The sequence below is a fragment of the Salmo trutta genome, chromosome 14 (assembly GCF_901001165.1).
Source record: "Salmo trutta chromosome 14, fSalTru1.1, whole genome shotgun sequence".
In the NCBI taxonomy this organism is placed as follows: domain Eukaryota; kingdom Metazoa; phylum Chordata; class Actinopteri; order Salmoniformes; family Salmonidae; genus Salmo; species Salmo trutta.
The window spans coordinates 6,896,394-6,965,160 of NC_042970.1; the positions used below are offsets into that span (position 1 = coordinate 6,896,394).

Below are 68,767 nucleotides of genomic sequence, written 5' to 3' on the forward strand. Positions count from 1 at the left end.
GATATCTCGTTGTTCTGTCTTGATGGTATGAAGATGGCGACGTTGGCTAGCCAAACTGCACATGTGGTGCAAGGTGTTACACCTAAAGCACCTCTTCAATATAACGGTTATTTATTTATTTTTTATTTTTTTATTTTTTTGAGGAAAATGAAAACGTGTCAGTTTGTCACGTTCACGAGGTTGGAGTAATAACACGTTCAATTACTTAAGACATTGGCTAGAATCTAGATTGTCCATTTAGATTTAACAACAATTTAACAAAATTAACAACTAAGAAATAGTTTTTCACTTCTCTCATTGACTTCGCAAATTTTCAAACCCTGGCCTGGTCTTCTTGGTGTGTTTAGTAAGCGTTCCAGGTAGTCCAGCAATGTTTATAAACTGGTATTATTGATGGGACCTTCACTGTTACTTTTCCAACCAGATAGATATATATAGTCTTATTTTTTTTTCTACTGTATTATTGACTGTATGTTGTTTACTCCATGTGTAACTCTGTGTTGTTGTATGTTGTCGAACTGCTTTGCTTTATCTTGGCCAGGTCGCAATTGTAAATGAGAACTTGTTCTCAACTTGCCTACCTGGTTAAATAAAGGTGAAATAAAAATAAAATAGACTAGTGTCTTTCTTATCGTAATAAGAATAAGAGCACCTTCTCCCAGCTGCCCACTGCAGCTAGGAAACACTGTCACCACTGATAAATCCACAATAATTGAGAATTTAAATAAGCATTTTTCTACGCCTGGCCATGCATTCCACCTGGCCACCCCTACATTGGTCAACAGCCCTGCACCCCCCACAGCAACTTGCCTAAGTCTCCCCCATTTCTCCTTCACCCAAATCCAGATAGCTGATGTTCTGAAAGAGCTGCAAAATCTGGACCCCTACAAATCAGCAGGGCTAGACAATCTGGACCCTCTCTTTCTAAAATTATCAGCCGGAATTGTTGCAACCCCTATTACTAGCCTGTTCAACTTCTCTTTCGTATCGTCTGAGATCCTCAAAGATTGGAAAGCTGCCGCAGTCACACTCTAGACCCAAACTTCTACAGACCTATATCTATCCTACCCTGCCTTTCTAAAGTCTTCCAAAGCCAAGTTAACAAACAGATCACCGACCATTTCGAATCCCACCGTACCTTCTCCGCTATGCAATCTGGTTTCCGAGCTGGTCATGGGTGCACCTCAGCCACGCTCATGGTCCTAAAAGATATCATAACCGCCATCGATAAGAAACAATACTGTGCAGTTGTATTCATCGACCTGGCTAAGGCTTTCGACTCTGTCAATCACCACATTCTTATCGGCAGACTCAACAGCCTTGGTTTCTCAAATGACTGCCTCGCCTGTTTTCACCAACTACTTCTCAGACAGAGTTCAGTGTGTCAAATTAGAGGGCCTGTTGTCCAGACCTCTGGCAGTCTGTATGGGGTGCCACAGGGTTCAATTCTCGGGCCGACTCTTTTCTCTGTATACATCAATGATGCCGCTCTTGCTGCTGGTGATTCCCTGATCCACCTCTACGCAGACGACACCATTCTGTATACTTCTGGCCCTTCTTTGGACACTGTGTTAACTAACCACTAGATGAGCTTCAATGCCATACAACTCTCCTTCCGTGGCCTGGAAATCTTTCTGATTGAGAGGGGTCAAATACTTATTTCCCTCATTAAAATGCAAATCATTTTATAACATTTTTGACATGCGTTTTTCTGGATTTTTTTGTTGTTATTCTGTCTCTCACTGTTCAAATAAACCTACCATTAAAATTATAGACTGATCATTTCTTTGTCAGTGGGCAAACGTACAAAATCAGCAGGGGATCAAATACTTTTTTCCCTCACTGTATATATATATATACACTGCTCAAAAAAATAAAGGGAACACTAAAATAACACATCCTAGATCTGAATGAATGAAATAATCTTATTAAAAAAATTTTTTTTACATAGTTGAATGTGCTGACAACAAAATCACACAAAAATAATCAATGGAAATCCAATTTATCAACCCATGGAGGTCTGGATTTGGAGTCACACTCAAAATTAAAGTGGAAAACCACACTACAGGCTGATCCAACTTTGATGTAATGTCCTTAAAACAAGTCAAAATGAGGCTCAGTAGTGTGTGTGGCCTCCACGTGCCTGTATGACCTCCCTACAACGCCTGGGCATGCTCCTGATGAGGTGGCGGATGGTCTCCTGAGGGATCTCCTCCCAGACCTGGACTAAAGCATCCGCCAACTCCTGGACAGTCTGTGGTGCAACGTGGCGTTGGTGGATGGAGCGAGACATGATGTCCCAGATGTGCTCAATTGGATTCAGGTCTGGGGAACGGGCGGGCCAGTCCATAGCATCAATGCCTTCCTCTTGCAGGAACTGCTGACACACTCCAGCCACATGAGGTCTAGCATTGTCTTGCATTAGGAGGAACCCAGGGCCAACCGCACCAGCATATGGTCTCACAAGGGGTCTGAGGATCTCATCTCGGTACCTAATGGCAGTCAGGCTACCTCTGGCGAGCACATGGAGGGCTGTGCAGCCCCCCAAAGAAATGCCACCCCACACCATGACTGACCCACCGCCAAACCGGTCATGCTGGAGGATGTTGCAGGCAGCAGAACGTTCTCCACGGCGTCTCCAGACTCTCTCACGTCTGTCACGTGCTCAGTGTGAACCTGCTTTCATCTGTGAAGAGCACATGGCGCCAGTGGCGAATTTGCCAATCTTGGTGTTCTCTGGCAAATGCCAAACGTCCTGCACGGTGTTGGGCTGTAAGCACAACCCCCACCTGTGGACGTCGGGCCCTCATACCACCCTCATGGAGTCTGTTTCTGACCGTTTGAGCAGACACATGCACATTTGTGACCTGCTGGAGGTCATTTTGCAGGGCTCTTGCACAAAGGTGGAGGTAGCGGTCCTGCTGCTGGGTTGTTGCCCTCCTACGGCCTCCTCCACGTCTCCTGATGTACTGGTCTGTCTCCTGGTAGCGCCTCCATGCTACGCTGACAGACACAGAAAACCTTCTTGCCACAGCTCGCATTGATGTGCCATCCTGGATGAGCTGCACTACCTGAGCCACTTGTGTGGGTTGTAGACTCCGTCTCATGCTACCACTAGAGCGAAAGCACCGCCAGCATTCAAAAGTGACCAAACCATCAGCCAGGAAGCATAGGAGCTGAGAAGTGGTCTGTGGTCACCACCTGCAGAACCACGCCTTTATTGGGGGTGTCTTGCTAATTCCCTATAATTTCCACCTGTTGTCTATTCCATTTGCACAACATCATGTGAAATTTATTGTCAATCAGTGTTGCTTCCTAAGTGGACAGTTTGATTTCACAGAAGTGTGATTGACTTGGAGTTACATTGTGTTGTTTAAGTGTTCCCTTTATTTTTTTGAGCAGTATATATTTTTTAAACTAGCAATAGTGATCCGTGATAAGACATTTTGAGATGAATATCAGTGAACATAAAATGTGTGTATGTAGAACAATTGTATAATGAAAATTACACTAGAACAAGTTGTATATCATCGTCTCGAACCCACCCTCAGAGTTCTCTGTACGAGATGATGGCTCCACCAGGCTTCCATCACCCACCCTCAGAGTTCTCTGTACAAGATAATGGCTTCACCAGGCTTCCATCACCCACCCTCAGAGTTCTCTGTACGAGATGATGGCTTCACCAGGCTTCCACAACCCACCCTCAGAGTTCTCTTTACGAGATGATGGCTCCACCAGGCTTTCATAACCCACCCTCAGAGTTCTCTGTACGAGATGATGGCTCCACCAGGCTTCTATAACCCACCCTCAGAGTTCTCTGTACGAGATGATGGCTCCACCAGGCATCCATCGCAACGGAGACATTCTGAAATGTCATCTAAATACAGAATGATAATAATAGCACAATAACTGTGTAATAAAATAGGTCTTATGTCTAATAACACCCACTCCCATTGGGTTAGGCATGTTGAAAACAACTAGTAAAATAATGTATAGATAGAGATTTGGAATGGTCCTTCAGATTCTCAAGAACTTCTGCAGATGCACCATTGAGAGTATCTTGACTTGCTGCATCACCGCTTGGTATGGCAACTGCACCGCCCTCGTCCACAAGGCCCTACAGAGCTCCCAGACATTCTAGACACACACACCGAGCGGTGTCTGAGGAAGGCCCGAAAAAATGTCAGAGACTTCAGCCAACCCTGACATAGACTGTTCTCTCTACTTCTATCCGGCAGATGGCGCCAGAGTATGAAGTCTCGGACAAACAGGCTCCGAGACAGCTTCTGCCCCCAAGCAATGACACTTTTACACAGATAGACAATAGCTGCCTACCCCCCTCCACGGACTATATGCACACTCACAGGTCTCTACCCACACAAACAGACACACCTACACTGACACTCTTGCAAATACACGCACGGACACACGCACGGACACAGGCACGGACGGACGGACACACGGACACACACACACACACACACACACACACACACACACACACACACACACACACACACACACACACACACAGACACACACACCACTTATGCTGCTGCCATACTGTTGACTATTATTATTATTATTATTATTATTATTATTATTTATCCTGCTACCAGTCACTTTCTCATCCCAGCCTATATATCTACCTCAAATTACTCCAGTATCTCTACACATTGTAAATACTGGCTCACATTCTCATATTGTTTCTTCCTTTCTTTCTTTTTTGGTTATACTATTTTGATAGTGAATCCTTTTGGGATGGGCTTGCTAGTTAAGATTGTCACTGTACTTGTGCATGTAACAATAAAACGTGAAACTAGTAAAGATAGATTAGACACTTCTCCAAATAGACTGGAGGGGGAAAACATAAACAACATCCTCTATGAGGATACGCATTTAGCTGTATGTACAGTACACTATATATACACAAAAGTATGTGGACAACCCTTCAAATTAGTGGATTCGGCTATTTCTGCCACACCCGTTGCTGACAGGTGTATAAAATCGAGCACACAGCCGTGCATTCTCCAACATTGGCAGTAGAATGGCCTTACTGAAGAGCTTAGGGACTTTCAACGTGGCACCGTCATAGGATGCCACCTTCCCAACAAGTCAGTTCATAACATTTCGGCCCTGTTAGAGCTGCCCCAGTCAACTGCAAGTGCTGTAATTGTGAAGTGGAAACGTCTAGGAGCAACAACAGCTCAGCTGCGAAGTGGTAGGCCACACAAGCTAACAGCATAAAAATCGTCTGTCTTCGGTTGCGACACTCACTACCGAGTTCCAAACTGCCTCTGGAAGCAACATCAGCATAAGAACTGTTCGTTCGGGAGCTTCATGAAATGGGTTTCTTGGCCAAGGAGCCGCACACAAGCCTAAGATCACCCTGCATAATGCCAAGCACAGCTGGAGTGGTGTAAAGCTCACCGCCATTGGACTCTGGAGCAGTGGAAATTTATTCTCTGGAGTGATGAATCAAGCTTCACCATCTGGCAATCCAATGGACGAATCTGGGTTTGGCGGATGCCAGGAGAACGCTACATGACCGAATGCATAGTGCCAACTGTAAAGTTTGGTGGAGAAGGAATATTGGTCTGGGGCTGTTTTTCATGGTTCGGGCCCCTTAGTGCCAGTGAAGGGAAATCTTAACGCTACAGAATACAATGACATTCTAGACGATTCTGTCCTTTCAATTTTGTGGCAACAGTTTGGGGAAGGCCCTTTCCTGTTTCAGCATGACAATGCGCCCATGTACAAAGCAAGGTCCATACGGAAATGGCTTGTCAAGATCGGTGTGGAAGAACTTGACTGGCCTGCAACAGAGCCCTAACCTCAACCCCATTGAACACCTTTGGGATGAATTGAAACGTCGTTTGAAACACCCAACATCAGTGCCAGACCTCACTAATGTTCTTGTGGCTGAATGGAAGCAAGTCTCCCCAGAAATGTTCCAACATCTAGTGGAAAACCTTTCCAGAAGTGTGGAAGCTGTTACAGCAGCAAATGGGGGACCAACTCCAACTCCATGATTTTGGAATGAGATGTTCGACGAGCAGGTGTCCACATACTTTTGGTCATGTAGTGTATGTTCTCATGGGGGGTATCCCAGTCCTACATGTCTGATAGGGCAGTTAATGTCATGATGGACATTAGAGCAGTTGCTCCCTGGTCCACAGCCATCTACACTGAGCCTTGTACTAAATATAGTTCAACTTCCACCTTTGCCGTGATGGAGAGTAGCTATTATTAGTACACTGACTCAATAAATATGCAAACCATGTCAACTTGGGAATCCAATGATAGCCTACCTATTACATAACACTGGCAAATTGGCATGTTACCTCTTAACCCTTCTGAACTGGCCAACTGTTGATGTTTTCAGCAACTTCTGTTGGTGTTGGTGAAATCTACTAAACAAGCTAGTTATTCGCTCACAAACGTAAGAGATCCTACTTTCAATTTCACATAATGATTTTTGGCACAACGGCATCGTCACAAATTTGAGAATATATATATCATTTTTTTGCATAGTTTAATTTCTAACCAATAACAACAGACTATCTTGAATATATTACAAATTGGAATACACTAGGGTATATATATATATATAATGTCCCAGACGTTTTTCCTGAGTGAACTGCTTCAGCAAATATTGAAGTAATTTCGGGCAAGTTTCAAATCATGTGTGTGATTCCGATGCTCCAAAAACAAGATATGATCATAATTGAATCTATTGTAATATTGTAATATTGCCCAAGTCTTCTCTCCTATCACTTCAGATTACTATGTAGAGAGAATCTTTGCAGTAGTCACTCTAGAAAATGGTAAAGGTGAAGAGTTTAGGGTAGCAGGCTAGCAGGCTAGTCAGATTCAGGTCAGGTTTCATTGTGGGGTGTTGAGAGCACAGCATGCACTTGTGGAAAGGTCCTCTGCAGTCTACTGACTGAAAGCCTAACACGGCCAAGTTAAAACACTGATGTACTGTACTGTATATAAACTCAGCAAAAAAAAGAAACGTCCCTTTTTCAGGACCCTGTCTTTCAAAGATAATTTGTAAAAATCCAAATAACTTCACAGATCTTCATTGTAAAGGGTTTAAACACTGTTTCCCATGCTTGTTCAATGAACCATAAACAATTAATGAACATGCACCTGTGGAACGGTCGTTAAGACACTAACAGCTTACAGACGGTAGGCAATTAAGGTCACAGTTATGAAAACTTAGGACACTAAAGAGGCCTTAGGCAAACATGCCGTAGGCATGCTGCAAGGAGGCATGAGGACTGCAGATGTGGCCAGGGAAATAAATTGTAATGTCCGTACTGTGAGACGCCTAAGACAGCGCTACAGGGAGACAGGACGGACAGCTGATCGTCCTCGCAGTGGCAGACCATGTGTAACAACACCTGCACAGGATCGGTACATCCGAACATCACACCTGTGGGACAGGTACAGGATGGCAACAACAACTGCCCGAGTTACACCAGGAACACACAATCCCTCCATCAGTGCTCAGACAGCAATAGGCTGAGAGAGGCTGGACTGAGGGCTTGTAGGCCTGTTGTACGGCAGGTCCTCACCAGACATCACCGGCAACAACGTCGCCTATGGGCATAAACCCACTGTTGCTGGACCAGACAGGACTGGCAAAAAGTGCTCTTCAGTGACAAGTCGCGGTTTTCTCTCACCAGGGATGATGGTAGGATTTGCGTTTATCGTCAAAGGTATGAGCATTACACCAAGGCCTGTACTCTGGAGACGGATCGATTTGGAGGTGGAGGGTCCGTCATGGTCTGGGGCGGTGTGTCACAGCATCATCGGACTGAGCTTGTTGTCATTGCAGGCAATCTCAGCGCTGTGCATTACAGGGAAGACATCCTCCTCCCTCATGTGGTACCCTTCCTGCAGGCTCATCCTGACATGACCCTCCAGCATGACAATGCCACCAGCCATACTGCTCGTTCTGTGCGTGATTTCCTGCAAGACAGGAATGTCAGTGTTCTGCCATGGCCAGCGAAGAGCCCGGATCTCAATCCCATTGAGCACGTCTGGGACCTGTTGGATCGGAGGGTGAGGGCAAGGGCCATTCCCTCCAGAAATGTCCGGGAACTTGCAGGTGCCTTGGTGGAAGAGTGGGGTAACATCTCACAGCAAGAACTGGCAAATCTGGTGCAGTCCATGAGGAGGAAATGCACTACAGTGCTTAATGCAGCTGGTGGCCACACCAGATACTGACTGTTACTTTTGATTTGACCCCCCCCCTTTGTTCAGGGACACATTATTCAATTTCTGTTAGTCACATGTCTGTGGAACTTGTTCAGTTTATGTCTCAGTTGTTGAATCTTGTTATGTTCATACAAATATTTACACGTGTTAAGTTTGCTGAAAATAAACGCAGTTGACAGTGAGAGGACACCCGTCCAAAAACATTAGGGGTGAATTATTTGAACAATTTATTCCTAAATGAATGTCATCCTTTCATATAAGCAATAGGCTACTTCAATAAAGAGGACATAATGAAGGCGGTAACCAGCGATAAGCAGTGAATAACAGTTGTTTATTTAAGTCCTTTGTTAAACATAACAAGGTAATAAAATATGTTTGCAAGACAAATATTTACCAGTGACTGGGTCAAAAGGTATATTAAGGCACTTCTTTCATGTGTTTTTGTGTGGGATTGCCCGAAAAATGCAACTTACACAAAATAGCTGCTGCCACTCATGTGTATATATTTTTTTAAAGACAACTCAAGACATACCCTTCCCATCCCAGAAAACAATTCACCTGTTTAAGGCCAAGGGACATTCTTCTAAACAAAATGTATTTTGGAAAATCTGACACATTACTGAAACATTACCTAGTGGCAACATCACCAATAACAACTTAAGAATCAGTCGGAACAAGGGCTATTTTTGATGATATTGTAGAGGCATATTACAGCAGCCCAGAACCAGAGGTGGGTTTGACTGAGAAGTTTTCTTTCTGAGGTGTTTTGTTCTCCGTGTCTTAGTATTTAGACAGATGAGGTGGACTCATCGTCCAACCCCCTCCTCGTCAGCCTCGCTTCCTTCGGCTGGTTCCAACATTTAAAGCGTCCCAGCATCCTTCAGTCAGTTACATGTGTTCAGGGTGGTTTTGCAAACAGGTGATGAACTCTTTGACGGGGTGTCCATGGAAACAGATCTGGTTGACAGCACTGAACAAGGGGAACCTGGAAGGTGGAAAGCTGGGATATCAGTTTCAGTTTTAAGACAAAAATGCCTGATTCACACCAAAGTGCCAACCCAAACCGTACTGGCTTACAGTATATATACAGTGGTGTGAAGTACTTAAATAAAAATACTTTAAAGTAATACTTAAGTAGTTTTTGGGGTATCTGTACTTTACTATTTAGATTTCTGACAACTTTTACTTCACTACATTCCTAAAGAAAATAATGTACTTTTTACTCCATACATTTTCCCTGAACCCAAAAGTACTCGTTACATTTTGAATACTTAGCAGGACAGGAAAATGGTCCAATTAACACGCTTTTTAAGAGAACATCTCTGGTCATCCCTACTGCTTCTGATCTGGCGGACTTACTGAACACACATGCTTCATTTGTAAATGATGTCTGAGTGTTGGAGTGTGCCCCTGGCTTTCCGTAAATTAAAAGAAAACAAGAAAATGGCGCCAACTGGTTAGCTTAATATAAGAAATTTGAAATTATTTGTACTTTTACTTTTGATACTTAAGTATATTTTAGCAATTACATTTACTTTTGATAGTTAAGTATATTTAAAACCAAATACTTTTAGACTTTTACTCAAGTAGTATTTTACTGGGTGACTTTCACTTTTACTTGAGTATTTTCTATTAATGTATCAGCTCAGTAGTGTGAAAAGGTTATAAGAGTGATTTATACATGTCATTGGACGTTCAATTAAGAACATAACTCGCTCTCAGAAGATTCTGAAGGCAAACTCATCAAATGTAACTCACTTGTCCACCAGGCCCTTCTTCTTCAGAATGTGGTTGACTTCAGCTGCAGTGGCTGGACCCTGGAGTTTCTGACCATTCAACATCTCCTTCTCCAACTCCTCAATAGTCTACACAGGGAGACACAAATACAAAGACAGAGTGAGAGAGATATAAAAAAGAAAGAGATATATATATATAGAGAGAGGGGACACATGAGAGAGAACATTTTTTACATTTATAATATCAACGATAACATGTATGACACACTCTTTCCACACTCCTCACAGCACCTTTCCGGTTTTGGCGAAGGCCTCCGCAATCTTACGGTTGCGTCCTCCGTAGCAAGTTGTGATGAGGTCGGCGACGCCACAGCTCTCCAGGAAAGTGACGGGGGAGACGGGTCCGGCGGTGCAGAATATCCGGGCGAAGGCGATCATCTCCATCAGTCCCAGTCTGATCACCGCTGCCTTGGTGTTATCACCGAAGCCCAGGCCATCACAGAACCCTGCTCCCACCGCCACTATGTTCTGGGGTGGGAGAAGAAGAGCTAGTTTTTAAACCATTACGATCTCAACTGAAAATAGAAATCTAAAAAGCAATTTGACTTAAAAGATTCTCTGACGATGGTCGCATGACCAAAACACATCTGTTACATCACACTCCTTTGTTTGAGCACCTATTAATACACACACACAAACACAATCAGCAGCATTATCCCCTTAAATACTCAGTGTCTGTTTCCTCCTTCCACTTTTTATTTAACTAGGCAAGTCAGTTAAGAACAAATTCTTATTTACAATAATGGCCTAGGAACAGTGGATTAACTGCCTTGTTCAGGGGCAGAACGACAGATTCTTTTACCTTGTCAGCTCGGGGATTTGATCTAGCAACCTTTCGGTTACTAGTCCAACGCTCTAACCACTAGGCTACCTGCCGCCTCTACGCTCTAACCACTAGGCTTACCCTGCCGCCCCAGTCCGGTGAGAACATTGTAACACTTTCCCCCTCTCCTTCCTGCGTAACTAAAGGCCCACCTTGAGAGCGCCACAGATCTCTACCACGTCAGCTTCCTCCACCACGGTAACTCTGAAGTTAGTGGTCTGCATCAGTTTTTTCAGGATGGGGCCCCACTCTTTGTTCTTGCACCCTGTGTGACGAATACAAAACATGGAGAATTATTACACGTGAAAAATATCTTCAATACCATATCTGGGGTTGGCAGGTAGCCTAGTGGTTAGAGCGTTGGGCCAGGTTGCTAGATCGAATCCCTGAGCTGACAAGGTAAAAATCTGTCGTTCTGCCCCTGAACAAGGCAGTTAACCCACTGTTCCTAGGCCGTCATTGTAAATAAGAATTTGTTCTTAACTGACTTGCCTAGTTAAATAAAGGTTAAATTAAATAAAAACTATTTAAAAAAATCATGAAATTGATCTTTACTTATGTAGCACAAAAGCATTGATGTGCTATTTTAATAGTAAGAGATATACTGTGTTCTATTTTCCTAAACAACCAAAACACACACCCCTTACCGATTGTTGTTTCGCAGAATTTCTCCTCTGCGACTTCGTTGGCTATGTTAGCTCCCATCAGCACTGTCATGGTAACACCCAGCTTCTCTCTGATGACATCAGAGATCAGCTTCAACCCCTCGGGACCTTCATCCACGCCCTGAAACATAGATCACCATTGATACATCTATTCATATTGTCTCCCTCATCAACATCCTACGACAACCGATCACCAGGAATGTAGGTCCGCCTCATCATCCTATTTACAACAACAAACAACAAATAGAAGCAGCAGTATTCAATTCTGTAAATTCAAAATCAGAAGTTTGCCCTTTCAAAAAGGTAATTCTTTGCTGTTGCATTGAGGTAGTCATTTTTGAAGATGTGGCCTTATTCAAAACAGGCCCTGAAAGCAAAAAAAAACCAGTCACCTTGATAAGAGACATGCCTACAGCATCCTTCTTGATGTGTTCTTTGATGGTGTCACAGATTCTGTTGATGAACTGGTGTGGAATAACGAAGATCAGGATGTCTGCTCCCTTCACAGCATCCGTCACCTCTGGAACAGCCACCTACATGGGTGAAGACAGATTCATCGGGTGGATGTGTGGCAGACTTAAATCTAAAGGTTGGTCAAAAAAAATAAATGATTAGGTAATAATTCGTTAATAATCAGGTAATAATCAAATCAGTTTTTTATTGAACCTGAAAAGGTGATACATGCATTGTTGTGTTTTCTATCGTGACAAACTGTAAAAAAATGTATGTTAGCTGCACAAGAGATTTGGTTCTGAGTTACTTCTAAAATTATTAATACACACACATTTTTTTCCCCCCAGAGTATTTTGAATGGCTGAAATGAATGAGTCTTACGATGTTTGGGGGAAGCTTGTGTCCGGGCAGGTACTTGACGTTCTCATGGTCTGTATTGATGATCTCTGTGAGTTTACGTCCGTTCACTGTCTCCTCAAATACCCACATGTTCACTGTCGTGTCGAACACGTCAAGCTTTCCTGCATTGGCGCCTACAATCTTGGCAATGGCAGAGCCCCTGTAGATGTGAAACAAAAGTGTCTATTTCAAACAATCCTATTGTTTCATTCCTGTTCTCCACATTTTAGGATCTTAAGAAATTACTTAAATTGAAAGAGGATGATATACTTGTATTAGATCAGGGTGCAAGACCCAGTGAGGGAATCCCACTTTGAGAGATCAACAGGCTAGCAGTGAGATGTTAGAATTTTGAATGTCTTGCAATTGTATTTGGGTGCTCCTGTGGCTCAGTTGGTAGAGCATGGTGTGTGCAACGCCAGGGTTGTGGGTTCGATTCCCACGGGGGGCCAATACAACAACAAAAAAATGCATGAAATGAAATGTATGCATTCACTACTGTAAGTCGTGAAGCTTGTCTCTCAGTGCTGCCAATCAGCTAAGCTTTCTAGCGCCACATATTATGTAACAGATGCTGGAGAGAGATCAGGAGAAAGAAAATTATGCCATAATTCATTCTTAAAAAGTGGACACTAATTATTATTGAGCCAATAATTAACATTCACTGTTTATAATGAATACAAACCACACCCAATGAGTGTAATGGCACAGTAGTGATTACTCAAACATTATTTTACGTCAATCTATGAGGCAAGAGTTATTTTAAAGATCAGACAACTCAATATTGATTCAGCTACTTTCCCCCCATTGTACTAGTAGCCTACATAACAACACAACCTCAGAGAACATGAGAGCATTCCCGAGGAAGTAAATCCAAGGCCCTGCAGTGCGGCAGATCAAAGCGTTTGTTGTCATAGGCGGCGCACAACTGGCTCAGCGTCGTCCGGGTTAGTGGAGGGTTAGGCCGTCATTGTAAAATAAGAATTTGTTCTTAATAACTGACTTGCCTAGTTAAATAAATAAAGGTTACATCAAAAATAACAAATAAATAGCAGCACGGCTGCTGGACATACCACCACCACCCTTCAAGTTCATCACATAATATGTTTAATATGACACGATCAGCCCTTTTGTGTGTGTGTGTGTGTGTGTGTGTGTGTGTGTGTGTGTGTGTGTGTGTGTGTGTGTGTGTGTGTGTGTGTGAGACTGTAAGGAGTTGAACTGCATTCTGCATGAACCAAACATCCGATCAGGTCACTGTGGCTGAAACTTCAATAATCCAGCAAATCTACTAGATTAAATAAACTATATTGAGATCATAAATTAAATTCTGATATTTGCCCCAGTTATGTTGCATTATCACCATAGGTCCAATTGAGACAAATCGAGTCGTGTTATTATTAGTCTGATAAAGCAACAAGGAAAGCAGGGTAACTCCAACACGAACAGGGCAACAGTAGTTTACTGTAGGCCTATCTTTCAAACTGTCATCTTTTTCTGGTGAGATCACATCGAGCTAAAAAAACCCCAAAACAACTCGATACACTCACACAGCTTCAATTCTACGGCCTAAAACGTGATACACAACCGATCCAAAAGATTCAGTGTTACTACCGCCTCAAATTACAGTCCCTTAAATCAGGCATTTGAAAACCGCTTACATGCAAAAACTACCCTCCCGTGTACATTAAGATCATTCTGCATCAGCAGCTCAGAAAGAGCTAAATATGTTTAGAATAAATTAATATATATATATAAAAAAAGTGTTTACCAGTTGCCAGAGCCAATGATGCATACTTTCTTAAGTGCCATGATGTACAATGCGACAGTCCACGGTGTCTGCTGCTTGTCCTGAAGTGCTTGGTGCGAGACGCGTCTGAAACCGAGACGAAATGTATTTATACCGGACACCGTCTGGGTCACGCCTCCTCCTAGTTATTGGTCAGCTCGGTCAGGGCCCGACCAGCTAGAGGACCAGTTCTAATCCCATTAAGGAGCAATGTGTTGCGTTAGGAAGGAGTCTCACATCGTGTCCTTTAGCACACCTCGATGTTCAGAGAGGTGAGGCTTATGACCTACAATGATTAGGATAATGTCAAGAGCCAAAAAAGTTTGGTGAATCAATATCTATAATGTCTAAACTCCTTATCCTACGAACACTATATGCTGACCTGCAGGTCAATGACCTGATCGTCCCCCTGGTTGTTATAGTATACCCTCTGCTGCATCACCCCGCTGCTCTGCTCTGCTGCATCACCCCGCTGCTCTGCTCTGCTGCATCACCCCGCTGCTCTGCTGCATCACCCCGCTGCTCTGCTCTGCTGCATCACCCCACTGCTCTGCTGCATCACCCCGCTGCTCTGCTGCATCACCCCACTGCTCTGCAGCATCACCCCGCTGCTCTCTGCTGCATCACCCCGCTGCTCTCTGCTGCATCACCCCGCTGCTCTCTGCTGCATCACCCCGCTGCTCTGCAGCATCACCCCACTGCTCTGCTGCATCACCCCACTGCTCTGCTGCATCACCCCACTGCTCTGCTGCATCCCCCCACTGCTCTGCTCATCACCCCACTGCTCTGCTGCATCACCCCACTGCTCTGCACAGGTGTGTGTGTTATCAGAACTAAACGGTGATGAGGTGAGCACTAGGCAGGTAACATCTTTAAATGGAAAGAATGCATCAAATGGTTAAACTTTAAATAATTAATTCACAACCAAGAAGTTATCATTGACAATATCCTTTATTATAGCATAGGGTTCAAACATACAGGAAGAAAATAGGTTTGGTCCATGAAATAAAAAATACAATTCATGTCTGAAGATTTAAAATCAGTCTTCAGTATCATCCTTTTACATGTTTTGGGGTCAATTCAGCATTAAATCAGAACGTTGATTGAAATTACACTCAATATTGAAAAAAAATATGAAAATACCCATTGAAAATAGATGTATTTAAATTAACTACTGAACTGATACTGAATTGAGGCTAACGATAACGCTTCTTACATCCTCTACATGTCATATCTAAACAGAAATACCTACAAGCCTAAAGCCTTCTGCCATACTAGCAAAAAAGCTGAAATTGGTGACTGTCACAGCTAAAAAGTGAACCGAGCTCTATGCTTCTCTTCCTCAGGTGTTGATAGCCTTCTGCACACTAACAAATAAAGGATGAAACCCCAGAGGAATTAATCTGAACCGAACAGTAAAAGCCTAAAACCTTGTTCTCCCTCTTCCACACAGGACCAACAAGCAACTGCAACTTGCTGCTAGGTTATAGAGAATGTTCTGGATTAAACCATTGGGGTCACTTGAAGGGGAACGTCTTAGGCAAACGGAGCATTAGACAATGAGTCAAAATGATGGTATGTTCTTTTAAAAACAGACATTTTTCCCTTCACATCAGATTATTCTGCTCATTATTTACAAAAACTAGATAGACTTGAGGTCATTACTACTAAACACTACTTCCTTAATATTCTTTACTTCTAACTAACAACACTTCATTACTTTCAAAAGTTTTTTTTTTTAAATATACAAAAAAAAACAAAGCTCCACCAAAATAGTTTAAAATGAAAAGGCCACTTAAATGATTAACCAATCAACATAGGTGTCATCACCATGCTTCGAAGTGTTCATAGGGGAATTTTGAAGCACACAAGATTCTAAAAGTAGAATTTCTGGAGGTACACAACATTCCAGAAGCATTTAAAATAATCTTGGTAAGAAAGGAACAGCCAACGGGGCAATAGAAGGTCACTGAATACTCACACAACCCCATCAATACCAAACAAACACTGAATATCAATTCCAGACCAAAGGCAGAATGGTAGTGTGCGTAGGCTATCACCTGATCAGTTATGAGTTAGTTTGGACTCAGAGCGGGGTAGATAGTCCAAGCATTTAAAATTAACCCAATGCTCTTTCACCATGGCCAAATGTTACGACTTTAATTGAAGTCCCCTACTTAAAAATACCCAATATTAGTTATTGTGAAATAGCATCAATACTTAGCTTGGGGGTAATTTCAAACTCACTTAGGCCTGAATATAGACTCAAGATCTGTGAGAGAGTTCAGCACAGAAAATAAATGCTTTAGGGATTAAACAGATTGACCATTGAGAGAAAATAAGTCAAAATATATTTTAGTGGGACAAATATAAGAGTAAGTAGCAATTAAACATTTATACATAATCATAACAGCTACTAGTTGATGTTAAAATATATCCTACAGTTACCATCAACAGTAAAGCAGTCTATATCTAAGATGTTTATCTAAGCGTTTTGCAAAAAAATCAGCAGTGTATTTATAAATATGAACGTCCAAAAACTTCTCTTTTCGTCCTCCCAGAGATAACAGTCACTTATTTTCCTCTGTTGACCTGCTTTTCTTTGACATAATCTTGTCTAGGTGTTTCTGATTCCCAGGGCTTGTTCCAACTCCTGGCGCCTCTGTTGGACCTGAAATACATTTTAAAGAAACACAAAAACGAAGAGATTAAAATGTAGATAAAGAACAATATTACATTTCAGAAATGGTAATGCAATTCTCAATTTCATAGAGCACTTTAGAACAGATTAGAGCATGTTATAAGTGAAAGGAATACCATGGAATGCTAGGTAAATAGCAGGGAATGCTAGGTAAATAGCAGGGAATGCTAGGTAAATAGCAGGGAATGCTAGGTAAATAGCAGGGAATGCTAGGCAAATAGCAGGTAATGCTAGGTAAATAGCAGGTAATGCTAGGTAAATAGCAGGGAATGCTAGGTAAATAGCAGGTAATGCTAGGTAAATAGCAGGTAATGCTAGGTAAATAGCAGGGAATGCTAGGTAAATAGCAGGTAATGCTAGGTAAATAGCAGTGGGAACAGTACCGTAAAATAAAATATAACTAAAAATCATGTTAGATAATGATTGTAAGTATTTAGTAGGGCAGAAAAAATTGGCGGTATGAGTCAGCAATGATGACCCTTCATGGGGAATGAATGGCAGAAGGGAGGAGGTTACCTTGGGAGTAGAAGTAACGACATACAGAATGGAGAGAGGTGAGGAGGTTACCTTGGAGTAGAAGTAACGACATACAGAATGGAGAGAGGTGAGGAGGTTACCTTGGAGTAGAAGTAACGACATACAGAATGGAGAGAGGTGAGGAGGTTACCTTGGAGTAGAAGTAACGACATACTGCCTCCTGAGCCCAGGGTTGGAAATAGAACTCAGCTCTCCTCTCTTCTTCTGGGTTCGCAACCACATCAGTCATAGTCTGTAAAAAATAATCACATATACACATTAGAAACTTTAAACTTTTAGTAACACTTCATTAAAAGCCTACAGGTATAATGTGTTGTTGTTTACGCACTATAAAAGCATCATGCATGTTATCTATATTTATCTTTTCTTCATAACAAGTAAAATTCTATTGAGATCAGAAATATCTTTACCAGGGGTGGACCTGTGGCAAGAAGGCGACATCAACCCTATCCTTATATTGTGGTCAAAAACACCGCTCTGGGACCGTCTCTGTGTAAAGCATACTAGGGTTGGTTTGCTCCTAAGCAGGACTCCCTTAAAATAACTTTGCTTGAAAAACAAAAAAAGCGTCAATATTAATGTTTGTCCCTCGAGACGCAGTAGCAACATAGCCAGTATACATTTCCTCAAAATAGTCTTCATTAATCTAAGATAAATCTGTCTCTCGTTGAATGCCAACAAACAATTAATTGCCACTCCGACTAGGAGTATTACTGTTGGCCAATCACAGACGAATGGGCGTAGACTTCAGCTACCACGACTTGCCTCAAGAATTAACATTGTGTGCTTGAACAGCCGGGGGAAAAAAAATAAACAGCCGAACATCAAAACTAACAAAAATGTCACAATTGTCGTCATAGTATATGACCGAACTGTTTCGACTGGGAAGCATGCGACAGGCTTCATAAAACACATCTTCATTCACCTCTGGCATGTTCTTGCATAAGGACAACTAAGGTTACTGGGCGCCAGGCAACCATGCGGAAGGCTGCATTTTCAGGGGGGGGGGGGGGGGGAAGAAATATCCATGAACTTTGGACTGGATTCAGCTAGAATCCCCCCTTTGTTTCGTTGTCATTGACAGTCCAGTCAGTGTGGTGTTTGGTCCTCCTCCAAGAATCAGCTGAACAAACACTACACGTGGAACAGCTAGCTAGTGCTAATGGCTAACATACATCCATGGCAGCTAGCTAGTGCTAATGGCTAACATACATCCATGGCAGCTAGCCAGTGCTAATGGATAACATACATCCATGGCAGCTAGCTAGTGCTAATGGCTAACATACATCCATGGCAGCTAGCAGTGCTAATGGCTAACATACATCCATGGCAGCTAGCTAGTACTAATGGCTAACATACATCCATGGCAGCTAGCTAGTGCTAATGGCTAACATACATCCATGGCAGCTAGCTAGTGCTAATGGCTAACATACATCCATGGCAGCTAGCTAGTGCTAATGGCTAACATACATCCATGGCAGCTAGCTAGTGCTAATGGCTAACATACATCCATGGCAGCTAGCTAGTGCTAATGGCTAACATACATCCATGGCAGCTAGATTGTGCTAATGGCTAACATACATCCATGGCAGCTAGCAGTGCTAATGGCTAACATACATTCATGGCAGTTAGCTAGTGCTAATGACTAACATACATCCATGGCAGCTAGATTGTGTTAATAGCAAACATTCTTATATGGCAGCTAGCTAGTGCTAATGGATAACATATGTCCATGGCAGCTAGCTAGTGCTAACGGCTAACATACATCCATGGCAGCTAGCTAGTGCTAACGGCTAACATACATCCATGGCAGCTCGATTGTGGTAATAGCTAACATTCGTAGATGGCAGCTAGCGCTAATGGATAACATATGTCCATGGCAGCTAGCTGGTGCTAACGGCTAACTAAGTCCATGACTACACAAGGAGAGGGTCATGTTCTGTAAGACACACAGCAAAATGCTTTGCAAAAGAAAACAACAATCTGTGTTTTTAATTGGACAAGTTGAAGTAGTACATCTCCATTTTAGTTCATTTCAATGCATTTTCTTCTTAATGAACATGACCCAGATGATTTGGGAGGTATTAAGTAAAGGGTAATCAGTAACTGGGCAGGACTAGAGAGCTGGTTTTGTTTACCTTGCAAGTTAAGAAAAGAGGCCTGTATACATAATATTGCTGCTCCCCACACATGGGGGCCTCATTTCTTCATCTGAAGCACCAGTTCACCAGAGTTCAGTTCATAGTTTACCTTGAGGTCCCCCATAGAGAGGTGTTTTCCTGTTAGGTTACCTTGAGTTCCCTGCACTGTGACCGCAGCCAGCCATTGATAAAGCCCTGAAGTACCTCCTTGTCCACTCCCCGTTTTCTCCCTACTCAACTATGACCTACATGCAGCACAAGAGCAGTCTTTTCCCTATGTGTGTGTACCTTGAGGTCCCGGCACTGTGACTGCAGCCAGTCGTTGATGAAGCCCTGGGGGTCTCTGGCGAAGCTCAACATGAACTCTCTCTGGGTCTTCAGCTGGTTGATCGTCTCTATGGTCTCATGGATCTACAGGGGAAAAAGGAGAGATCGAGGGTCAAGCCTAGCTCAACATTTAAATAAACTATTGTCTTGAAGGCGTCTGCATGCTTCCCAGCCGAAACAGTTCAGTAGAGTTCGAGCATATATGACGACGACATTTTGTGACGTATTTGTTCGCTTTGTACTTCGGTGAGTTTTTTCTGGACGCAAGCCGAAGTTTGGAGCAGACTTCTACGCCCCTTCGTCGGTGATGGGTCAACAGTAAGTATTCTTCAATAAAGTATTTGTTGTCATTCAACGATAGAGGACTCGTTATCATGCAAACAAATGTTTTATCGAAAAGTACTGCATCAAACATCTGAAAATTACACGACTAAGATCTCGTCGCAGAAAAACAAAAATGAATGACATTTCTTGAGTTCTTAAGATTAATTCTGACTATTTTGTGGAAACGTATACTGACACTCGTTCGGTTCGTCTAGGCGGCAGCCGAACTGAAGCACGCTGACGCCTTTATGGATCTGAACGGGAAAATACTGCAGGATGGACGTCCAAACCAAGATGGATTAAGCGGAGTTACTTTGCTTTGTACAGAGACAAAAATGAAGGCCCTATAAAATCTGTGATGCAGATGAACACGGACGGAATCCAGACAAACGACATCCAGAGAAAAAAAAAGGAATTCAACAATATATTGTACTTAGTCGGGAAACAGGTAAATGTATTGAACATTTATTAGCCCAAATGTATCATAACACATGAACAGAATGCCCCTGTCTGTGTAAGGGTGCACACGTCTACCGTTAGCGATGATAGTAATGAAAACAGTCAAGGTAGATGGAAAGGAGGCTTTGTCAAAAACCTTCAGTTAAATGTTAACTACAGATGGCATTTAGACAGGCAGCACAATTCTGAGATTTTGTTTTAGTAATTTATATTTTGCTCCCCCCCCCCCCCAAATAAAATCACCTCCATTTTGTTTTCTGATGTGAAAAGATCTGATGTGATTGGTCAAAAGACCATTTAGTGGGAAAAAGATCAGAATTGGGCTGCCTGTCAAAACGCAACCATAGTAGCTTATGTATATCTGGCAGAATGATATCATGATTATTGTCATCAATCCAGTGGGTATTTGTTTTGCAAACTCTACCATCATGTGTGCTAGAAACACAGCAGCCTCTTGCTAGGCGCACACTGGAATTAAAGGGGAACTACACCCCAAAATAAATAAAAAAATATCAGTTTTTCCCCAGACCTCAAAAGTGGTCTCTTGATGTGGTTTTAAGCGTTTTTGTGCACTTCCACCATCAAATTTGGTTGTTTACCTATTAACCCCCAGAGTCGATGTCGGCGCCTAATTATCTAATCAGCATAATAAAATAATAATGAGATATGTTTTTTTGCATTGGATGAGTCTCAATCCACCAATTTCGCACCTCCGCATCTGCGGTGAAAGAGCTTGAGCGGTGTTTGTCAGACTATATGAGAACGTCTTCTCACAAAATCGTCTGTAGTGTCTGAACGGCCTATAAAACTATTATGACCCCTCTATGGAGAGATGAGACTCCCACGATGGTGTTCTCCGTTTTGCTCTACGTCCCCCACAAGCATCTTGGGAATTGTCTGAAGTCGGTACAGCCGATCTGCAGCGTCCCAACAGTTTGAACTACATACTAATATGATCCGTGGTCCACAGGCCTCACAAGACTCGTCTGAAGGGTCCCCGGTACAAGATGATTTTTTTAAGGCATGACCTTAAAACAATTACATCTAGTTTAGTAGGATACCCCCCCCAGCTTAGACAGGGCTTAGATTTCCCCGTAGCTCAGTTGGTAGAGCATGGTGTTTGCAACACCAGGGTTGTGGGTTCGATTCCCACGGGGGGCCAGCACAGAAAAAAAAAGTATGATATGTATGAAATTGTATGAAATGTATGCATTCACTACTGTAAGTCGCTCTGGATAAGAGCGTCTGCTAAATGACTAAAATGTAAAATGTAAAATGTAATTTATGTGTTTAAAAAAAAGATAAGAAAAAAGTGCTAATTTGAGAGCAAAAAAAATTAAAAAATACACTTGGGAAAAACTGAAACCTGGAAAAACAAAACAGAGAAAACGGAATTTGGGGAAAAAAATAAATTTAACAAAAAAAATTGAATAGGGCCCTAAACAATACAAATGAATAGTTCTTAACATTTTTCCAGATTTAGCCAGCCAACCAAACTTCATCTGTACTCTCTGTGGTAGAACATTATGTTATCTAGTGCTCCTCACTCAGTATAGTACTGTGACAGTTGTCTTGTAAATTTGCTGTGTTTCATTGGCCTTCGCCCCAGCAGCTAGCCAGGGTCTCTCTGACCTTAGTCTGCACTAGTTACCTCAGCTCTGCTCTCTCTACAATCACAGCAATGAGACATGCAGCCAATGCTGGGTGTGTGTTTGTGTGTCAGAGTCCATCCTGTGGGGTCTTGTTCTTTGTCTGTATTAACAGTCAGAACTTGAAGTAGGCTGCTGGAAGAGGAGAGGGGGAGGAGGACTGTCTATTTGTTATTTGATTTCAGGTTCAGTGAGTTTCTGTGTACAGTCTGTTCCTAGTTCGCCTCTATTTTTCCCCACTCTTCCACCGTCTGTACAATAGCAGAGATAGAAAAAAAGAGAATGTGTAAGGTCAGCTGTTTATTGCCTCAGTCACACAGCCTCAGAATAGCTTACCATAAGTTGTAGGTTAGATTCAGTCCCTTGAAAATCAATGGACCCTTCACTGGACCCTTCAACCATAAGCTCCATACATACCTTGTTGTCCAGGCCAGCGATCTCCTGCTGGCTGGCGGTGGATAGGAGGAAGGAGTTCATCTGTGTCTTTAGAGTGTCGTCCACCTCCACATCGATGTCATAGCAGGCTGTCTTCTTCTGGTCGTTGGGATCCACACTGTAGACACACAGAGAGGAGTTAGATCATGCAGTCTTCCATCTGTAGAGACAGAATTTAGTTCATGCAGAGTCCATTTTTTTATGGGCTTGTTCCAGACTGTCGTTTCTTGCAGTCACGATGCACATCTCAGAAGAGTCCTATCTCAAATTAATGTGTTGTTCCTGAGATATAATTCAACAATTCCGTTGGCATCGAGATCTGATCTGAGCTTCGGGTTATAAAAAAGGGCCAGGAGTTTTTCCCCCTGACCACGCAAACACTCTGGACCCTAGTGACGAGGCCTACCTGGTGACATGGTTAATAATGGGTTAGAGGCCTACCTGGTGACATGGTTAATGGCCTACCTGGTGACATGGTTAATAATGGGTTAGAGGCCTACCTGATGACATAGTTAATGGCCTACCTGGTGACATGGTTAATAATGGGTTAGAGGTCCTACCTGGTGACATGGTTAATGATGGGTTAGAGTCCTACCTGGTGACATGGTTAATAATGGGTTAGAGGTCCTACCTGGTGACATGGTTAATAATGGGTTAGAGGCCTACCTGGTGACATGGTTAATGATGGGTTAGAGTCCTACCTGGTGACATGGTTAATAATGGGTTAGAGGTCCTACCTGGTGACATGGTTAATAATGGGTTAGAGGTCCTACCTGATGACATGGTTAATAATGGGTTAGAGGTCCTACCTGGTGACATGGTTAATAATGGGTTAGAGGCCTACCTGGTGACATGGTTAATGGCCTACCTGGTGACATGGTTAATAATGGGTTAGAGGTCCTACCTGATGACATGGTTAATGGCCTACCTGGTGACATGGTTAATAATGGGTTAGAGGCCTACCTGGTGACATGGTTAATAATGGGTTAGAGTCCTACCTGATGACATGGTTAATGGCCTACCTGGTGACATGGTTAATAATGGGTTAGAGGCCTACCTGGTGACATAGTTAATGGCCTACCTGGTGACATGGTTAATAATGGGTTAGAGGCCTACCTGGTGACATGGTTAATAATGGGTTAGAGGCCTACCTGGTGACATGGTTAATGGCCTACCTGGTGACATGGTTAATAATGGGTTAGAGGCCTACCTGGTGACATGGTTAATGGCCTACCTGGTGACATGGTTAATAATGGGTTAGAGGCCTACCTGGTGACATGGTTAATGGCCTACCTGGTGACATGGTTAATAATGGGTTAGAGGCCTACCTGGTGACATGGTTAATGGCCTACCTGATGACATGGTTAATAATGGGTTAGAGGCCTACCTGGTGACATGGTTAATGGCCTACCTGGTGACATGGTTAATAATGGGTTAATGGCCTACCTGGTGACATGGTTAATAATGGGTTAGAGTCCTACCTGGTGACATGGTTAATAATGGGTTAGAGTCCTACCTGGTGACATGGTTAATAATGGGTTAGAGTCCTACCTGGTGACATGGTTAATGGCCTACCTGATGACATGGTTAATAATGGGTTAGAGGTCCTACCTGGTGACATGGTTAATAATGGGTTAGAGGTCCTACCTGGTGACATGTTTAATAATGGGTTAGAGGTCCTACCTGGTGACATGGTTAATAATGGGTTAGAGGTCCTACCTGATGACATGGTTAATAATGGGTTAGAGGCCTACCTGATGACATGGTTAATAATGGGTTAGAGGTCCTACCTGATGACATGGTTAACTTGTTGGGGATAGGGGGCAGTATTTGCACATCCGGATAAAAAACGTACCCAATTTAATCTGGTTACTACTCCTGCCAAGTAACTACAATATGCATATAATTGTTTGATTCGGATAGAAAACACCCTACAGTTTCTAAAACTGTTTGAATGGTGTCTGTGAGTATAAAAGAACTCATTTGGCAGGCAAAAACCTGAGAAGGTTTCATGCAGGAAGTGGCCTGTCTGACAAGGTGTTGTTGTTCTTGCTTCTGTTTATTGAAGAGTCAGGATCTTAGCTGTAACGTGACACTTCCTACGGCTCCAATAGGCTCTCAGAGCCCGGGAAAAACCTGAACGATGACGAGGCAGCCTCAGGCTGAAACACATAATCGCCTTTGCCAAGTGGCCGATCAGAGGACAAAGGGCTTAGGCGCGTGCCCGAGTCGACCCAGTGATATTTTCTTTCGGCTGTTTACCTACCTACCTGATGACATGGTTAATGGCCTACCTGATGACATGGTTAATAATGGGTTAGAGGTCCTACCTGATGACATGGTTAATGATGATGGGTTCTGGAGGCATCAGGAGAGCATGGAGACGCTGGGGGATCTCAGAGAACTTCATACGCTGAGTCTCAAAGATCTAGAACAAAATATATAAAAAAGAACCTTATTCATTTACTCAAGAACTGGACATGCAAGGATTCAGTATTGTGCTTTGTATGTTTCAGCTTTGGACAGTTAATAAAGATCGTTGGAGGTCTACAGTGTGTTTAGGCTAAGGACAATATTCCTGGCCCATTTACCCTTAACCATAAAGATTATAAAATGGCAAATTACATTGCATAACATCCACCAGGTTATTTAACTATGCCTCAACATTACAGATACAAACGTTGGGAAAAGATACTCTCCCTAAGAAAGCCGTGTTATCTTCCAGCTGTGAACATAGGAGACTGTTTTGTACTGGTCCAGCATGGGAATCGAATCCACAACCCTGCCGTTACAAGCGCCATGCTCTATCAACTAAGCCACATGGGACCACGTGCTCCTCACTGACCTGCTGCAGGTCATTGTCACAGTTGATGTACTCTCTCACCTGCTGCAGGTACTTGTCACAGTTGATGAACTCTCTCTCGTGGGGGTCCTGCAGCTTGTGGGTCTTAACATACTGCCAGAGGGCCTGGATGATGACTGGCCTGGTCTGGGTGTGGATCCCCAACATACGGGCCAGGCGAGGGTCCAACTTGAACTGAGGGGGCTGGGAAAAGGGGAAGGTATGGAGAGGTGAAATTAGCAGTGACATTTACACCATCAAATTGAAAAGTCTCTGAAAAGAGACTCAAATGACAAGAATGTATTTGGGAGAGATATAGAAAGGCCCTGCTGCCAAAACCACCTGGTTCATATTGAATTCAATAAATAAAATTTAAAAAATGAACAGAACATTAACATGACACCATTTAAAGTGGAACTGACAGTGTTTTTGGTTTTTAAAATCAACATTAAATCGTATAGAAATCTGTTCATATATATATATTCTCCAAAGAAGAATATGATACCTTTGTTTACATTCTGAAGCAAGCACAGACACGGTCATTTACACGTTTTCAGAAATTCATAGAATGTTTAGGAATGACGTTATAATCAGGCATTTGAGAAAGTTCTATAGCAATATAGAGCAGGAAAGTGACCGTACATCTGGACAAATAATAGACACCGCAGGCAATAAAACCTAATAAAAGCCTGTCTTGTCTGGGACCAGACTCAGAGCGGTGAATCATAGCCAATCAGAGCTACAGTAGGCCTATATGCAAATAAGCCATACGGTCCTGCCATCATTCACTTTGAACTGGACTGTGTTCACAGGCAGAAGAAACAGCATGACTTTAGATCATTAAAAAAAAGCATTTGGCAAAAGCCACAAAAGCCACCTGAATGGATTTCTGCAAATATGTAAATACCACGGGAGTCCGCTTAGATTTGTGAACTGTACAGTCCTATTGATCAAACAACCATGAAAAAGGTAGGCTCTGTCACTCAAGTTGCCTATGCACATCAACAACAAGATCAACAACTAATGTTAGCCAGAGCGAGATGAGCTCAAATCTAACGAGGGAACAGTAGAAAACTCAAACTTTTCCAGCTAGTTGGCCATCATAATTGCACTGATAAACAATGGGGAATATTAGCCTGCTCGTCCTTCTGCAGCTTGCTTGTCCTAACCAACATTTTGACAACTGAATGGGAACTTCCTGCCCGTCTATTTGATCGATGCCAAATACATTTGATTGACAACTAAGAAATATGCTGACTGTGGATAACAGTCGTTCAAGTTCAGCGTAGCTAGCAAAGTGATTCACATTTCTTGCTAGCTAACCAAATGAAAGGGGAAAGGAGGATACCTAGTCAGTTGTACAGCTGAATACCTTCAACTGAAATGTGTCTTCCTCATTTAACCCCCAACACCTCTGAATCAACTGACAACTGCATCTACAGATGTAGCCACAGAAAAACTCTGCCACTTACCCACTCGTCCAATGACATCCTCCCAGCAGCTAGCTAGGTAATGTTAGGCTCTGTGTTTTTAGCTACATAAATATATATATGCTAACCTATTAGCCACATGACTGACTGACTTATGATCATTGCCCTAATATGGGGGGGAGAACTCTGCCACTTACCCACTTGTCCAATGACATGACATCCTCCCAGCAGCTAGCTAGGTAATGTTAGGCTCTGTGTTTTTAGCTACATACGCTAGCCTATTAGCCACATGATGACTGACTTGTGATCATCTTGCTAGTTTGATTGTATTGACAGTCCCAGCCTTGGTTACATTTGTTTGTTTCTGTCCAGAATATTGAGTCATTGAAACTGAGACAGTGGATCCTGAATGGAGGCAGTAAACAATGTACCAGACCAGCTGTGATTTACAACCTGATAACAGTATGTTTTGTACTACCAACATTAAACAATGTACCAGGACAGCTGTGATTTACAACCTGATAGCAGTATGTTTTGTACTATCAACAGTAAACAATGTACCAGACCAGCTGTGATTTACAACCTGATAGCAGTATGTTTTGTACTACCAACAAATGTACTGGTGAGTTATATGAATCATGCATTGAACTGGATCCATCTATTCTGACAACAATGCCTTACTCTACGTCATGGGATTTGGAATAAAATATAACCTATTTTTAAAACCTCTTATAAAGTAGTTTTGTAGCATGAAGTGGGAATTTGATATTTTTGACAGATTTTACGATTGTCTGTTTCATATCGGCAAAGTAGTTAAAATTCTGTCAGTTTCACTTTAAAGTAAAGATTCCCTCATTTTTAATGTTATCGTTATTATATATATATATATATACACATACACATATATATAATGTATATATATATATATATATATATATATACACACATATACATACATATACATACACACACACACATATACACACACACACACGATGCAAAACTCGTCATACCGGCTGTACTTCTGCCTGCTTGAACGGCAGATGCTGAAATACATATGAAATGACCCTGGGAATAAATATAAACCGCTCAAAGATGCACAAAAACAGTAACATTCAAAATGGCTGAATCTTTCCTTTAAGAGCTGAATCGTTTTGTTTTTGCCGGAGTGTCTCTTTAAAACTTCAGTGACACCTAGAGGATGTATATGAGAGGTCCCAGGTTGCGATTATTATAAATGTTTTTACCTGGTAGTTTAGTATGAGCAGGACAGTGAGTACGGTTACATGGAATCAATGCGATTATTGTGGACAGTCAGATTAATATAATAGTTTGATTAAAACGTTTACGTGCTTTGCATAAAGAACGATTTCCCTAATAATCCTGTTTACATGGACACATCTGAAATCATGCAACCTGATGACACACTGATCAATGCAGAAAATAGCCAATCAAAATAGATGTTCTACCCCAGCGACCATGTTATTTTTGTGAAGAATATTTGATTCGGAGTTCAGACAAAGTTTCTACGTGAAAACTACTTCTAAGATGCATACTTTAAATTTGTTCCGAACTCACTTCACCCAGGCTAACGAGGGAGGCCCCCTGTTGGCGGGCTAACGAGGGAGGCCCCCGGTTGGCGGGCTAACGAGGGAGGCCCCCGGTTGGCGGGCTAACGAGGGAGGCCCCCGGTTGGCGGGCTAACGAGGGAGGCCCCCGGTTGGCGGGCTAACGAGGGAGGCCCCCGGTTGGCGGGCTAACGAGGGAGGCCCCCGGTTGGCGGGCTAACGAGGGAGGCCCCCGGTTGGCGGGCTAACGAGGGAGGCCCCCGGTTGGCGGGCTAACGAGGGAGGCTCCCGGTTGGTACTAGCAGATCAAAAATACACAGCTGGAACTCCGATTAAGGTATTTACATGTTCTAATAATTTGAAAGAATGCTCAGAAAACCAGGTGTTTAACTTCAATTTTGACCTTACGTTGATTAAGATAAGCAGAGTAAGGTGTGTATAAGACTATTGCATAATCGGCTTACTGCCATAATCAGTTTAATATTGAATTATTACTGTGCATGTAAACGTACTCAGTGTAATATGTGTTTTTACCTGGTAGTCCAGCATCAGCAGGACAGTAAAAATAATAATAATAATAATAATAATGTGTTTTTACCTGGTAGTCCAGCATCAGCAGGACAGTAATAATAATAATGTATGTTTTTACCTGGTAGTCCAGCATCAGCAGGACAGTGCAGCGTACCCCCACATCACCTGGTCTCTTCACCTGGAACCCGTCTGTCTCCTGAGTGGTCGCAGTCCTGTGCCACTATGCAATACAAATAACTTTGTTTCTTTAGAACACAATCGCATTACTAAGGCTACAATAGAGAAAGTGGTTAAGAAGAGTGGAGGCGGCAATTCGCTTACATTGTTCATGAAAATAAAAAAATGTAATTATAGATTTTTACATCCGAACATTAACCTGCATCTTTTTACCTCGACCAAGTGATTGTCAGGCCCATAGAGGTCCTTGTCCAACTCGATGACCAGAGACTTGAAGAAGGAAGAGAACTTTCTCTTCTGCTTGGTTGCTTCATACTTGGACACAGCAGTCTGAGAAAGAAAACAATTATCAGACGCATTTCACCAAGTTACATAAAAACACACAGACACTAACCTTCAACACAAAAACATACAACTAATAATTAGTCTTACATCTTCAAGCAGGCGTCCTTCGACACGCAGTTCCCATGATGCAACAGTGCCCTCTCCGTCTTCTGCGTCGGGCTTGGCAGGGTTGAACGTGTTGGATATGAAGATACGAAGCTTTCGCTTTTGCTGAAACACAAAAAAGTCCAGTCATGTTGAATTTCACTATCAAAATGTGTATAATCTTCAGAGGAAAACATGGGAAGTGATGAGCAGGGAAAACTCAACCTGGACCAAGCCCTAATCCTAGAGGCACGAAAGAGAAAAACGCGATGTAAAAAAAAGGCCGACGTGCGGACACCCTGACAAAACTACGTCGACGGGTACATAAAATTGCCTCTACCCTCTGTTCTATTGGTGAATGTACAATCACCGGAGAACAAACTGGATGAGCTCCGTTCGAGACTATCCTATCAACGGGACCTGAAGAACTATAATATTCTAAAAAAAAATTTAAAGAATTGAGCACACAGCCATGCAATCTACAAAGAAAAACATTGGCAGTAGAATGGGGGGTACTGAAGAGCTCAGTGATTTTCAACGTGGAACAGTCATAGGACACCCTGCTAGAGCTGCACCGGTCAACTATAAGTGCTGTTATTGTGAGGTGGAAACGTTTAGGAGCAACAACGGCTCAGCCGTGAAGTGGTAGGCCACACAAGCTCACAGAACAGGACTGCCGAGTGCTGAAGAGCGTAGTCTGTCCTCGGTTGCAGCACTCACTACCGACTTCCAAACGGCCTGTGGAAGCAACGTCAGCACATGAACTGTTCGTCGGGAGCTTCATGAAACGGGTTTCCATGGACGAGCAGCCGCACACAAGCCTAAGATCTCCATGCGCAATGCCAAGCGTCGGCTGAAGGGTGTAAAGCTCACCGCCATTGGACTCTGGAGCAGTGGAAACGTTCTCTGGAGTGATGAATCACGCTGGGTTTGGCGGATGCCAGGAGAACGCTACCTGCCCCAATGCATAGTGCCAACTGAACAGTTTGGTGGAGGAGGAATAATGGTCTGGGGCTATTTTTCAGCAATGTTCCGACATCTAGTGGAAAACATTACAGCAGCAAAGGGGGGACCAACTCCATATTAATGACAATGATTTTTGGAATGATATTTGACGAAAAGTTGCCCACATACTTTTGATCATGTGGTGTACATATCCCAAGCAGAAGACATGGACTGCAGGCAACATCCGCACTGAGCTAATGGCTAGAGCTGCCACTTTCAAGGAGTGGAAAACACTAATCCCACTACGACCGCCGACGAACCATTAAACAGACAATATGTCAGTACAGTACTAAAATCAAATCCTACTTCGAGTTGCAAAAGGTCGGAAACTTTCCGGTAATTATCCAGAATTTTTCCGGTAATTATCCAGAATTTTATTGGAAATTTTCCATGGGAAGTTAAGCCCAAGAATTTGGGGAATCTTGCTTAAATTCATCAAAAAAAGTTAACTTATAACAGTGAACCTTTTTTGTGTGATACACAAGGCAATTCTAGGTCTTGTGGCATATTTTGGTTAAACTATCCCCAATTCAATGGAATTGCAACCCTCTGCATGCACAGTGCATTCTTCCATCACGCGTGCACTGCACTCTTCCATCACGCGTGCACTGCACTCTTCCATCGCGCGTGCAGTGCACTCTTCCATCGCGCGTGCACTGCACTCTTCCATCACGCGTGCACTGCACTCTTCCATCGCGCGTGCACTGCACTCTTCCATCACGCGTGCAGTGCACTCTTCCATCGCGCGTGCAGTGCACTCTTCCATCGCGCGTGCAGTGCACTCTTCCATCGCGCGTGCAGTGCACTCTTCCATCGCGTGTGCAGTGCACTCTTCCATCGCGCGTGCAGTGCACTCTTCCATCGCGCGTGCAGTGCACTCTTCCATCGCGCGTGCAGTGCACTCTTCCATCGCGCGTGCAGTGCACTCTTCCATCGCATGTACAGCTGATTCTCAAGATCTTGCACACTAATGAGATGCTATTGAGCCCACACTACTACACTGTCTGGGCAAAGGACTACATGCTTTCTATTAAGTTTTGATTACAATACTGGGTGGGGTGAATATATTTTATATGACATACATGATTTTTTGTAAACTAGTAAATAGTAGCCTACAGCAAAGTGTGTTTAAATCATTTCTAACTTAACACTTTCTGCTAGTTTTTGCTACCATGTGGGTTTTTAGCTTGCTTGAGCCGGCTAACTGAGGAGTGTTAATTCACCCGTTTCCATACATGTTTAATTTTAAAACATTTATCTTACAAAGGAGTTAATCTAACTATTTATCTGTACATGGAATTGTATTTTTTTTTATATACACACATTTTCTCCTAATCTTTACAGGAAAATGCCACGGGCACAATCTGAAATTTGGAAACATTTCACTGCGGCTAATGTAGAAGAAAAACGGTGTACATTTACAAATACTGTGCCAAATCATATGTAAAGAATGCAACAAAGATGCAGAATCATCTGGCCAAATGCATAAAGTTCCCTCAGCGCTCACAACAAGCAACCTCTGACAAAAGTCCCTCTACTTCTATTGGAGGCGAAAATGATGAATCAGACACCTTATCGATAGCAACAGCTCATGGTCCTCCTGGAATCAGAAGTTTTTTTGTTGACACAATGGAGGAACGTAGTCAGAGAAATGCTGATGAATGTCTTGATCGAGCTGTGTACAGTATGCAACTAGTTCACCTCTGATGCTCACAGGCATTGTGTATTGGAAGAGATTTCTGAATGTTTTTCACCCAGCATACACCCTTCCAACTAGACATGCTTTATCTACTCATTTGCTGGATGCAGAGTTCAACAGAGTTCAAGTGAAGGTCAAGCAAATCATAGAGAAAGCAGACTGTATTGCAATTATCTCTGATGGGTGGTCGAATGTTCGTGGGCAAGGAATAATTAACTACATAATCTCCACCCCTCAACCAGTATTCTACAAGAGCACAGACACAAGGGACAGACACACCGGTCTCTACATTGCAGATTGGCTGAAGGCAGTCATCAATTACCTTGGACCACAGAAGGTATTTGCACTGCTGCTGCGAACATGAAGGCTGCTTGGTCTAAAGTGGAGGAGTCCTACCCTGACATCACAGCTCATGCATTGAATCTGCTCCTCAAGGACACCATGGCACTGAAAACAATGAATACACTCTACAACAGAACCAAGGAAATGGTTAGGTATGTGAAGGGTCATCAAGTTATAGCAGCAATATACCTCACCAAGCAAAGTGAGAAGAATAAGAGCACTACATTGAAGCTGCCCAGCAACACCCGTTGGGGTGGTGTTGTCATCATGTTTGACAGTCTCCTGGAGTGGAAGGAGTCTCTCAAAGAAATGGCCATATCACAGTCTGCCGATATGGACAGCCCCATCAAGAGGATCCTCCTGGATGATGTATTTTGGGAGAGAGTGGAAAGCAGCCTGAAACCTACAGCAGTAGCCATTGCACGGATTGAGAGAGACAATGCCATCCTGTCTGATATTCAGACTCTGTTTGCAGATGTAAGAGATGAAATCTGTACTGCCCTGCCCACTTCACTGTTGCTCCAAGCAGAGGAAACTGCAGTTCTGAAATACATAAAAAAGCGTGAAGACTTCTGCCTGAAGCCCATACACGCTGCAGCGTACATGTTGGACCCCAAATATGCTGGCAAGAGCATCCTGTCTGGTGCAGAGATCAACAAGGCCCATGGTGTCATCACTACTGTGTCTCGCCACCTTGGCCTGGTTGAGGGCAGGGTTCTTGGCAGTCTGGCGAAGTACACTTCCAAGCCAGGGCTTTGGGATGGAGATGCAATATGGCAGTCGTGTCAACATATCTCCTCAGCCACCTGGTGGAAGGGACTTTGTGTCTCTGAGGCTCTTTCCCCTGTTGCCTCCATCATCCTCCAAATCAAACCAAAATCAGCCACCTCAGAGAGCAACTGGTCCTTGTTTGGGAACACACACCAAAGCACGCAACAGGCTGACCAATACAAGGGTTGAAAAATTGGTGGCCATCTGGGCAAATTTGAGGTTTTTTGAGCCCGACAATGAGCCATCGTCAACAAGGTTGGAAAGTGACAGTGAAGATGAGGTCTGATGTTCAAGAGGTGGACATTGAGGAGGTCCAGGGAGAAGACATGGAGGCCTGAGAGGAAGACAACCAAAGCTTTAGTTTCTAGACTATCATTTTACAGATATGTTGAAAACGTTTTTGGGAGATGCGATGGATCATTGGGGATCATTCAATATTCCCTTTCTTTTGTTGTTCAGTGAAATCATCCCATGTGAAGAGTCAACTCATTTAATTAAAGTTAAATTCGTAAATACATTTTTTATTTCTATTGGAAGGATTTAAATATTTGCAATTATGTCTACTTATGATAACGTAAAAGGCTTATGTTTCTGTCTCCAAATGATATGGTAAATATATCCAATACAACAAACATCTACATTTAAATGGTATTAATATTAATTTGCATATATTCCCGTTAATTTATGTATGAGAATTATCACAAAGACAAACACAGCCGTGAGCTGCCCAGTGACACAAGCCTACCAGATGAGCTAAATGCCTTCTATGCATTGCTTCAAGGCAAGCAACACCAAAACATGCATGAGAGCAGCAGCTGTTCCAGACGGTTGTGTGATCACGCTCTCCGTAAGACATTTAAACAGGTTAACATTCACAAGGCCGCAGGGCAGATGGATTACCAGGATGCGTACTCAGAGCGTGCGCTAACCAGCTGACAAGTGTCTACACTGACATTTTCATCTCCTTGATCCAGTCTGTAATACCTACATGTTTCAAGTAGTCCACCATAGTCCCTGTGCACAAGAACGGCAAGGTAACCTGTGTAAATGGCTATCGCACCGTAGCACTCACATATGTAGCCATGAAATGCTTTGAAAACTGGTCATGGCTCACATCAACACCATCACCCTGGACCCTCTCCAATTCCCCTACCACCCCAACAGATCCACAGATGATGCAATCTCTATTGCACTCCACACTGCCCTTTCCTACCTGGACAAGAGGAACACCTATGTGAGAATGCTATTCATTATCTACAGCTCAGCATTCAACACCATAATGCCCATGAAGGTCATCACTAAGCTAAGGAGCCTGGGACTAAACACCTCCCTCTGCAACTGGATCCTGGACTTCCTGATTGGTCGCCCCCAGGTGGTAAGGGTAGGCAACAACACATCCACCACGGTGACCCTCAACATGAGGGGCCCCTCAGGGGTGCTTGCTCAGTTCACTCCTGTACTCACTGCTGTTAAAGGAATTTTATATCTTTGATGATAATAATCAATAATCAATTCGCCTTGACTAATGCCCAAGGTTTGTAAGACAATGGGTTAAAATAATTAGGCAAGGACTCAGCTTTCTGCAAAAGGTATCTGTAGCTTTATTCAGAGAACGTTCTGCGGTCAGGATAACAAAACAGTCATTATATAGTTCTTGCTTTCTTACGCACATGCATTTACACACAAACTGTTGGTGACCTGCATCCCCCGTAAACTTCTCACACTGTTTATCTCTATCCCGAGCTCACCTGTTCCTTTCCCTCAAGGTTAGAAATGCTTTGAAGCTTTTACTCCCAGGACCATCTGTCTCCTGGTGTCCCTCCTAATTGTATACACACATTTCTTTCCCTATCCCGTGGTTCCTGGACTTTCCAGAACTAATCAAACTTATCGATCCCTACATTGATCATTACATTGATTATTCATTAACCATTCTGTATGACTAATAATTCATCATGGTCTATTGATTCATTAACCATTCTGTATGACTAATAATTCATCATGGTCTATTGATTCATTTACCTTTAATAGATAATTCTCTTATCAGGATAAAAAAATAAAAAATAAATTATGTATGAAATGTATGCAGACGCTCTGGATAAGACGCTCTGCTGCTACTGTTTATTATCTGTCACTTTATTCCTAGTTATATGTACATATCTACAGGAAAAAGTCCTGGGCTGAGTTGTAGCCTATAAAATCCCTGTTCATATCATGTTATTCCTTAGGATCTAAAAGGAAACAATGATCCTAGATCAGCGCTGTTACTTTGAAGTGCTTTATGAATACAGGCCTTGGCCCCTAGTGAGGAAATAACCCCACCCGTTTACCTTGATGGGTCTCTTGAGTGCCTCCTGGATGTCCAGGCGTTTCCTCATGATGGTCTGGTCCAGCTTCCTCTCAAACGCCAGCAGGTCCATGTAGGCCTGAGATTCTGGCACCAGCTCCCGGATCCTCTGAGGTAAAATCTTATCCGCCATCTTCTTCTTCTTGGTACTGCAACAGAAGATAACAATAGTGTGAGTTGATAAGGAATGAAAAGGCCTATATGCACTATGTATACACATTCATTTTCCCCTACAAAGACATGGTCAACTCTTAATGAGGACAAACGTCCCTCCTTATACCCTGGTAACAATGTGAAAGCCTGCTGTTGAAGTAAATCCTGTCAAGCCTAAAATAATAGTCAGATTTTACTGTTGGTTGCGCTGCTGTTGGACCTGCTGGATCTGCTGGGGGGCAGGCCTTTTACGGGAGGGGTCCATGACACTGGGCATCCCTGGTCGGGACACAGGGCTGGAGCCGTAGCCTGGAGGCCCCATGGGCGGGCCCTGGGGGGTCATACGGCTGGATGGGGGCATCCCACCTGGTCTCTGGAGGAAGAGGTGAAAAAAGACAGGGGAGGGGTTAGAGTCTGGAGGAGAGGAGGGGTTAGAGTCTGGAAGAGAGGAGGGGTTAGAGTCTGGAAGAGAGGAGAGAAGAGACGGGGGAGGGGTTAGAGTCTGGAAGAGAGGCGATAAGAGACGGGGAGGGGTTAGAGTCTGGAGGAGAGGCGATAAGAGACGGGGGGAGGGGTTAGAGTCTGGAAGAGAGGAGGGGTTAGAGTCTGGAGGAGAGGAGGGGTTAGAGTCTGGAGGAGAGGAGGGGTTAGAGTCTAGAAGAGAGGAGATAAGAGACAGGGGGAGGGGTTAGAGTCTGGAGGAGAGGAGGGGTTAGAGTCTAGAAGAGAGGAGATAAGAGACAGGGGGAGGGGTTAGAGTCTGGAGGAGAGGAGGGTTTAGAGTCTGGAAGAGAGGAGGGGTTAGAGTCTGGAAGAGAGGAGGGGTTAGAGTCTGGAGGAGAGGAGGGGTTAGAGTCTGGAGGAGAGGAGGGTTTAGAGTCTGGAGTAGAGGAGGGTTTAGAGTCTGGAAGAGAGGAGGGGTTAGAGTCTAGAAGAGAGGAGGGGTTAGAGTCTGGAGGAGAGGAGGGGTTAGAGTCTGGAGGAGAGGCGATAAGAGACGGGGGGAGGGGTTAGAGTCTGGAAGAGAGGAGGGTTTAGAGTCTGGAGGAGAGGAGGGGTTAGAGTCTGGAAGAGAGGAGGGGTTAGAGTCTGGAAGAGAGGAGGGGTTAGAGTCTGGAAGAGAGGAGGGGTTAGAGTCTGGAAGAGAGGAGGGTTTAGAGTCTGGAGGAGAGGAGGGGTTAGAGCCTGGAGGAGAGGTTAGAGTCTGGAGGAGAGGAGGGGTTAGAGTCTGGAGGAGAGGTTAGAGTCTGGAGGAGAGGAGGGGTTAGAGTCTGGAGGAGAGGAGGGGTTAGAGTCTGGAAGAGAGGAGGGGTTAGAGTCTGGAAGAGAGGAGGGGTTAGAGTCTGGAGGAGAGGAGGGGTTAGAGTCTAGAAGAGAGGAGGGTTTAGAGTCTGGAGGAGAGGAGAGGAAAAGATGGATGTCGTTTGATGGTAGGAGAAAATAGGATTAAAGAGATGAAATGTAGGACAAGAGGCAAAGAAAAAGGGAGAAGTAAAGAAAAGGTTTTTTATTGTGGGAGAGAAGACGAATGTGCTATGGATGGTTGAGATGTGAGAAACAAAATGGCTTATTTTCTATCATCTACAGGTATATTATATTTCTCCTTGCAGGTGTTATTGTAGCCTTACACAAAACAGAGCAAGGTTGTATTCTCCTGACGTAGCATGCCGAATGTGTTCTAGAACGGATGCGTTCTGTTCCACAGTCAGGGTCAAGGATGTGGCTAGGTGAGGACGGTAGTGGAAGAAATTGTACTAACAACGCCCCAGCCCCATGACAAACCCTTTTATGTTACAGCCAAGCATCATCTTCACAGCCAAGCATCATCTATCGCAGCGATGGACAACTGGCGCCCCCCCTCCCCCTTTTGAAGGCCCTCGGATCCATAATGTTTTAGGAAGTCAGTCGGGGTAAGTTGTGAGTTAAAACAGAATAGACCAAGGTGACATTTCAAAAGGTGATTGTGCATCAGCTGTTTCTCTCTTTTATGTCAGTCACGGATAGTCACTTAATTAGCTCATATCAGATACCAATTTTAAAAAATGTTAAGTTAGTCTAGCGCCCAACTATCTGAACTTAGCAATCATGGTCGAATTACCAGATTTATTAATGCAATCATGGTCGAATTACCAGATTTATTAATGCAATCATGGTCTCACTCAGATATATTAAAAATGGCTAAATCTCCTCTCCACCCCATGGCAAAATGTGTAGAATTGCAGCAAACTTGCTTTAAAACATTTCCTATAAACCCCATGGCAAAATGTGTACAATTGCACGAAACTAACTATTAAACGGAAAGAAAAATATATGTGTAAGAGGGGCCACTAAAATGTTTTGCTCGCAGTATGTAGAACCGCAAGCAACTGTGGGCCCTCATGAGTTCAGATTTTTAACCTTGTCAGCTCGGGGGATTCGATCTAGCAACCTTTCGGTGACTGGCTCAACGCTCTAACCACTATAGGCTACCTGCCGCCCCTATCACCAAGGTCAGGACTCTGCTGATTCTCTGGATAGAGGATGTTTCAATGGCGTGAAAATTTGATTAAAATCATCGCCGTTATTTACGAATAACTATAAGACTCTAATAAATAGAAGGAAAAAAATTGGTAAGCAGCAACAAGTGGATAAAAATCAATCTGTTGAAATACAGGCAGGGGTGCTTTGTTATAGATCGGAAGGCAATTGAACGATTGTTGAAGGACAACATAAACATCAGCAGTAGCCAACACAACAGATTGAATTAAAAAACAACCTTGTATTGAATAAAGGCCACCTTATTTTGAATTCACAAAACAATATCACTCAACACCATCTTAAAAATGTGCAGTTTGCATCACAAAGTTTTTTTTTTTTTTTAAGAAACCAAATGCAGCTAGTACCCCATACAACGCACATATTTCCTAATATATATAGGGGTATAGATGAATTTATAACCTGTAAATATTATACCAAATTCACGCTTAAAAATCATACCAAACAATGGTTACGGAAACAGGCACTACTTGCAGGTGAACAATAAAAAAACACCCTCCACATCACTCACCAATCCATGTGCTAGGAACTCAAACAGGCGACTTCGTGTTTCTGAATGCATGAGTGCTTATAGAAGAAGTTGTAGAGACAGTAGCAGGCTGAAGAATAAACAGATCATGAGCCCCATCCAATAGAACAGACCAGCGAGGCTAAAGCCTAAGGCACACCCCTCTCTCTCTCTCCCTCCCTCCCTCCTTCTCTCCTCCTCTCCGACAGCCTTCGGAGGAGGGCTGTGCTGTGTTTGGCTGTCATCAACGCTGATGCACTCTACCCTCTCCTGTAATGCAAGCTACAGCATCACACTGTCTGCAAGATCACAACACACCTGGGTCATGTTCATTATGCTATGATGTAACAAAAAACATTTCTGAAATGTAAAAAATGAAAATTAGCATTTCTTATTTGACAAGCCCAGGTAGTCCGCTCCCCGTTTCAGTGTGTTTGGAATCTCATGACCCTGCACCCTGCCTTCAGCCTCTGCTGAAAAGCTACCATCTGGCATCTTCTATTTATTCCTTAATTTTCATCCACAGTAGAGAACGTATTCTCACATTCGTCACCATAGTGATTTCAATGAGTCACGTAGATAGAACAAGTTCTAAAGCAGAGGTTTGTGAATTATTATTATTTTTTAAAAAGGATAGCTGGAAGAGAGCTATCCACTGAAAAGCTGACTTCAAATTATTTCTTTATTGCCAATGCCATTTTGTTTGAAAACCTCTTTCCCCGTTGTGTTCAAGGTAGAAGGACATTGGAGTTAACATACGAAGGAAGACAAATCAAGGTGGATGTATCTTTTCACTAATAAACTGCCCACACAACATTTGTAAACGTGGCCATTACTGTGTGTGAGGCGACTGAAGAATGCAACAAAAATCCATTAAAATTTCTATTAAATCATTTTTCACTCCATTCACCACATCTCTGTGCAACCTTGGTTTTCTACAGAACAATTGGGGAGTGCTTCTAAGGCAAACAGAATGTGTGGCTGAGTGACAATGAAGGATGCTGCAGTCGGTGAGGCTGGCGTTTGTGTTCCACATAGTCAAGGACATGAGAGAAGAGTAGACCCACAACATCCTTTCACTGAGAAATGGTTTTCAGTTGAATTGTTGTAACAACAACAACAACAACAATAAATGGGTGTATGTGTACACTGTGTCAAATTGTATGACCATATACTGACCCCCCCAACGTTAAGCTAGCAGTACTTCTGTTTTTTACGTTACTAAAAACACCAAACAAATGTTTTGCTCTGCCAGAAATACCCCCCTCTCATCTGCAACTGACGGCATCAAACGGTTGTCATCATTAGCTGTGATAACAAAACAGCTGTATAGTCGTAGCAGGAGATTTTATTTTTCCCGACCAACCTTTTCTTGCCGATACTTTCTTAAAATGATCGATTTGGAAGTCACCGTTTTGCTCCATGAAGTAATCCAACGATGTTATATGTCCGCCATTTTGTCTATTTCTCATCTTCTCTCATTGAGACAGGTGTCTTTCAAAACGTCTCAGTCTATCACACACACGTCTCAACCGATGACACAAAGTTAGAAATAGATAAGATGGTGGCGTATATATTGTTGGATTACTTCATGGGGCAAACATTTAATTTATCAACAGAATATATATATATATTTTTTTAAATCAAACGTTCCCTCTGCAACTAGCCAAGTCGAGAATGAAGAGAAGAAAAAAGGTCTAGTCGACAACATCTCTTGCTACGGCTATACAGCCGCCTCATTTCATTTCATTAGCCCCATGTTCTTATCAGTCTCCAAAAGTACCCAGTGTGGTAAAGCCTTGTTCCCAAAGTGGTACAGATTGTGTGATAATTATGTATCCATTACTGGGTGTTACAGGTTAGCTTATTAAAAACGCTACCTTGTTTCTAACTAACCTGCTTTTGGCGATACTATCTGTGTTCTCGAGTTGGGGAAAATACATCTTATTAAAAAATAAAATAAAAATGTCCGTCTCTAGTTGTAGGTGGTTCAACAAAAACCCAGAGAGAAATGTCTGAATGATATTAAAACTGTTTTTGTACCGGTCAAGGCCGTTCCTCGTCATCTTATCTGCCGGACATGTAGCGTTCCCCAGCGGCTTTAAAACCAAACATCTACACCAGGGGTATCCGACCGGGGGACCACGATGTTTCAGAAATGGTTATTTCAATGTTTTTTTTAATGAATATCGCCAGCAACAGAAAACACATTTTAAATAACAGTAGTAGAATGAGGATAATATATTTTTAATGGATGGATGTCAAACTATTTTGCAACTCCTAATATTGAACCAATTGCACTCATTACATTAAACAGGAGTATCGTACCCGCGGGTACGGGGCCACGGCATGTACCGCTGGTACCATGTACCGCTGGTTATCATTCTTGACTAGGACATTCATTTTTTTGCCAACACATGTCTCACTTTTGTTTAACCAGCTAAACTGCTGCTTTGAACAAAAATCTGTTGAGTTTTTCTAGCTAATAGGCTGTTATGGTTTATACTTCCTCTTCCAATTATAATGTGGGGAGGTCAAAATAATGAAAAATGATCTAGCAAATCTATTAAAAATGTTCATTACTTCTCTTTGCCATTATCATTCACCTGATGACAAGCTGTGAAAAAACATGATGGGGTCTCTGCATCGCCAGTTTTCCTCTGCATTTCTCACTTGATACAAAACATGGATTTAATAGTTTTGAGTCCTCTGGTTTTTGTAAAAAACCACCTGCAACTGGACAGACATTTATAAGAAACATTTTCTCCTGAATCAAGAACGAAGACGGTGTCACCAAGAGCAGGTTAGTTGAAACCTCTACGGAGGCATTTTGTATAAACAAACCTGTAACACCCAGTAATGAAAACATCTGGAGAGGTCAAAGGCCAGCAGATGGTATTGAATTGTTTCATCAAATCAAATCTTATGTGTCACATGCGCCGAATACAACAGGTCTGTAGACCTTACAGTGAAATGCTTCCTTATAAGCCCTTAACCAACGATGTAGCTGAGAAAATACCTAAAAAAAAATAAAGGTAAGAATAACAAATAATTAAAGTGCAGAAGTAAATAGCAATAGTGGGGCTATATACAAGGGGTAATACAAACGTCTGGGTAGCCATTTGATTAGCTGTTCAGGAGGCTTATGGCTTGGGGGGGGTAGAAGCTGTTTATTTAAGCCGGCTATATACTTGTATCCCCAGTGGACCTGTTCGTAGATTAAACATTCTCCATTCAGGCTGAAAAGACGTCGATTTTCCCCCTTAACCCGATATAATGGCAATTAGGTGGGGAAATATGCTTACTTTCTTTATGAAGCATTATTTTCCCACCATGCTACGGTGGCTAATGCTACTTCCTGACTTTACTGGGTAAACAGACTGCTGCAACCCGATTGGCTGAACGCAACACAGCAACATCTGGGACTAGCATTTAGCCCCTCTAGCCATGGAGGGAGAATAATTGTTTCATAAAGAAATAACGCATAATATCCATCTTAATCACCATTCAAATCGAGTTAAGGAGGAAATCGATGTATTTGCAGCCTGAATGGAGACTGTTTTATGTAAGAACCGGTCCACGGGGGGGGATACGAACGTAAAGCCAGCTGCATAGTTTCCCTTCGGACGGGAAAGATGAAAGGACTCAATATCGCCAACTTAGCTGGTTCATTGTTTACATTTACATTTTAGTCATTTAGCAGATGCTCTTATCCACAGCGACTTACAGTAGTGAGTGCATACTTTTCATTAAAAAAAATCCCCCGTGGGAATCGAACCCACAACCCTGGCGTTGCAAACACCATGCTCTACCAACTGAGCTTCACGGGACTACATTGTTACCCATGTGAGGAAGTTAGTCTACCTAGCTGAAATGCTTGCTAGCCTATGAAAACAACTAAAAGCTGACAGAGCCGTAGACCGTTTCGCCAACATGAAAGAGTTGAGGACAGCAAGTAGGGTGAATCCCCCAAAAGGTTGTTTTACTAGGGCACCCAGACCGAAATCAGTAACATGGACAGCCACGTGATATTTAGTAACATTGAATGGACTAAATTGTCTCTAGTATCTTTAAAATGTGTTTTCAGTGTATTAAACTAAGCATATATATCCTTGTTGATTTGATGTGAATGTTTAAGTTGAAATGGTGCTGAAATAACAGAGTATTGGAATAAAGGAAGCAATACTATCGTTGTCTTTGTGCTGACTTGCAGAAACTCTGTGGTTCTTAATCAGTAGTTGTTTAGTAAAACTGTCAAACATTAACTTGTATGGCCGTGCTGCAGGTCATATAACTGTTACATGCAATATTTGCTTTGTGGACTTCACCGGACAGATGTTGCTCTCCGGGTTTTGTGATGAAACACATTTAGTTGAATTTATTCCGCCGCTGTGTGACTTGTATTTTTGTTGTCACTGCCTTATTGTAATATCACGGTGGCGTATGAACAAACAATGCAATTATCATTGTAATATGGCTTTTTTTTACTGGCTTGGCTTGTCCAGTGACTTGATCCACGCACCGCTACTGAAAAGAGATGTTTAGACCTTCATTTACATTTAAGTCATTTAACAGACGCTTTTACAGGAGCAATTAGGATTAAGTGTCTTGCTCAAGTTCACATCGACATTTTTTCACCAAGTCAACTCGGGGATTCGAACCTGCGATCTTTCGGGTTACTTTAATAAAGCTATGAAATATGAATCAGTGGTTATGAAAAGGGTGCAACAGGTCACGTCGGGAGTAAATGTCAGTTCGCTTTTCATAGCCGACACAGAGCAGATGTCGAGACAGCAGGTGAGGTAGAGACACAGACACACACACACACACACACACACACACACCATCCACTTTTCATTCAAAACTAACGTAACTTCATCAGCTTAATGTTATCTGTGTAGCTAGCAAGCAAACAAGCGCCAAACAACTAGCGAATGGGCTAGCTAGCTAGCTACTGTACCACTAGCGGACAGAACAGCTCATCATACTAGGTGCTCATCGACAGTGTAGTTAGCTAGCTAATTATGTATAACCATGTCACTGGGAATAGCCACAAAACAAATCAATCAACAACGACGACAATCAGTAAATTAAAAAGGGGCCTTTTACGAGTAAGGGCCCACATCGCTAACTAGATACTGTTAGCATAGGCTAGCTACCGCTTTGACAAAAGGCTTTGTTCTAGCTTGTAGCTAGCTAACGTAACGTTAGCCGTTAAGTCGTGGCTCACCGGGTATCCAGGCCCAGGCATCGGAGAGCGATAGAGGTGGTTCTGTGCGCCCGATGAGGGTCCCATCCTTCCACCAGGAGTTCCAGGTCCCATACCTGGTCCTCCACCTTGCACCGGGGGTCCGGGTCCCATTCCCCCGCCACCACCTCCCGTTGGAGCTGATTGAAAACTACCTCTGGCCGCCATCTCTTCTGGGTATCTCCGTCTCCGGGTAGTGGAATGGAACTATCGCGAGAAGAGAGGAGTAGCGGAGCGATTCTATTTACAACAATGACCTCTGGTGTTAAATTTCAATACAACCAGCCCTGATAGGGGTATAGATTTTACATTCTACATTCTACATAAAAGCAGTCTCTCAAATGCAAGTAAAACCTTTCTGTATGGGGGCATTCCTGCTAACCATGTGTATGTGACAAATACATTTGATTTGATGTTTGATTTGATACTACGATGTCTCTGCCAAGGGGTCTTTGGATTCTGGACCTTTACAATTGGCACAGGTTATTGTAGATGCCAGGTGTTGACCTGACCTGACTGGGATATTTATTCACCTTCAAACAGGTATAACAGGTTAACATTTTAATATTATTGTATTTCTAGTATGTCTACTGTATTGAGAGGGTAAACAACACATATTTGACAAACATCTCATCTCATAAGGTAATTCTGAATGATTGACTTGTTCTTTGAATAGCACTTCAAAGGCACTTGATCAGCCATGCAGACTGCCTGCCATCGGTTTTATTATAACATCAATGAAGGAAGACATGAAATCAAAATACTCTTCTGTAGCAAACCCCTGGCCTAAGACAATGTTGTCATGTTGATTCACTCAAATTAATTGTGATGAAGTCGGAGAGAGAGAGAAAGGCGGGGGGGGGGGGGGGTAGAAAAAGAGAGCGAGAGTTCTAAGTTTTAATCTTTTGCCCCATATATACTTAGAGTCCTTCCCCAAAGTCACAATGAAAATGTCTACACATTTTTAAACAATCAAACAAAAGTAATTTTTGTATACCTTTGGGGGAAAGGTGTGTTATATAGTTGGCAGCACAGTATGTCACAGCTTGGCAAGTTAAGGGGAGGAAACATAAAATGTACTATTTTCTCTGTGTACTGTAATTATACTATATAGACAATATAAATACCACCAATCATTTACATTTTTTATTATTTATTTTGTTCCATATTTTATAAAACATTGTTTTAATAAATATGAAATGTTGACCATTATAAACATTTTGTATTAGATATTTTATTTTTATATATATATACACTGAGTATACCAAACATTAGGAACACCTTCCTAATATCGAGTTTCACTCCCCCCATTTTTGCCCTCAGAACAGTCTCAATTTGTCAGGGCATGGACTCTACAAGGTGTCGAAAGCGTTCCACAGGGATGCTGGCCCATGTTTACTCCAATTCTTCCCACAGTTGTGCCAAGTTGGTTGGATGTCCTTTGGGTAGTGGACCATTCTTGATACACATGGGAAACTGTTGAGCATGAAAAACACAAGCCTGGCTGTTCTTGACACAAACCAGTGCGCCTGGCACCTACTACCATACCCCGTTCAAAGGCACTTAAATCTTTTGCCTTGCCCATTCACCCTCTGAATGCCACACATACCCAATCCATCTCAATTGTCTCAAGGCTTAAACGTCCTTCTTTATCCTGTCTCCTCCTCTTCATCTACACTGATTGAAGTGGATTTAACAAGTGATATCAATAAGGGATCATAGCTTTCACCTGGATTCATCTGGTCAGTCGATGTCATGGAAAGAGCAGGTGTCCTTAATGTTTTGTATACTCAGTGTATATATTTTTAGTTTTATAGCTCCTATTTTTATTGTTGTCACTGCTGCTTTCATAATTGTGTGTATCATTTTGCTTTGGCAACATTAACCTTGTTATTCATGCCATTAAAGCATTTTAAATTAGAATATGAATACATTTTTGAATTTGTGAGAGAGAGAGATAGAGGGACAGAGAGAAAGGGCTCTGATGGAGAGAGATAGAAAGAGGGGGAAGGAGAAAGAGAGGGGGAGAGAGGATTAGGGAGGAGATAAGTGTTTGTTAACAAACAGTCAGTTCAGCTTGCTTGGTCACCGGGCTGGACATGACTCAACACTGAACATCTGGCAGACAGTAGCTGAAATATAATCTTGTTTGGGGAAACATTGTGCACTGTATATACTTTTATTAATCTAATAAAATGAGAGAGAGAGAGAGAGAGAGGGGAGATTGGGGATTGAGTGTTGTTTATTAACAAACAGTTAGGTCATTTCTCTCTCTTGCAGTGGCCTGTCTGGAACAAGACTCAATGCTGAAACAGCTTGCAGTGGCTGAAATAAAATCCTTGTTGTACACTGTGTTCATTTCTTCTCAATTTGACCTTTCACAAAAACAACAGGATTTATTGTTTGGCTCACCACGCGGAAAGTAACATAGATTCATGGTACGTATGCAGAGAGAGGGAGAGACAGTTAGACTTCAGCAGACAGGTGGGCAGACAGAACAATGTTGTCATCCTCCTGCCCAGTGAAACTCTTTGTTCTGCTTGGCTGATGAAGCTGTCTGCTAGCTTCCTTCCTGTAGGCGGAGCAAAGCAGAGCGGAGCAGAGCAGAGCTGAGAGTGCACCATACCCAGACATCACCGTGTCTTGAGACGTCAGGTGATGGATGGGTCCAGTGTGTGTGTGTGCGTGTGCGTGTGCCTGCGTGCGTGCGTAAGTGTGTGTATTAATGGCAGGCCAGTGTCCAGACTGGACCTAAGTCAGCATTGAGTCTTGTATAACTCACTATAGTGTAATGGCCGGGCGTTAATCAACACAACATACACCCTTTTACAGACTCACATTGATGATGTCATTAATGATGTCATGAAACTCCTGGCCCATTAGCAGGCTTGCAGTCTTAAAAAAATCTATCCAATTTTCTCTTCTCCTGTGCCGTTTTACACTGGGACAAACGTGTGTCCAACTTTGGTTGGGGCGTGTGTGTGTGTGTGTGTGTGTGTGTGTGTGTGTGTGTGTGTGTGTGTGTGTGTGTGTTAAAGCTTCAACTACCTGCATTTAAAGTAACAGGTCATACTACTTTTTGTTTTTAAACTAATGAACCGAAAAGAAGAATCTGAAATAATAAAAAGCCTCTCCCTGTGCACTATGGGAAGGCGGTTCTCCCTGTGCACACTGGGAAGGCGGTTCTCCCTGTGCACACTGGGAAGGCGGTTCTCCCTGTGCACACTGGGAAGGCGGTTCTCCCTGTGCACACTGGGAAGGCGGTTCTCCCTGTGCACACTGGGAAGGCGGTTCTCCCTGTGCACACTGGGAAGGCGGTTCTCCCTGTGCACACTGGGAAGGCGGTTCTTCCTGTGCACTATGGGAAGGTGGTTGTTTCCCAAATAGCTCCCTCTTATAGTGCACAGTAATTATTTTTAACCTTTTATTTAACTAGGCAAGTCAGTTAAGAACAAATTCTTATTTACAATGACAGCTTAACCCAGCTGACGCTGGGCCAATTATGCACCGCCCTATGGGACTCCCAATCACAGCCGGATGTGATACAGCCTGGATTCAAAACAGGGACTGTAGTGACACCTCTTGCACTGAGATGCAGTGCCTTAGACCGCTGCGCCACTCGGGAGCCTATATAGTGCACAGTAATCCAGGCTGAATCACATCCGGCTGTGATTGGTTGTCCCATAGGGCGGCGCATAATTGGCACAGCATTGTCTGGGTTTGGCCGGGGTAGGCTGTCATTGTAAATAAGAATTTGTTCTTAACTGACTTGCCTAGTAAAATAAAGGTTTAAATAAAAAATAAAATGGCACCCTCTTCCCTATATAGTGCAGAGTCCTGGTCAAAAGTAACGCACTATATCCTGAATAGGGTGCCATTCAGGACGCATACCATGTCCCAATTGTAATTACTAATCCTCTTATCTCCAGCTCTTAATGAACAGGATGCAAAGTCGAGCCTCTGTGAGCACTAGAGCACTACTGCCGTCTTATCTAAGACATACGGCTGGGTCCACTAATTACACTGCGAGATCTGACAGGATAAATTAATACTTAGGCGGAAACGCTGCTGCCTGGAAGAATGACAAATGTTATGAGGTCGGAACCTGGGAGACTGTTTCTGTGCTAAAATCCATTCCACTGATCAGAAAAGGGATGTTGAGTAGTCTGGTACAGTATGTGAATGTAACCTCAGAAGTGAAGAGAATTTTACCATTCCCAGATAGGCTTGGAAGAAAATATCAGACATTACCTTATCTATTCTGTTCTATAATACAGTAGTATATTAACACTAAATTGAGTAGACAACTGCATAAATCATGTAGCCTACATACAAAACTCACAAAGCACATCATTGTCCCACTGTAGCTCAGTTGGTAGAGCATGGCGCTTGCAAAGCCAGGGTTGTGGGTTCGATTCCCACGGGGGACCAGTATGTAAAATGTATGCACTCTACTGTAAGTCGCTCTGGATAAGAGCGTCTGCTAAATGACTTAAACGTAATTGTATTCCCTGAATAACTTGATAAATAAACTAATATGTTCTGGAACGTGTGTCGTACGCATTAACATAGACCTAAAAAAATAACATTCATTGAAAAGTGTGATGCTACAGTTCAATGGATGTATGTATTATTGTAACGCATCCATAATACCATGCCTTATTATGATGATGATGACTCGTTTGTAGGACAGTCTTTTATTCAAGGTAAGTCTGGGGTATGATGATGACTCGGTTGTAGGACAGTCTTTATTCAAGGTAAGTCTGGGGTATTATGATGACTCGGTTGTAGGACAGTCTTTATTCAAGGTAAGTCTAAGGTAGCGACATGGGTATGTTTCATTCCAAGAAGATGTGCCATCATTCACTTCCCTCCCGCTATAGATCTGATAGGACTGGGCTAGTGAGTATAAGGGAACAAGGCGAGACCCAGATGCAGACACTGGAGGAAGATGGTTTGAGTCTTTGATATTTATTACATCCAAAAAGGGGTAGGCAAGAGAATGGTCGTGGACAGGCAAAAAGGTCAAAACAAGTTCAGAGTCCAGGAGGTACAGTGTGGCAGGCAGGCTTGAGGTCAGGGCAGGCAGAATGGTCAGGCAGGCGGGTACAGAGTCCAGAAAACAGGCAAGGGTCAAAACCAGGAGGACTAGTAAAAGAGAATAGAAAAGGCAGGAGCACAGGAAAAACATGCTGGTTGACTTGGAACATACAAGACGAACTGGCACAGAGAGACAGGAAACACAGGGATAAATACACCGGGGATAACAAGCGACACCTGGAGGGGGTGGAGACAATAACAAGGACAGGTGAAACTGATCAGGATGTGATAGTGAGATTATTATGGTAGGAAAATAGGTGGAGTTATTATGGTAGGAAACTAGGTGGAGCTATTATGGTAGAAAACTAGGTGGAGCTATTATGGTAGGAAACTAGGTGGAGCTATTATGGTAGGAAACTAGGTGGAGCTATTATGGTAGGAAACTAGGTGGAGCAATAATGGTAGGAAACTAGGTGGAGCTATTATGGTAGGAAACTAGGTGGAGCTATTATGGTAGGAAACTAGGTGGAGCTATAATGGTAGGAAACTAGGTGGAGCTATTATGGAAGGAAACTAGGTGGAGCTATTATGGTAGGAAACTAGGTGGAGCAATAATGGTAGGAAACTAGGTGGAGCTATTATGGTAGGAAACTAGGTGGAGCTATAATGGTAGGAAACTAGGTGGAGTTATTATGGTAGGAAACTAGGTGGAGCTATTATGGTAGGAAACTAGGTGGAGCTATAATGGTAGGAAACTAGGTGGAGCTATTATGGAAGGAAACTAGGTGGAGCTATTATGGTAGGAAACTAGGTGGAGTTATTATGGTAGGAAACTAGGTGGAGCTATTATGGTAGGAAACTAGGTGGAGCTATAATGGTAGGAAACTAGGTGGAGCTATAATGGTAGGAAACTAGGTGGAGCTATAATGGTAGGAAACTAGGTGGAGCTATTATGGTAGGAAACTAGGTGGAGCTATAATGGTAGGAAACTAGGTGGAGCTATAATGGTAGGAAACTAGGTGGAGCTATAATGGTAGGAAACTAGGTGGAGCTATAATGGTAGGAAACTAGGTGGAGCTATAATGGTAGGAAACTAGGTGGAGCTATAATGGAAGGAAACTAGGTGGAGCTATAATGGTAGGAAACTAGGTGGAGCTATTATGGTAGGAAACTAGGTGGAGCTATAATGGTAGGAAACTAGGTGGAGCTATAATGGTAGGAAACTAGGTGGAGCTATAATGGTAGGAAACTAGGTGGAGCTATAATGGTAGGAAACTAGGTGGAGCTATAATGGTAGGAAACTAGGTGGAGCTATAATGGTAGGAAACTAGGTGGAGCTATAATGGTAGGAAACTAGGTGGAGCTATAATGGAAGGAAACTAGGTGGAGCTATAATGGTAGGAAACTAGGTGGAGCTATAATGGTAGGAAACTAGGTGGAGCTATAATGGTAGGAAACTAGGTGGAGCTATAATGGTAGGAAACTAGGTGGAGTTATTGCTTAGTTCCACTTACCCAGTTGTTTCAGATCCACTAAAGGAAGGGAACGAGGGGGAACATCTTCGAATGAAACACAACCGAAGTGATGAAGAAGAGGCAGTGCCTCATCAGAATGCAACACAGGGCACCCACTGAGTTTTGGTTGTTGGCAACCTCTCCTCATCTGCTTCCAAAATGAGCCTCATGGGCCCTGGGCAAAAGTAGTGGACTTAATAGGGAATAGGGTGTCATTCTGGAAACACTCCTCCTCTCCTCACACTCCTCCGTCGCTGACCTCCCTCCAGTCTTCTGAGAAGCAGACAAGCGTTAAGACAAAGACACAGACGCCAGCAGGAAACTCATAACATCATAATTTATCCTGTACTCAATTTATTTGCTTGGCTAATATAATAGGGGGGAAAACAAATTCCTGTTGTGAGTTTAAAAATAACTGAGAAGGGACATTTCCCTAAGTAATTATATTGGAGCACTGGCTTGGTTGAAGGAAGCCCTGTACGTTTGTGTGTGTGTGTGTGTGTGTGTGCGTGCGTGCGTGCGTGCGTGTGTGTGTTACAGGAACCTGTAACACTAAATGAATGATGGGCTGTGGTATATATATCATATTCAGTATTGTCATACCTTGGTGGTTCCTGGAATCAAGAGAGGGCCCATCCATCCAGAGTAATTGCTAAGATAATAATCAGTCACACTTGAACTACCTCTGTGAGTTATAGTGGTGGGCAGACTATAGCAGTCTATAACAGACTACAACAGACTATAGCAGTCTATAACAGACTACAACAGACTATAGCAGTCTATAACAGACTATAGCAGATTATAGCAGACTATAGCAGACTATAGCAGTCTATAACATACTATAGCAGTCTATAGCAGACTATAGCAGACTATTGCAGACTATAACAGACTATAGCAGTCTATAACAGACTACAACAGACTATAGCAGTCTATAGCAGACTATAGCAGTCTATTACAGACTACAACAGACTATAGCAGTCTATAACAGACTATAGCAGATTATAGCAGACTATAGCAGACTATAGCAGTCTATAACAGACTATAGCAGTCTATAACAGACTATAGCAGTCTATAGCAGACTATAGCAGACTATAACAGACTATAGCAGTCTATAACAGACTACAACAGACTATAGCAGTCTATAGCAGACTATAGCAGTCTATTACAGACTACAACAGACTATAGCAGTCTATAACAGACTATAGCAGATTATAGCAGACTATAGCAGATTATAGCAGTCTATAACAGACTATAGCAGACTATAGCAGTCTATAACAGACTATAGCAGTCTATAGCAGACTATAGCAGACTATAGCAGTCTATAACAGACTATAGCAGTCCATAGCAGATTATAACAGACTATAGCAGTCTATAACAGACTACAACAGACTATAGCAGTCTATAGCAGACTATAGCAGTCTATTACAGACTACAACAGACTATAGCAGTCTATAACAGACTACAACAGACTACAGCAGTCTATAACAGACTACAACAGACTATAGCAGTCTATAGCAGACTATAGCAGTCTATAACAGACTACAACAGACTATAGCAGTCTATAACAGACTACAACAGACTATAGCAGTCTATAGCAGACTATAGCAGTCTATAGCAGTCTATAACAGACTATAGCAGTCTATAACAGACTATAGCAGTCTATAGCAGACTATAGCAGACTATAGCTGACTATAGCAGTCTATAACAGACTATAGCAGACTATAGCAGACTATAGCAGTCTATAACAGACTATAGCAGTCTATAGCAGACTATAGCAGACTATAGCAGACTATAGCAGTCTATAACAGACTATAGCAGTCTATAGCAGACTATAGCAGACTATAGCAGTCTATAACAGACTATAACAGTCTATAACAGACTACAACAGACTATAGCAGTCTATAGCAGACTATAGCAGTCTATTACAGACTACAACAGACTATAGCAGTCTATAACAGACTACAACAGACTATAGCAGTCTATAGCAGACTATAGCAGTCTATAACAGACTACAACAGACTATAGCAGTCTATAACAGACTATAGCAGTCTATAGCAGACTATAGCAGTCTATTACAGACTACAACAGACTATAGCAGTCTATTACAGACTACAACAGACTATAGCAGTCTATAACAGACTACAACAGACTATAGCAGTCTATAACAGACTACAACAGACTATAGCAGTCTATAACAGACTATAACAGTCTATAGCAGACTATAGCAGTCTATAACAGACTACAACAGACTATAGCAGTCTATAACAGACTACAACAGATTATAGCAGTCTATAACAGACTACAGCAGAATATAGTAGTCTATAACAGACTATAACAGACTATAGCAGTCTATAGCAGTCTATAACAGACTATAGCAGATTATAGCAGTCTATAGCAGACTATAGCAGATTATAGCAGTCTATAACAGACTATAACAGTCTATAACAGTCTATAACAGAATATAGCAGACTATAGCAGTCTATAACAGACTATAGCAGTCGATAACAGACTATAGCAGACTAAGGCAGACTATAGCAGTCTATAGCAGTCGATAACAGACTATAGCAGACTATAGCAGTCTATAGCAGACTATAGCAGATTATAGCAGTCTATAACAGACTATAACAGACTATAGCAGTCTATAGCAGACTATAGCAGACTATAGCAGTCTATAACAGACTATAACAGTCTATAACAGACTATAGCAGTCTATAGCAGACTATAGCAGATTATAGCAGTCTATAACAGACTATAACATTCTATAACAGACTATAACAGACTATAGCAGTCTATAACAGACTATAGCAGTCGATAACAGACTATAGCAGTCTATAGCAGTCGATAACAGACTATAGCAGACTATAGCAGTCTATAGCAGACTATAGCAGATTATAGCAGTCTATAACAGACTATAACAGTCTATAGCAGACTATAGCAGTCTATAACAGACTACAACAGACTATAGCAGTCTATAGCAGTCTATAACAGACTATAACAGACTATAGCAGTCTATAACAGACTACAACAGACTATAGCAGTCTATAACAGACTATATCAGACCATAGCAGTCTATAGCAGTCTATAACAGACTATAACAGTCTATAGCAGTCAATAACAGATTACAACAGACTATAGCAGTCAATAACAGACTACAACAGACTATAGCAGTCTATAACACACTACAACAGACTATAGTAGTCTATAGCAGTCTATAACAGACTACAACAGACTATAGCAGTCTATAGCAGACTATAACAGACTATAGCAGTCTATAACAGACTACAACAGACTATAGTAGTCTATAGCAGACTATAGCAGATTATAGCAGACTATAGCAGATTATAGCAGTCTATAACAGACTACAACAGACTAACAGTCTATAGCAGACTATAACAGACTATAGCAGACTACAACAGACTATAGCAGTCTATAGCAGACTATAACAGTCTATAGCAGACTATAACAGTCTATAACAGTCTATAGCAGACTATAACAGTCTATAGCAGACTATAACAGACTATAGCAGTCTATAACAGTCTATAACAGACTATAGCAGACTATAACAGTCTATAACAGACTATAACAGACTATAACAGACTATGTCAGACCATAGCAGTCTATAGCAGACTATAACAGACTATAACAGATTATAACAGATTATAACAAACTATAACAGACAATAGCAGACAATAGCAGACTATAGCATAATATAACAGACTATAGCAGACTATACCAGATTATAACAGACTAAAACACATTATAACAGACTAAAACAGACTATAACAGATTATAACAGACTATAACAGACTATAACAGACAATAGCAGACAATAGCAGATTATAACAGGCTAAAACAGATTACAACAGACTATAGCATACTATAACAGATTATACCAGACTAAAACAGACTATAACATACTATAACAGATTATAACAGACTATAACAGATTATAACAGACTATAACAGACTATAAGAGCCTATAGCAGACTATAACAGACTATAGCAGTCTATAACAGACTATAACAGTCTATAACAGACTATAGCAGTCTATAACAGACCATAGCAGACCATAGCAGATGTTGTGTCTTTGGCATCATTAAACTGAAGACATGTTTATCAAATAACTCTCTGTAATTATTATTACGCGATTAAACTGATTAATCGTGTAACTGTAATTAACTAGGAGGTCGGGGCACCAAGGAAAATATTCAGATTACAAAGTTATAATTTTCCTAATATAACTTTCAGATATTATAATATCTGATCTCTGAGTCCTCTGATTAATGATGTGTTATTTACCTCGTCAGTCTCATTCCAAACGTCGTAAATTGTTGGTTATCTGCACAAACCCAGTCTTCACTATGAGTCATCCATACATCAATTGTCTTAAAATCATTTATTTACTAATCTAAGTAATTCACAGAAATGCATAACAAACAGATATGGTTACAAGGAAATGATAGGAGAATGTGCCCTAGTGGGCTAAACCGGCATGGCGGCTTGTTAGACAAAAGGGGAGTGTAGGTCAGCTGAGGAGACACTACAGAGCTGATAAATATTAACAATTGAAATGCTAATCCTTTGCACATGAACGCTCACTCATTCGGGAACAATTGCAATCAATATATATATTTACGCTCAGTGTGTCGTCGGGATCTTTGTTGGAGAGTTGGGTTCTGTTGGAGAGTTTTCCGCTCTCTCTCTCTCTCTCTCTCTCTCTCTCTCTCTCTCTCTCTCTCTCTCTCTCTCTCTCTCTCTCTCTCTCTCTCTCCCTCTCGGTTAGAATGGATATTTCAAAGTGACATTCATTAATGTCGTTATAGGACGGATGTTTCGTCGGTCTTCGCGTTCAATGATACCGAATTCCTAGCTGCAGACTAGTAATTAATATCAAAGACTTGTTATTATTCTGTCGGTATCAATAGTCTAAGCGTTTAACCATGTGGTATGGTTAAAGTTCAGAACGAGGAATGCATGGTCAAACCTTGGCCCTCTCTTCTCGATGTAAGCTGGTCTGGTGATAGAAACCCTGGGTGGGGTTTATATTCGGAATACAGAAAAAGGCTGTCTCATGACGCCAGGTCCTATCTGTGTCCCTGGGGGCATGCCGATGACTTGGTAAAACTGTAAACAGAAAATACAATTCTCTCACATTAACATCTTACAAGCATCCCAACATATTCCAAATAGCTTGATCCTTATTCATTAATTTTATACAACCATTAGATGTAAGTCTCACAACTGAGGCTATGATATAAACAGAGCCATGGTATTGTCTCTCATGAGTTTCACAAAATTGTACCAAACGGACCAGTTCGTAGCTGGATTCTTCACCGATCTTTTATACCTTCTCCAGAACATAAATGCGGTTCGGTTCTCCAGTCCTGTGAGGTGGAAGAATTCCTTTGTCTCTCTATGAAAACACCCTGTCTTTATACGGTGGCCATGAGGCGGGACATTTTCTTAGGAATTTACGACCGCTCAAACAGGGCCTGAGTAGGGGGAGGTAGGTGGATGGTACATAGAAAACCCAAAGAGGGCAAACGTCATGACACAGACTATAGCAGTCTATAACAGACTATAACAGACTGGGTTGGCGCTCCCCCTTGGGTTGTGCCATGGCGGAGATCTTTGTGGGCTATACTCGGTCTTGTCTCAGGATGGTAAGTTGGTGTTTGAAGATATCCCTCTAGTGGTGTGGGGGCTGTGCTTTGGCAAAATGGGTGGGGTTATATCCTGCCTGTTTGGCCCTGTCCGGGGGTATCGTCGGATGGGGCCACAGTGTCTCCCGACCCCTCCTGTCTCCCGACCCCTCCTGTCTCAGCCTCCAGTATTTATGCTGCAGTAGTTTATGTGTCGGGGGGCTAGGGTCAGTCTGTTATATCTGGAGTATTTCTCCTGTCTTATCCGGTGTCCTGTGTGAATTTAAGTATGCTCTCTCTAATTCTTTCTTTCTTTCTATCTTTCTATCTTTCTCTCTCTTGGAGGACCTGAGCCCTAGGACCATGCCTCAGGACTACCTGGCCTGATGACTCCTTGCTGTCCCCAGTCCCCAGTCCACCTGGCCATACTGCTGCTCCAGTTTCAACTGTTCTCCCTGTGGCTATGGAACCCTGACCTGTTCACCGGACGTGCTACCTGTCCCAGACCTGCTGTTTTCAACTCTCTAGAGACAGCAGGAGTGGTAGAGATACTCTGAATGATCGGCTATGAAAAGCCAACTGACATTTACTCCTGAGGTGCTGACCTGTTGCACCCTCGACAACCACTGTGATTATTATTATTTGACCCTGCTGGTCATTAATGAACATTTAAACATCTTGGCCATGTTCTGTTATAATCTCCACCTGGCACAGCCAGAAGAGGACTGGCCACCCCTCATAGCCTGGTTCCTCTCTAGGTTTTTTCCTAGGTTCTGGCTTTTCTAGGGAGTTTTTCCTAGACACCGTGCTTCTACACCTGCATTGCTTTTTGTTTGGGGTTTTAGGCTGGGTTTCTGTACAGCACTTTGAGATATCAGCTGATGTAAGAAGGGCTTTATAAATAAATTTGATTTGATACAGCAGACCATAGCAGACTATTGCAGTCAATAGCAGTCTATAACAGACTATAGCAGACTAATAGCAGACTATAACAGACTATAGCAGACTATAGCAGACTATAGCAGACTATAGCAGACTATAACAGACTATAGCAGACTATAACAGACTATAGCAGTCTATAGCAGACTATAACAGACTATAGCAGTCTATAGCAGACTATAACAGACTATAGCAGTCTATAGCAGTCTATAGCAGTCTATAACAGACTACAACAGTCTATAGCAGTCTATAACAGACTATAGCAGACTATAGCAGTCTATTGCAGTCTATAGCAGTCTATAACAGTCTATAGCAGACTATAACAGTCTATAGCAGACTAAAACAGATTATAACAGACTATAACATACTATAACAGATTATACCAGACTAAAACAGACTATAACATACTATAACAGTCTATAACAGACTATAACAGACTATAGCAGACTATAACAGTCAATAGCAGTCTATAGCAGACTAATAACAGACTATAACAGACTATAGCCGTCTATAACAGATTATAGCAGGTGATTAGTCACACAGCTACAGTACCTCGGTGGCACCTTATTCCCGATGTAGTTTACTACCCATAGGGCTTTGGGGCAAAAGTAGTGCACTATATATGGAATAGGGTGCCATTTGGGACCCAGTACCTTGATACCTCAAAGTGTCTCTATAGGAAAAGGCCTGTATCCAGGATGCCGGATTGAGCGTTGCCCTTATTGGTTCTAATTTCAAACCAAGTTCAATTGCATCTATTGAACTTTGAAAGTTTCATTATATCTGAGAAAGACCTTGTGTTTGTGTCCTGTAAGCCTCTGTACCTTGAGACCCAGGCAGACACTGATCAGCAGGAAATGGGACCACCCAAGCAATTGTAATGCTTTGATAGTAAAAACTATAATAACATTGGAATGATAACAAAGTAACTTTCGGAACCAGAACCAAATATTGCCCACTGGCCAGCTTACACTCTGTCATCACAGACTGATAGCAAATATACCTTCTGAAAAGTTAAAGCTCCAACAACTCCTATCTGATGGAAAGTATGAAACAACCAACCGATGGCAATGCATCACTGAACCGAACATTCAAACTAAAGCTGACAGTTGGTTCTAACTGGGAACAGAAAAGATATACAGTAAAAAAGCATTCTGATTTCCCGGGCTGGTCCACTGAGAATCTAGATAAAACTGTTCAGGATATTTCCTGTTGTCCTCCTGCAGCTGAGACTATAATTACATTTCTACTGCAGTTCAGTTCTCCAGCCCCAAAATATCAATGTTGTGGTGTGTCAATTATACTGAAATAATCTCCAAAAATAAAAACCCTCCACATTTCTGCAGTTCTGTTCTATTCCCCATAAAACCAAAGTTGTGGTGTGCAACAATAATACTGAAATAATCAATGTGTTGGTGTGTAACTATACTGAAATATCTTACGTTGTGGTGTGAACTAAACTGAAATATCCCCTATAATCAAATCAAATTGTATTGGTCACACACACATATTTAGCAGATGTTATTGCAGGTGTAGCGAAATGCTTGTGTTCCTAGGTCCAAAAGTGCAGTAGTATCTAACAATTCACAACAATACACACAAGTCTAAAAGTAAAAGAATGGAATGAAGAAATATATAAATATTAGGATGAGCAATGTCAGAGTGGCATTGACTAAAATACAGTAGAATATAATACAATATATACATATGAGATGAGTAAAGCAGTATGTAAACATTATTAAAGTGACCAGTGATTCCATGTCCATGTACATAGGGCAGCAGCCTCTAAGGTGCAGGGTTGAGTAACCGGGTGGTAGCCGGCTAGTGATGGCTATTTAACAGTCTGATGGTCTTGAGATAAAAGCTGTTTTTCAGTCTCTCGGTCCCAGCTTTGATGCACCTGTACTGACCTCACCTTATGGATGGTAGCTTTTTGGCGTTCCTGTGACATCGGGTGCTGTAGGTGTCCTGGAGGGCAGGTAGTGTGACGCCAGTGATGCGTTGGGCAGACTGTACCACCCTCTAGCGAGCCCTATGGTTGCGGCATGTGCAGTACCGACAGGATGCTCTCAATTGTGCATCTGTAGAAGTTTGTGAGGGTTTTAGGTGACAATCCACATTTCTTTAGCCTCCTGAGGTAGAAGAGGCACTTTTGCACCTTCGTTACCACACTGTCTGTGTGGGTAGGCCATTTCAGATGATGTGTACGCCGAGGAACTTCAAGGTTTTCACCTTCTACACTGTGGTCCTGTCGATGTGGATAGGGTGCTCCCTCTGCTGTTTCCTGAAGTCCATGATCAGCTCCTTCGTTATGTAGATGTTGAGGGAGAGGTTATTTTCCTGAAAGGGCCCTCACTACCTCCCTGTAGGCTGTGTCGTCATTGTTGGTATTCAGGCCTGCTACTGTTGTGTCGGCGGCAAACTTGATGATTGAGTTGGAGGTGTGCGTGGCCACGCAGTTATGGGTGAACCGGGAGTACAGGAGGGGCTGAGCATGCACCCTTTTGGAGCCCCTGTGTTGAGAATCAGCAAAGTGGAGATGTTGTTTCCTACCTTCACCACCTGGGGACGGCTGTCAGAAAGTCCAGGACCCAGTTGCACAGGGCGGGGTTCAGACCCAGGGCCCCGAGCTTAATGATGAGCTTGGAGGGTGCTATGGTGTTGAAGGCTGAGGTATAGTCAATGAACAGCATTCTTACATAGGTATTCCTCTTGTCCAGATGGGATAGGGCAGTGTGCAGTGCGATGGCTATTGCATCGTCCGTGGATCTATTGGGGCGTTATGCAAATTGAAATGGGTCTAGGGTGTCAGGTAGCGTGGAGGTGATCCTTAACCTCTACGGGCTAGGGGGCAGCATTGAGAATTTTGGAAAAAATGTGTGCCCATTTTTAACTGCCTCCTACACCAACTCAGAAGCTAGAATATGCATATTATTGTTCAGGTTTGGATAGAAAAACACCCTAAAGTTTCTAAAACTGTTTGAATGGTGTCTGTGAGTATAACAGAACTCCTATGGCAGGCAAAAACCTGAGAAGGTTTCATGCAGGAAGTACCCTGTCTGACAAGGTGTTGTTCTTGCTTCTGTTTATTGAAGAGTCAGGATCTTAGCTGTAACGTGACAATTCCTAGGGCTCCAATAGGCTCTCAGAACCCGGGAAAAACCTGAACGATGACGAGGCAGCCTCAGGCTGAAACACATTATCTCCTTTTCCAAGTGTCGCATCAGGGGACAACAGAATTAGGCGCGTGCGCGATTCGCCCCCGTGGAGTATTTTCACTCGGCTGTTTAGCTAATTGCAGATTCCCGGTCGGAATATTATCGCTTTTCTACGAGATAAATTGCATAAAAATTGATTTTAAACAGAGGTTGACATGCTTCGAAGTACGGTAATGGAATATTTAGAATTTTTTTGTCACGTTCTGCGCCATGCGCACGACCGTGATTTAGCATTCCGATAGTGTCTAGAAAGCACGAACAAAACGCCGCTGTTTGGATATAACGATGGATTATTTGGGACCAAACCTACATTTGTTATTGAAGTAGAAGTCCTGGGAGTGCATTCTGACGAAGAACAGGAAAGGTAAGACCATTTTTCTTAGGAAATATGATTTTGATGAAGGCTAAACTTGCCGGGTGTCTAAATAGCTAGCCCGTGATGGCTGGGCTATGTACTTAGAATATTGCAAAATGTGCTTCATCCGAAAAGCTATTTTAAAATCGGACATATCGAGTGCATAGAGGAGTAATGTATCTATAATTCTTAAAATAATTGTTATGCTTTTTGTGAACGTTTATCGTGAGTAATTTAGCAAATTGTTAGTAAATTCCCCGGAAGTTTGCTTTTTCTGAACGTCACATGCTAATGTAAAAAGCTGGTTTTTGATATAAATATGAACTTGATTGAACAGACATGCATGTATTGTATAACATAATGTCCTAGGTGTGTCATCTGATGAAGATCATAAAAGGTTAGTGCTGCATTTAGCTGTGGTTTAGGTTTTTGTGACATTATATGCTAGCTTGAAAAATGGGTGTCTGATTATTTCTGGCTGGGTACTCTGCTGACATAATCTAATGTTTTGCTTTCGTTGTAAAGCCTTTTTGAAATCGGACAGTGTGTTTAGATTAACAAGAGTCTTGTCTTTAAATAGCTGTAAAATAGTCATATGTTTGAGAAATTGAAGTCATAGCATTTCAAACGTTTTAAAAATCGCGCCACAGGATTACACTAGCTGTTACGTAGGTGGGACGAATTCATCCCGCTGGTCCCATAGAGGTTAATTAACTAGCCTCTCAAAGCACTTCCTGATGACTGAAGTGAGTGCTACAGGGTGATAGTCATTTAGTTCAGTTACCTTTGCTTTGTTGGGTACAGGAACAATGGCCGTCTGGGTCGGCAGCTTTGTGAGAGTGAACACGTTGGCCACGGAGAACAAGAGCCCACAGTCCTTGGGAGCGGGCCGCGTTGGAGGCACTGTGTTATCTTCAAAATGGGCGAAGAAGGTGTTTAGCTTGTCCGGGAGCAAGACGGCGGTGTCGGCGACGTGACTGGTTTTCCCTTTGTAATCTGTGAGACCCTGCCACATACGTCTCCTGTCTGAGCCGTTGAATTGCGACTCCACTTTGTCCCTAAACTGACGTTTTGCCTGTTTGATTGCTTTACGGAGGGAATAACTACACTGTTTGTATTCAACCATATTTCCAGTCACCTTGCCATGGTTAAATGTGGTGGTTCACGCTTTCAGTTTTGTGCCAATGCTGCCATCTATCCACGGTTTCTGATTTGGGTAGGTTTTAATAGTCACAGTGGGAACAACATCCCTATACACTTCCTGATTAACTCAGTCACCGTGTCAGTGTATACGTCAATGTTATTCTCAGAGGCAACTCGGAACATATCCCAGTCCGCGTGAGCTAAACAATCTTGAAGCATGGATTTCGACTGGTCAAACCAGCGTTGAATAGACCTTAGCACAAGTACTTGTCACAGGTTCTGTTTTATTTGAGTGTTGTTTCTTTAGGTTACCACTGGAGGGCACCCTTACCTTGTCGTGGGTTCCTGCTCCAATGCTCGCTGGTCTTCGAGGTGCAGGCATCAACGTTTCCCACCGAGAGTTCCAGAGTGTCATCCGTCATCTTCTTGCTCTCAGGATGTGCCCTGGCCTGGGCCACGGCCATATGGGAGCAGCAACCAGACATTTGATTTAATTGGCAAAGCTTCACCCAGGAGATGAGGAGGGTTTTTGATCACCCCATCAGTGGCAGGAACGGTGCTCAAAGACTCATTGCGCTTCGGCAGGGCAGCCGGAGTGTAGCTGATTATGCCATTGACTTTCAGACGCTCGCCACTGAGAGTGGTTGGAATCAGAGGCACTTCACTGAGTCTTTCTGAACGGACTCAGCAAGGTTCTCAAGGATGAACTAACTTCCCCGGGACAACCCTGACACTCTGGAGGAGCTTTTCGTCCTGCCTGACAACCGGCTTCGTGAACGTCGTTGTGAGAGGATGGAGGGGTTCCGAGTTGTTTCTAGTGTTTCGGATTCCGATGAGGGAGTAGATTCTTTGTTTGTTCCATTGCCGTATGCTGGATCTGCTTGTCCTGTACCCCGACAGAGTTGTCAATTTGGCTCTGGTTCTCCTTCATATCCTTCAGAGGAGCCGATGCAATTGGGAAGCACCAGACTTTCTGCTCTGGAGAGAAGGTGCAGGATTAACGAGCAACGTTGTCTTTAATGTGTACAGTTTGGACATTTCCGTGCCCCCTGTCCTGAGCTGACGGGAAATGGGATGACTCGTCAGTAGACGGAAGAATACAGGCGAGTCAGCTACAGTCTCCAGCTACCGACACGGTACGCACCTTGCTTCCAGCCAACCTGCAGGTGGGACAATGGGCAGTTGGACATTCCTGCTTTCATAGAGTCTGGGGCTACCAGCTGTTTTCTGGATCACACATTAGCTCGCCAACAGGGGCTGCCCCTCTCTAAGCTGGACATTCCGTTGTCGGTCACTGCGCTGAATGGTCAACCCCTGGGTTCTGGGAAGGTGAAGCAACTCACTATGCCTATTCAGCTATGAGTTCTGGATTATCATGTGGAGTTTATCCAGTTACATTTGGTGGACTCTCCTGAGCTTCCCCTGGTTCTTGGACATTCCTGGCTTTCTATCCATAATCCTCAAATTGACTGGTCTTCGGGAAGAGTTCTGAGATGGAATCCTTCAAGCCAGTCCACCTGCCAGCAACTCTCTCCACACCTTTCCAGTCCTGCTCGTCTGGAGGCTTCCGATTCTCCTGTTCCCCCGGCTTGGGATTACAAGCCTGATCTTTCCCGCGTACCTCGGGATTACTAGGATCTGGCCAGGTCTTCAGCAAACAAAGGGCCAGCGAACTGCTTCCTCACATGTCCTACGACTGTGTCATCGACCTCCTGTCCGGCACCACTCCTCTGAGAGAAGGGCTGTATTCTCTCTCAGGTCCAGAGACGGCAGCCATGAACAGTTGTATTAAAGAGGTGCTGGTGGCTGGTTTTATTCGGCCGTCCACTTCACCTGCAGGAGGGTTTTGTTCTTTGTTGGAAAGAGGGATGGGGGGGATTACGTCCCTGTATCGATTACCGGGTTTAAATAACATTACCATCAAGAACCGTTACCCTCTTCCTCTTATGTCGTCAGCCTTTGAGAGACTCCAGGAAACTACGGTTATCTCTAAATTTGATTTACGGAACGCGTACAATCTGGTGCGCATCAGACAGGGAGACGAGTGGAAGACAGTGTTCCACACCCCAAATGGACATTATGAATACCGTGTCATGCCATTTGGACTTACAAATTCACCAGCAGCTTTCCAAGCCCTGGTTAATGATGTGCTGCGTGACGTCCTTCACCAGTTCGTGTTTGTGTACCTGGATGACATCCTCATCTTCTCCAGGTCCATGGTTGAACACATCCAACATGTTCGCCAGGTTCTCCAAAGACTCCTCTTTCTCATCACTTGTTCATGAAGGCCGAAAGATGTATAAGTGGTGATCAACTGGCCGCGACCCAACACAGTCAAGCAAGTCCAGCGTTTTTAGGATTTTGCTAATTTCTACCAGAGATTTGTGAGAGGCTTTTGTTTCCTGTCACAGGTTTTTGTTTTATTTGAGTGTTGTTTCCTTAGGTTACCGCTGGAGGGCACCCTTACCTTGTTTGTATTTATTATTGGTTTCACCTGTGTTGAATTACCTTCTCTTTTTACCTGGTTGCCTAGTTATTTAGGTTCCTCAGTTGGCCTGTATCGTTGCTTTGGTCTCATGTTTTGTTAGTGTGCTCTTGTGCTGTTGCCTTGTTTCTTTTAAGACTCTAAGTAAAATTTCTGGATCTATCCCTGCCTCTGCTTGCTGTGTTTCTCTGCGCCTGAGTTCGTACAAGCATTTCTGTAACAGTACTTCCTGTTTGAGTTTCTGCATATAGGAAGGGAGGAGCAAAAAGGAGTTGTGATCTGATTTACCAAATGGAGGGCGGGGGAGGGCCTTGGAGGCATCCCCGAAGGGGGAGTAACAGTGGTTGAGTGTTTTAGCAGCACGAGTACTACTGTCAATGTGTTGATAGAACTTTTGTAGCATTTTCCTCAAGTTTGCTTTGTTAAAATCCTCAGCTACAATAAATGCAGCCTCAGGATTTTCAGTTTGCACAAAGTCCAGCGTAGTTCCTTGAAGGCCATCGTGGTATCAGCTTGAGGGGGAATATACACGGCTGTGACTATAAACGAAGAGAATTATCTTGGGCGGTAATACGGTTGGCATTTGATTGTGAGGTATTCTAGGTCGGATGAACAAAAGGACTTCAGTTTCTGTACGTTATCACAATCACACCATGAGTAGTTAATCATGAAACATACACCATCGCCTTTCTTCTTCCTAGAGAGTTCTTTATTCCTGTTTGCGCAATGTACTGAGAACCCAGCTGGCTGTATGGACAGGGACAGTATATCCGGAGAGAGCCATGATTCCGTGAAACAGAGTATGTTACGGTCCTTGTTGTCTCTCTGGAAGGAGATCCTCGCCCTGAGCTCGTCTACTTTATTCTCCAGAGTCTGAACATTAGCGAGTAATATACTCGGAAGCGGTGGATGGAGGTCACGCCTCCTGAGTCGGACTAGATGTCCACTTTGAATACTTGGATTAGCCTCTGGGATAAGTTCAATTGCCCTGGGGGGTACGAACAAAGGATCCAATTCAGGAAAGTCATATTCCTGGTCATAATGCTGGTGAGTTACCGTCGCTCTGATATCCAATAGTTATTTCTGGCTGTAAAAAAACAAAATACTGCAAAGTTGCTGAGGAGCTAGAAGCAGAGCTGCCATGTCTGTCGGCGCCATTGGTTTTACTAATGCCCCTCAAAATAACAATGTTGTCTTGTGCCACTATTGCAACGGTGTGAAATTACTGAAATGGTGTGCAACTACTAAAGTTGTAGGCAACTACTGAAATGGTGTGCAACTACTAAAGTGGTGGGCAACTACTGAGATGGTTTGCAACTACTGAAATGGTGTGTAATTACTGAAATGATATGCAACTACTAAAGTGGTGTGCAACTACTGAAATAGTGTGCAACTACTGAAATGGTGTGCAACTACTAAAGTGGTGGGCAACTACTGAAATGGTGTGCAACTACTGAAATAGTGTGCAACTACTGAAATGGTGTGCAACTACTAAAGTGGTGGGCAACTACTGAAATGGTTTGCAACTCCTGAAATGGTGTGTAATTACTGAAATGGTGTGAAACTACTGAAATGTTGTGCAACTACTGAAATAGTGTGCAACTACTGAAATATCCACCCTTCCCGTCAAATGAAGCAGGGTTTAAAAAGATAGTCAACTCAGTCTGATGACCCATTCCCTCTCTGTCTAATGGAACTGGAGGGCTGGGTAATAGGTAACTCCCTCTCTGTCTAATGGAACTGGAGGGCTGGGTAATAGGTAACTCCCTCTCTGTCTAATGGAACTGGAGGGCTGGGTAATAGGTAACTCCCTCTCTGTCTAATGGAACTGGAGGGCTGGGTAATAGGTGTCTCCCTCTCTGTCTAATGGAACTGGAGGGCTTGGTAATAGGTAACTCCCTCTCTGTCTAATGGAACTGGAGGGCTGGGTAATAGGTGACTCCCTCTCTGTCTAATGGAACTGGAGGGCTTGGTAATAGGTGACTCCCTCTCTGTCTAATGGAACTGGAGGGCTGGGTAATAGGTGTCTCCCTCTCTGTCTAATGGAACTGGAGGGCTGGGTAATAGGTGACTCCCTCTCTGTCTAATGGAACTGGAGGGCTGGGTAATAGGAGACTCCCTCTCTGTCTAATGGAACTGGAGGGCTGGGTAATAGGTGACTCCCTCTCTGTCTAATGGAACTGGAGGGCTGGGTAATAGGTAACTCCCTCTCTGTCTAATGGAACTGGAGGGCTGGGTAATAGGTGACTCCCTCTCTGTCTAATGGAACTGGAGGGCTGGGTAATAGGTGACTCCCTCTCTGTCTAATGGAACTGGAGGGCTGGGTAATAGGTGTCTTCCTCTCTGTCTAATGCAGATTGAAGGGCTGGGTAATAGGTGTCTCCCTCTCTGTCTAATGGAACTGGAGGGCTGGGTAATAGGTAACTCCCTGTCTGTCTAATGGAACTGGAGGGCTGGGTAATAGGTAACTTCCTCTCTGTCTAATGCAGATTGAAGGGCTGGGTAATATACTACAATCGCAACATGTAAAGTGTTGGACCCATATTTCATGAGAAAGTAAAAGATACCAGAAATGTTCCATACGCATAAAAAAGCTTATTTCTCTCAAATTGTGTGCACAAATTAGTTCACATCCCTGTTTGTGAGCATTTCTCTTTTGCCAAGATAATCCACCCACCTGACAGGTGTGGCATATCAAGAAGCTGATTAAACAGCACAATCATTACAAAGGTACACCTTGTGCTGGGGACAATAAAAGGATACTCTAAAATGTGGAGTTTTGTCACACAACACAATGCCACAGATGTCTCAAGTTTTTATGGAGCGTGCAATAGGCATGCTGACTGCAGGAATGTCCACCAGAGCTTTTGCCAGATAATTTAATGTTAATTTCTAAGCCGCCTCCAATGTCGTTTTAGAGAATTTGGCAGTACATCCAACCGGCCTCACAACCGTAGACCACGTGTAACCACGCCAGCCCAGGACCGCCACATCCAGCTCCTTTACCTGCAGGATCATCTGAGACCTGCCACCCGGTCAGCTGATGAAACTGAGGAGTATTTCTGTCTGTAATAAAGCCTTTTTCGTGGGGAAATACTAATTCTGATTGGTTGGGCCTGGCTCCCCAGTGGGTGGGCCTATGCCCTTCTAGGCCCACCCATGACAGCACCCCTGCCCAGTCATGTGAAATCCATAGATTAGGGCCTAATGAATTTATTTCCTTATATGAATTGTAACTCAGTAAAATTGTTGAAATTGTTGCATGTTTATATTTTTGTTCAGTATAAATGACTCCCTCTCTGTCTAATGTACATTGAATGGAATTGGAGGGCTGAGTAATTGCAGATAGGGTGGAGAATGTGATGAACATAGTTAATGAAGTCAAATGCTTTAGCTACACGAATTGTTGCATATTTAAATCAGTTACGGGGCAACTAAAAGTGGAAATCAATTCAAGAATGGGTCTGATTCAATCAAATGTGCTTTGGCAAGGTATTATATGCATTCACACCTGCACGGATGCACAAACACTATAACCTTCCTCTGCTTATATTGAAAACATAATTTCCATAACAAGTCAGAAAACACGAGAAATGAGACCTCCATTAAAATAACAAATGTGGAACATGATATTTGAATTTTATTATAATATGTTTTATTAGATAAATAGAACAGCCTGTAAAATGTTTCTGTAGTAGGGTTTGAAATTCCCAGGTCTTCTGAAAATCTGAAGATCCCTCCTGATACCGGGAATCTTCCAACAGGGATTTCTGAAAACACCTGGACATTTTAGGGAAATTTACTGCAATTTTGTAACCCTATTCTGTAGTAAAGAAAACAAACCTAAAAAGTCTATACAGTAATAATAATAATAATAATGAGATTGATAATATGAGAATATCCATAATCTACTTTTTTTATTTTACATCACCACCTCTACATATTGGTGTAATTGTGCTTTGATATAACAACTAGAACACAGTTACAGAACAATTCAAAACCCTCACAGAATTACAAGACTGAAATTAACAGATTTCTCAAACTACCCACATACCCCCTATGTCAGTCAAACTACCCACATACCCCTATGTCAAACTACCCACATACCCCCTATGTCAG

The 68,767-nt window shown here is 42.7% G+C and overlaps 2 protein-coding genes and 1 long non-coding RNA gene across 3 annotated transcripts; all 3 read right to left on the bottom strand.

Annotated features, from left to right (window-relative positions):
• Positions 1 to 8,539: 8,539 nt before the first annotated feature.
• On the bottom strand, positions 8,540 to 14,257 carry LOC115207299 (glycerol-3-phosphate dehydrogenase [NAD(+)], cytoplasmic). The gene is made up of 8 exons (XM_029774284.1): positions 14,137 to 14,257; positions 12,348 to 12,525; positions 11,906 to 12,046; positions 11,496 to 11,634; positions 11,001 to 11,113; positions 10,257 to 10,493; positions 9,988 to 10,094; positions 8,540 to 9,214 (listed from the first exon to the last, which is right to left on the bottom strand). Exons 1-8 carry the CDS (start codon positions 14,175 to 14,177, stop codon positions 9,118 to 9,120), a joined length of 1,053 nt encoding a protein of 350 aa, XP_029630144.1. The 5' UTR covers positions 14,178 to 14,257; the 3' UTR covers positions 8,540 to 9,117.
• An 829-nt stretch (positions 14,258 to 15,086) lies between these two features.
• Positions 15,087 to 44,651, bottom strand: LOC115207300 (SWI/SNF-related matrix-associated actin-dependent regulator of chromatin subfamily D member 1). Its single transcript, XM_029774285.1, has 12 exons — positions 44,295 to 44,651; positions 36,219 to 36,394; positions 35,852 to 36,017; positions 29,708 to 29,830; positions 29,489 to 29,605; positions 29,217 to 29,318; positions 25,612 to 25,773; positions 25,058 to 25,155; positions 22,710 to 22,845; positions 19,822 to 19,944; positions 17,523 to 17,624; positions 15,087 to 16,825 (listed from the first exon to the last, which is right to left on the bottom strand). The coding sequence occupies exons 1-12, from the start codon at positions 44,478 to 44,480 to the stop codon at positions 16,772 to 16,774; spliced, it is 1,545 nt and encodes a 514-aa protein (XP_029630145.1). The 5' UTR covers positions 44,481 to 44,651; the 3' UTR covers positions 15,087 to 16,771.
• On the bottom strand, positions 22,857 to 25,054 carry LOC115207301 (uncharacterized). The gene is made up of 3 exons (XR_003880981.1): positions 24,998 to 25,054; positions 23,252 to 24,481; positions 22,857 to 23,168 (listed from the first exon to the last, which is right to left on the bottom strand). It is a non-coding gene; the product is annotated as an uncharacterized LOC115207301 (long non-coding RNA).
• Positions 44,652 to 68,767: the final 24,116 nt, after the last annotated feature.

Excerpts from the sequence above, each read along its gene's own strand:
- LOC115207299 (XM_029774284.1), bottom strand. The coding sequence starts at position 14,177 with ATGGCACTTAAGAAAGTATGCATCATTGGCTCTGGCAACTG. Across the intron at positions 12,047-12,347 it reads ACAAGCTTCCCCCAAACATC|GTGGCTGTTCCAGAGGTGAC; the intron begins GTAAGACTCATT and ends TCACCCATGTAG. Across the intron at positions 10,095-10,256 it reads CCTTCGCCAAAACCGGAAAG|ACTATTGAGGAGTTGGAGAA; the intron begins GTGCTGTGAGGA and ends CTCCCTGTGTAG.
- LOC115207300 (XM_029774285.1), bottom strand. The coding sequence starts at position 44,480 with ATGGCGGCCAGAGGTAGTTTTCAATCAGCTCCAACGGGAGGTGGTGGC. Across the intron at positions 29,606-29,707 it reads AAGGACGCCTGCTTGAAGAT|ACTGCTGTGTCCAAGTATGA; the intron begins GTAAGACTAATT and ends TTTCTTTCTCAG. Across the intron at positions 16,826-17,522 it reads GTCGTTACTTCTACTCCAAG|GTCCAACAGAGGCGCCAGGA; the intron begins GTAACCTCCTCA and ends AATGTATTTCAG.